Below are 72,089 nucleotides of genomic sequence, written 5' to 3'. Positions count from 1 at the left end.
GAGAGGGGCAGAGAGAGAGGGAGACACACAAACTGAAGCAGGCTCCAGGCTCTGAGCTGTCAACACAGAGCCTGACTTAGGGTTTGAACTTGGGAATGGCGAGATCATGACCTGAGTCGAAGTCGGACGCTTAACCGACTGAGCCACCCAGGCACCCTGACTTTTGACAGGGTTCATAAAGGTCTGGTGGCTTGGGAATGGTCTGTAATGTAAGTAGAAATGGAATATATACAAAGTCAGTGGGTTTGAGAGGACAGGTCTTGACTGGAAAGATAGCTGGGGAGTCGCATGAGATAAAAAGAAGGAATTCTGGAGTGTTTTAATGATATAAAAGTGAGTGAACCAAGAACACAGCTGGGGCTCAGCACAAGGAACAGAGGCACAGGTCATGTCCTTTGTGTGGACACTGCTCCCCGTGGCCTGGACCACAAGGCAATAAGCAGGGAAGGAAAGGTAAACTGTGGGTGGGACAGAATGTGGACCTGGCTGCCTCACCCGGAGTGCAGTTGGAGAGAGGCTTACGTAGGGAATGAAGAGGGGGATCGTTCCAGAAGAGCTAGTGCCATGAATAACAGGAATATTCCGAGTTCGTGTTTGGGAGAATGTCTTGGGCATTGCACCAGGCCATCCTTTCTCTTGTGGAGATGATTGTGACTGGCCTGTGGAGACCAAGGCTCTATCTGTGTCCTGCTGGTTGTCATTGTTGTAAGTTTGGGAAACAGTGAAGGAAGCCCGGTGGTGTCAGCAGTCATGTCCAGCGGGGGAGGTTTATTGTCAGCCCAGATCACATTGAGAAGTGTCTCATCCAACCCAAATCTGTGAACACTGCTTCTGTATGGCAAGAGCTGACCAGAACACTTAACCTACAGACCAGGGAGTGATGTCTTGAAGCCGTAACCTGATGGAGCCATTTGCAGACTACAGGATAAAGCCATTTGCAGACTAGTGGCCTTCTGTAGAGCAGATATCTTGGAGGGTAGCTTTGCTGGTGTCAGGTGTTGAACCCAACATTCCAGTAAACACACACACACATACGCATCCCTACACATATACATATACAATTAGATGTTTTGATCAATGTATTTTTTAATCAACTACGTTCAGTGTTTTGTTGAAACTTTCTGGGATCCTTTTGGAGGGAGGGAATGCCTCCTTACAATACCATTAATAATCTTGGTACTTCATCAGACCTTTATGCAAGTGCAGGGGCGATAAGCAAGAATAGTTGTGGAAAACAATAAAGCCTGGATTAAAAGCAGGCATGGCAGCTGCCTTAAAGAGTGAAGTTGGGGATGAAGAAGCCACGGAGGAGAATCTAGGTTGGATCTTGATCATAACAGTGGTGGGTCAGGTCATGCAGCATGCCGAGCACTGTCCGAGCCTTTAATGCGTGCTAGTCCTCATAACAACCCAGTGACGTGGGTATGATGTCATCCTCAGGGTGTCATCGAGGAAACTGAGGCACAAAAGCTGATAAGTGGTAGAGTCAGAATTGAAAATAAGCCTGGGCACTGAGCATGACATCGTAGTCCTCACCGTTTCCTTTCCGGAGACGAAAATCAGAACTGCGGGTATAAATCATTCAGACTGTGTTGTTTCTAGTCATTCCTCCATTTGGAGTGAAATGTATATGGTTCCCATTCCTTGGTGGGGCTGTATAATTCTAAATAAATCTTTTTGTGGCCTTCATAAAGTCTTGAGCTGAAAACTTCCTGCACGTATCGTAAATGGTGAAGACGTTGGCAGGGTGGACCCTGCCCTCCTACTGCAGTGGGAATTCTGTTGTCCAGGCCACCCATCTAAACAGCCTATGGGTTGGCAGAGATGTCCCAGGCACAGCAGATTAATGTGTCTGAAGCTGGACTGATGCTTTGTGTCTGAGTCTCTTTTTTCATCCTTCTGGCTATGAACCTGGGATCCTTGATTTCTTCCCTCTCTTTCAGTCCCAAACCTCCTGTCCGGTCAGTCATCAAGTCATCAGGTGCAATTTCTTAAATGGTCCCCAAACACGGCCCTGGCTTCATCCCTACTGGCACTACTGGTGTGGGCCACACAGACTATTTTGTGACTATCTCAGTAGTCGTTTTCTACCTGCTGACCCTGCCTCACTTTCATCATCTTGTGTTTAATGTTTCCCGTATTATTTTTTTTATTTTCTCTTTTCCTCCATAAATTGTTTTGATTTCTGTTATGTTTTATGAAAACTTGGAAGGCATATACCTTGACTTTAATTCTGTTAGTAGCTACCTTCAAGATCTGAAAAGGTATTCTTTGATTAAACCATCAGAGTCAATTCCAGAACTGAAATTTTGGAAAGAATGCTCCTTTTTTTGTGGAAGATGAAATATTTTATTTGTGATCTTTTTCCTGCCCCAGACTTTGTGAATTTAACACCATTACTTTTTTTTTTTTTTTAAGTAGGCTTAACACCCAGCATGGAACCCAAAGCTGGGCTTGAACTCACAACCCTGATATCAAGACCTATGCTGACATCAAGAGTTGGTCACTTAACCGTCTGAGCCATCCAGGCACCCCAACCCCATCACTTTTTTAATTATAAAAAGAAAACTTGTGGGAGGGGGACTATCAAGCTTGTATCCATACTAAAACAGTATTTCAGAGTTATCATTTCTATTCTGTTTCACTGGTTGCCAAAGGTACCACAGGTCTTTGCCAGCCACTGTTTCCTCATTCTTGACTATTTACCTCTGATTGCTATTTCATTTTTCCAGCATGGGTCTTCAAGTATTTTATTCAGGATGGGTCTTTGCGTGTTTGAGAAAATCTTTCTGGTGACTTCCCCCAAATTACATCTTGGCTGGATATGGGATCCTTTGGTCACAACTGCAGTGCTATATAACTGATGCTCCAGTGTTTCCCACCATTTAGTGCCCTAGAGAGCAAGTCCAAAGCCAACACAACGTTTCCCCTAGATATTTACAGGAATTTAAAAAATTTGCTCCAGTTGAGGCATCAGGGTGGCTCAGTCGGTTAGGCATCTAACTCTTGATCTCAGTTCAGGTCTTGATCTCAAGGTCATGAGTTCAAGCCCCATGTTGGGCTCCTAACTGGATATGAAGCCTACTTTTTTTTTTTTTTAATTTTTAACGTTTTTATTTATTTTTGAGAAAGGGAGAGACAGAGCATGAACAGGGGAGGGTCAGAGAGAGGGAGACACAGAATCGGAAGCAGGCTCCAGGCTCTGAGCTGTCAGCACAGAGCCCGACGCGGGGCTTGAACACATGGACCACAAGATCATGACCTGAGCCAAAGTCGGCCGCTTAACCGGCTGAGCCACCCAGGCGCCCCGACATGAAGCCTACTTAAAAAAAAATTTGCTCCAGTATTTCTCTGTGTGGATCATATTTGCCTAAAGTCCAGCCCCTACTTTAATTTTATTTCATTTTTTTTCATCTCAAGATGATTTTTAATTTGTTAGTCAATTTTTAATAGGTTTTCTGAGCCAATGTTTTCAAGTTGGGACACAGTTCACATACCATAAAATTCACCATTTTATATTATAGCATGCAATCCAGTGGATTTTAGTATATTCACAAGGTTATCCACCTGTCACCACTATCTAATTCCAGAACATTTTCATCACTCCGTAAAGAAATCCAGACTCTTTAGCAGTCACTCCCGATTCCCTTCCCTCCTCCCTTTTCCCCACTCCACCAGTCCCTGGCAACCATTAATCTGCTTTCTATCTCTACAGGTTTTCCTATTCCAAATACTTCCTATAAATGGAATCATACAATATGCAGCCTTTTGCGTTTGCGTTCTTTCTTTTATTTTACCTTAATTTTTATTTTTTTTAAATTTACATGCAAGTTAGTTAACATATAGTGTAATAATGATTGCAGGAATAGAATTTAGTGATTCATCACTTAGATGTAACAGCCAGTGCTCATCCCAACAAATGCCCTCCTTAATGTCCTCGCCCATTTAGCCCACCCCCCAGCAACCCTCAGTTTGTTTTCTTATTTAAGAGTCTCTTATGGGTTGCCTCCCTCTCTGTTTTTATATTATTTTTCCTTCCCTTCCCTTATGTTCATCTGTTTTGTATCTTAAATTCCACATATGAGTGAAGTCATATGCTATTTGTCTTTCTCTGACTGGCTTATTTCGCTTAGCATAATACACTCTAGTTCCATCCACGTTGTTGCAAATCAGCCTCTGCTTTTAAATTTTACCTTTATTTGATCCCTGTTTTTTCTTCTCTTCTGTAGTATGTCTGCTCCTTTTGAGATTTCTACTACCTTTTTTTGTTTGTTTGTTTGTTTGTTTGGTTTGCTTTCTCTCATGATTTTTATCACATTCCCATTTCCTCTGAGTTTAGTGGGAGAGGGAGTGCATTTTCTCAAGTTTTTCTTCTGCTTTCTCGACTCTGTCCTTGGTGTGGCTTTGTCTCCTAAGCTGCCTCCAAAGTGGCTTCTAACTTGATTATTTTGATTGTGTTTTTTATCTTTAGATAACACTTCCTAATCCAAAATTAATTTCTCATTGGGACCACTTGTCCCCATTTCATAGATCAGAAAGACTTCCTGGATCTTGTGGAAATCACAGATCAGATGTCTTACTATTTTCACCTTCCCTTCCACTTCCCTTCTGCCTTTCCTTCCTCCTCCTCTTCTTTTTTATTTGGCAGTAACTTAATTTCCCCATAAATAAAAAATGATTATAAATATTAATATACAGTTATTATAAAAATATTTTTGTATGCCTCATGCTGCTTCTCATATTTGCCAAGATTTTTATAAGAGGGACCTCCAGGTCCATACTTAGAAAAGGGAGGGAAACCCCAAAGACTGTCAGTCAGTGGCCAATTTTAGGGACCCAGAAGCTTGTGTGTGGGGGTGGGGTTAAGCTTGGGGATAATGGAAGGAATGGAGTCCCTGGGTGCCCCTGCACGGGGCTTTGTCACAGACACCAGAAACAAAACCCGAGTCTGTGGCACACCTAGGATCCAAGCGTATAATGTGTCTAATAAAGGGTATAAGAGAAGGTAGAGACTTTTCCACCAGTATAAAAAGATCTCACTAAACACAGATCTGTAAGTGGACGGTTTTACTCTGTCCATCACCTGTTGAGAGTTGGCTTGGCTAGGGAGTTCTGAGTTTGGGCTTTTAAATCCAGCCTCCCATCCCTGCCTCAGCTAGGGATGCTGGGTTCTAAGCTTGATCTTCACTCAAATTATCCTTTCAAAATAGGTTCAGTTACACTGTTCTAGGTGCCGGTGCTGCAGACGTAGTCTTTGCTCTCATGGGATCAACAGTCAATTGGGTAGTCATCAGGTGTTAATCTAATGATCATGTTAATAAACACAAGCAGAGTCTAATTACAAACTAAAAGTGTAATGGAGTGGGGAGGAAGGCCAGGGATGCTTCCTGGAGGAGGTGGCATTTGAGCTGTGATCCAAAGGATGAAGAGGCAGCAAGCAAGCCAAAGTGGGTGGCGGAAGAGCTTGCCAGGCAGAGGGCATGCAAAGGCTTTGGAAGCCTGAGCTGTCTGAGGCATCTGAATAAAAATAAAAATATGGGGGTGGGGGTGAGGAGGGCAGGGCAGTTGAGGGGTAGAGGTGTGGAGCAGTACCAGATGAGGTCAGAAGGGTTGTCCTGGTCACAGTTATGGGCCCAGGCTTCATCCTTAGAGCAAGGGGAGCCCTGGAGGGATGTATCTGAGGGGTGGAACTGGCAAGGGTGATGACGCCATCAGTCTGGCCTTTTGGAGAAGTAACTTTGGAAGCAGAGACTCTCCAGGTGGGGGCGGGGCGTGGTGGAAAGGAGTGGCAGGCACGATGGGAGGAGGAGTAGATAAAAGAACATCCACCAGGACCTGAGAAATGATCAATCCCAGCTCTTGTGAACACCTGAGGGTGTGCTTGCTATTGAAGGAGCCGTGTGTTTTTCCTTCTGCTGCTGTTTTCCGTGTGTGAAAACCAGCTACTTACATCAGGTGGTTTGTCCAAGTGTGTGTGGGGACAGATGGGGGAATATCAGTTACTTATTTGGGCTTGTTGATCTGTCCCTTCATAGGGAGTTTGAGGATGACCTCCCCTGGTGGGCTGCAGGGGGTGGGTCCTCCAGGTTGGTCTTAGCCCAAGGGAGCCTGTCTTGCAGGCTGTTCTGGGGCCTGCGGAGGCGTCCAGGAAGGGACCAGGAGCCTGGTTTCAACCTGCTGATGCCTGGAGCCCATGACCCTCTGGCTTAGGGACAAGGGTGGGTGTGGGGTTCCTACCACCTTCTCCCCATGACTTCCCGAACACACCACCTTTCCAAGAAGGTGTCAGAACTCAGAGAACTCCTTTCCACCCGGTCCTGTCCACGCTGCACTGAGCAGAAATTTCTCAGAGCTCCTGATGTGTCAGTGCACCCCATCTGTATCCTCTATTAGCTACTGGTGAATGGAGGTGGTAGAAAGCCATGCTCACAACATTGAGAAATATGAATATAAAAACATTTCTCTCAAATCACACCTCTAAATAGCCTTTCCTAAAAGGTAAACCAGCTCCTTGCTGCTCAAAACAAGAAACAAAAAAGCCTGCTCTAGTCCTTCAGTGGAGACCTTTTTAAACATCTGGTGATTTTTTGGAGGAAAATGCCGTGTCTTGTGTGGCCTTGCATGCAGTTCTTTTGTGAGCTTGCTTATGAATCGGATTTCTTCTTTCATCAATGTCTGCTCGGGTCACAAAGGGTTAATGTAAAATGGCCTGATTCCCCCTGCAGGGGAGCCCTTGCCTTAGAGATACAACTAATTGCACCAGCTCTGGGAGATCTCTGAGCTCATTTCCAGGTAGATCTGGGATGATTTTGAAAATATACTCATTGCTGGATGACTTTTGCCAGAGAGGTTAGGGGAGGAGAGTGGTGCTTCCTCGGGACTAACTGGTTGTTTGTGTGCAATGTGCAGAACAGCTCTTGGAATCTGTTCTGTTACAGGGTTTTTCTTTTTTATTCTGTAGCCAAGACTTGTTATCACTAGAAAATTCAATAAATTAATGGACTCTGCAAATCAATAAAATAATTAGGAGGCCATTTCTAGGTAAAAAGAATTTTTTACATTGAAGTTAATATGACTGACTACAGGGGTTGGGCAGGTCAGGGAGGTGACGGGCAGAGGTGGGGCTGAGGAGAACTGGAAGCCCTCCCCCACCTCACGGGGATGCTACCACTCCCCTCCAGCTGACAGTTGCCATGTGGGAATGTGGGCTTCCAGTTTTTTCCAAAGAAGCTAAACATCTGGATTTTTATATAGAATTAGTTGCAGATAAATTCAAAATACCTCTGCAGGTCACATACGACATGCACCTGTTTGCACCCTTGGGTCTAGATGGTAAAGGAGAAATTCTTTTATTTCAGTGATTTACATTTACTTGGGGGCCTCATGAAAAGAGGGTCCACGACCTTAGGGCTTTGCTTCGCTTTTCTTATTTGGAGGAGGCTGTTATTTCAGAACTTTGCTCCTAAAGGACTCTATTTTCAAAGTGGGGAAACATAATCCATGTCCAACCCATTGATCATCAGGGAAACCACCAAGTGAGCCATCAGGGCTAATGTTCCAGCCTATTGTTTTCTCAGCCCCACATGGAGTCCCATGGAAGCTACCATGTAAGGCTGTATAGGTTGTGTACTGTTGAACCGTAGAGGGTCTTTTTTGTTTGTTTGTTTGTTTGTTTGTTTGTTTATTTTTGAGAGAGAGAGAGAGAATTAGGCATAAGCAGGGGAGGGACAGAGAGAGGGGGACAGAGGATCTGAAGCAGACTCTGTACTGACAACAGAGATCCTGATGTGTGGGGCTCGAACTCACCAACTGTGAGATCATGACGTGAGCCGAAGTCAGACACTTGTCCGAGGTGTCCCAAGAGGATCTTATTCACAATGTAGACAACCCCTGTGGTTGTGCAATGTTATCACACGAGCCCTGTCAGAGATCAGATGTCACATATTCCAGAATGGACAGTGCTGTACGTGTTTGGATGTGTGCTTAGTGTATCTGAAATTATGCAGACTTAACTTTCCACTTGACCATGACCTTCTTGAGGAAATTTGCCTTCTAGTTCCAGTAACTAGCACATCACCTGGCACATGGTAGACACAACTCCTTACCACCCTGCCCTCTCCCCACCCAGCCTGGATCAAATGTCCCGGAAGCCACTGGAAGTATCCTTATGGAGACTGAGAGAAAGGTTGCATTTAGAGATAGAGATTTGGGGGCATTAGTGACTTCTTGAAGTCACTAGAGTAACTGAGGTTGCTGGGGGAGAGTGGCAGAGACCTGGGCTGACAGAAGAAGGGAAAACGAATTCATGAAGAAGATTGAGGATGAATAGTCAAAGGTATGGAATCAGGAGAGATGTCATCACAAAAATCAGGCACCCACCATTGAGTCTCATGATCAGCACATAATGAATGTTGTCGATAAATATTTGGCAAATAGGGGCACCTGGGTGGCTCAGTCAGTTCAGCGTCCAGCTTTGGCTCAGGTCATGATCTCACGGTTCGTGGGTTCAAGCCCTGCTTTGGGCTCTATGTGGACAGCTCAGAGCCTGGAACCTGCTTCAGATTCTGTGTCTCCCCCTCTCTCTGCCCCTCCCCTGCTCACACTGTTTCTGTCTCTCAAACATTTAAATGAATTTTTTTTTAAACATTTATTTATTTTTGAGAGAGAGACAGAGCATGAACGGGGGAGGGTCAGAGAGAGGGAGACACAGAATCCGAAACAGGTTCCAGGCTCTGAGCTGTCCTCACAGGGCCCGACTCGGGGCTCGAACTCACGGACCATGAGATCATGACCTGAGCTGAAGTCGGCCGCTTAACCGACTGAGCCACCCAGGTGCCCCAAACATTTAAACGAATTTTAAAAAAATATTTGGCAAATAAATGAACGAATGAGGTAGTGGGCAGTGGACATTGTCAAGTCCTGCAGAGAAATCATGCAGAATGAAGACTGAAGAGAGGCCATTGGGTTGAAAAGAGGCAATTAGACAGTTGTTAATTACTTTGGGAAGAGCAGTCTCAATAGAGCTGTCCTTTCTTCCAGGAAGCTTTCCCTGACTACCCTGTAACTGCCCCCTCCTGACGCTCCTCTTATTTCCTGCCATAATATCTAATGCTCCAACTTCAACACCTGAGCAAATGCCTGTTAGCCAGTATTACATTTGTTTGCTTTTCTCTGTATTCTCCATGCGCACATGGCTTGAAGACTCATTGAGACCATAACCTGATTATTTTGACATCAGCCTGCATGGTACCCTCAGTAGCAGTGTATGGTAGGGTGTTAATAAAACCTTTTTCTTTAAACAGGAATAACTAAGGAAATAGGGAAAACTAACTTTTGTACAATATGATAAGAGTGGAATTGAGAAACGCACAAACTCAAATGGACACCTAGTAGAGGGAGAAGCAAATTATCCCTGGGAGGGGGGTCACTCAAGTGTCACTGGGGATTCATGCAGTGATCACTAGCATTCCGCAGGGCTGTGGGAACCAGGTATCCACGGTAGAGTTCTTGAGATGCCACTTAAGACAAAGGGGCATTTTTTCCTACTGATTTCAGGCCTGAGAACTGGGAAGAGTGACTGTTAGCAGTGAGAGCTCTCGAGGTGAGAGCAATGAGAGAGGTTTGATAAGCCTGACTCTTGATCAAAGTGGAGGGTAGACATCCAGCATCTTCCAGCTCCGCGTAGAGATATTTATCAAACGTGTAAACCACGTGTACAACATACTGCTAAAAGAAAAGCAGCTACAAAATGATAACTACAAAGTTTATTTCTAGGACATTCTAAAAAAGAAAAAGAAAAACAAAAACAAAAAAACCCCGAGTTCTTCTTAGATGTAGGGGTGCCTGGGTAGCTTAGTAGGTTGAGTACCCAATTCTTGACCTTGACACAGTTTGTGATCTCGTGGATTCGTGAAACTGAGCCCCGCATGGGGCTCTGCCCTGACAGCGCATAGCCTGCTTGGGATTCTCTCTCTCTGCCCATCCCCCAGTTGCACTCTCTCTTTCAAAATAAATAAACAGTGGAAAAGAAAGAAAGAAAGAAAGAAAGAAAGAAAGAAAGAAAGAAAGAAAGAAAGAAATTAACAGATGTATAGGAAATAGACAGAAAGGACATTCACTAAAATATTTACCTGTTTATAACTGACTTTTGTGCTTGGGACTTTTCTTTTTTTCTGAATTAAGAATTACTATGTGAGGGAGGAAAACACACAATAAATAGAATTCCATATGAACATTCCCAGTATGAAGTTTTTGAATAACATGCTCAATGACAAAATGATGATGATGATATTTGTTAAGTGACAAAAGTAGATTGCAAAATGAATTACACATGGAATGATGCTATGTTGATAACATGGGTTCATGTTGGTCTGTGCATCTGTGCCCAGGAAGAGATACTGGTTGTCTCCTGTCAGCGAGCCTCAGGGTGATGTTTATATTCCTCCTTTCAGTATTTTCTGTTATAATACCTATAATTAATGTCATAAGACAATTTAAAAAATTTATAAGAGGGGTGCCTGGCTGGCTTAGTCGATAGAGCATATGACTCTTGATCTCAGGGTCATGAGTTTAAGCCCTACAATGGGTGTGGAGCCTACTTAAACTAAATTAAAATTTATAACAATTTCTGTTATAATATTTACAGGTTACTTTGTAATTAAAATTATTAATAAACACGAATATCCACAAGGACATCAGAAAAAGCATCCATGTCAGGAAACAGTTCTGTAAACATTCGGTAAGATTTGACAACTTGAAAATCAAAAAGTAAAAGAAAACATTGCTTGGATCATGTAGGCCCCCTCTCCCTGCAGTTGCTTGCAACCCTTCCACGGCTCCCTGTTGCTTTAGAATAAGGAACTTACCAAACTCAGTGTCCAAAAAACAAATAATCCAGTGAAGAAACAGGCAGAAGACATGAAGAGACACTTTTCCAAAGAAGACGTCCAGATGGCTAACAGACACATGAAAAGATGCTCAACATCACTCATCATCAGGGAAATACAAATCAAAACCACAATGAGACACCACCTCACACCTGTCAGAGTGGCTAACATTAACTCAGACAACAACAGATGTTGGCGAGGATGCAGAGAAAGGGGAACGAATACTTTTGCACTGCTGGTGGGAATGCAAATTTGTGCAGCCACTCTGGAGTTTCCTCAAAAAATTAAAAATAGAACTATCCTACAACCCAGCAATTGCACTACTAGGAATTTATCCAGAGGATACAAAAATGGTGATTCTGGGGCGCCTGGGTGGTGCAGTCGGTTAGGCGTCCGACTTCAGCCAGGTCACGATCTCGCGGTCCGTGAGTTCGAGCCCCGCGTCGGGCTCTGGGCTGATGGCTCAGAGCCTGGAGCCTGTTTCCGATTCTGTGTCTCCCTCTCTCTCTGCCCCTCCCCTGTTCATGCTCTGTCTCTCTCTGTCCCAAAAATAAATAAACGTTGAAAAAAAAATTAAAAAAAAAAATGGTGATTCGAAGGGGCACATGCACCCCAATGTTTATCACAGCACTATCAATAATAACCAAACTATGGAAACAGCACAAATATCCATTGACTGATCAATGGATAAAGATGTGGTACACACACACACACACACACACACACACACACACACACACACTAGAATACTACTTGGCAATGAAAAAAACAATGATATCTTGCCATTTGCAACTTATGTGGATGTAACTAGAGTGTATTCTGCTAAGGGAAATAAGTCAGAGAAAAACACGTATCATATGAATTCACTCATATGTGGAATTTGAGAAACACAACAGATAGGGGTAGGGAAGGAAAAATAAAAACAGGCAAATCATAAGAGACAAATACAGAGAACAAGCTGAGGGTTGCTGGAGGGGAGGTGGGTTGGGGGATGGGTTAAATGGGTGATGCACATTAAGGAGGGCACTTTTTGGGATAAGCACTGGGTGTTGTATGTAAGAGATGAATCATTAGGCTCTACTCTTGAAGCCAAGACTACACTGTACGTTAACTAACTTGAATTTAAATAAATAAAGAAAGAATAAAGTCCAACCTCCTTGTAAGGGAACTGACTTGCAAGGCCTCTGATGAGCTGGCTTTGTGTACCTCTCTGTCTTCTGCTGCCTCCGCCCCCTTGTGCTTGTGCCACTCAAGTCCACTCACTCTGTCCCCAGCCCTCCAGGACTCCTGCACTTGCTGTCCTCTTTGCTGGGACACACTTCTTCCTCCATCCCCCCTGCCCACCTTGCCTGACAAACTGCTGCACAGAGTTGAGGTACCAGCTCAAACGTCACTTCCCTTTCAACTCTCTCTGCTCCCCCATTTAGTCATCCTTATTTATATATATTCTCCCAGCATGCTGAACATCTTCTTTTCAAGCACCCATGACACTTGTCATTTCTTGTTTCACTGCCCCCTTTTTCCCATTAGATGGTGTCTTGGGCCCCATGCCCACTATGGTGCTCCTAATGCTTAGCACAGTGCCTGAAAACCAGAGGTGTCCCATGAAGGTTTGTAGAATGTGTGAATGCGTGAAAGCATGAATGTTCACCTGCAGGGGCGGCGCAGACAGCGGAGCTCAGAGCTTCCCGCTCAGCAGGCAGCCTGCAGAGAGGGCGTAGGTAGGTGACGGTCACCAAAATTTCCAAGGGTCTAAAGCCTGATAAGAAGACAAGCTTAGGAAACCAGTCTGCTCTGGGGGCCATGGCAATAGGCCTAGCAGTAGAAAGACAGGTGCCTGACTAGGTCATGTTCGAGTTAGTCCTTGAAAGAAGAGATCACCTGGCAGAGCAAACCCGCACAGGCATTAGCACATAGGCTGGCAGGTGCTTGCTGTCCGGGGTGGCGAATATCTAGAAGGAAGGTGGGGAGGAGGAGGGTGCAAAGGGGGAATAGGGGTTGTCGGTTGATGTAGGAAAGAGAGTTTCGGTCCAGACTGCAAAAGCCATCTAGTCCTCACCTCGGACTTAGGCAACATGGAGGCAGCCAAGATTGGCTTTGTTTTGCATGGATATTTAACCAGCAGCTTAATAATTGGAAACAATGCCAGTTAGCTCTCTGCGATAGCTTCCAAGTTGTAGCTGTAAATAAAACACACACAGATGTGCCATGATCTATGTCAAAGAAAACCCCAAACATGCAAACAGCTCATTTGATCTGAAATACTAAGCTATTTCATTCAAAATGTTGTGGGAAACAAGCTTATAAACGGTGTTTACAGGCAGTGTCATTGGGGAGCTAAAGCATTTATGTTTTGCTGAAGCTCTTTAAAAAATTTATAGCAAGATCAACATTATAATGCCAATACAGGGAATTTTTTAAAACCCAAACAAATAAAGAAATGTAACCACCGGTTGAACACAAGAGGATGTAATAAGTCTTGTGCTAAAGAATACTAGCATGGAAGAATGCATGTTCATTGTTTAAAAAAAAGAGAAAGAAACCAAGAAACAGTACAAAATAGATTTTAATGAAAAACACTAGTCTTTGTCCTCCTGCTTCCCGCCCGAAATCCTGTTTCTCAGAAGCAACCGATTTTAACCCTTTTAAACTATTTCTTCTGGTGGTCACCTCCATATCTCTAAATAATATGCAAAAACTGCCGTTTCTTAGTTTATTAACGCAGACACTATCCAGGATCTACCGACTGCCAGCGATGACGGACAGGACTTTGACTTGCTTTTCACTACATCTCTCTCGCATCTTCCTGCCATCATTATTTTATGTATTTACCTTTGCAATTTGGGGAATGGGTTTAGGCCAGAATTCTAAATGTGAGGCCCTTGTAAATGTGAGGCCCTGTGACAGCCCTGGAAGGGAGGGCAGGTGGCCGGGGGAGGAGCGTGTGGCAGGTGAGAAAGGACAAAGCTTGGGGGCATCCTGCATGCCCCTCTCTCTCCTGTAATCCTCACCCGAACACCAGCAGATGCGAACACCAGCAGATGCGGCAGATTCCCCGGGCCCTGCCTTCACAACACAGCCAGAGTGGGACAGTGTCTCCCACTGCTTCTGACGCTTCCTTTCTGGTTGAGCTGCCTCTTGTCTTGCTTGGCTTATTGTACTTGCCTTGTGATGGGTCTCCTGTCTCTGCTCTTGCTTCTCTGCAAAAGGAGCATTTTCAGATGTAGCTGGGAGTACGTGACTTCTCTGCTCAACAGCCGTCAACAGCTCTCCACTTTTTTCAGAGCCACAGCCAACCCTCCACCCTGTGTAGGCGCACCTTGTGCCTTGATTTCACCCCCCCCCCCCCCAATCACTCGCCCCTTTGCTCACTCTCCACACTGGGTTTGATGTTCCTCGACCATTCCAAGCATACTCTTGCCTTGGAGCCCGTGCACTTTGATCCTCTGTCTGGAATCTTCCCCAGCAATCTGCCTGGCTTCTTCCCTTTCCTTAGCGCCTCCTGAGGGAGTGCTAGTAAGTACGTGAAAGGCAGGGGCAGGAAGTCTGGCAGGGACCGAGGGAGGACAACAGGGTGCTAGGAAGATGCTGGATGCTGGATGGTGGGAAGCTTTTAAGACTAAGATGGCCCCAGGCATGACTTCTGAGGCTAGGAGTCTAGGAAAGAGAGAAAAGTTAATGTGGAGTGGATGTCCCTGAGGAGAGAGAGAGAGAGACAGAGAGAGAGCACAAGATCAAAAGCAGGAACAGATGAAACAAAATTAATTAACAAGTTCATGCCTGGAAGCCATCATTTTCTCTCTGAAATGGAAGGCAGGGTCCAATCCAAGAGGATTGGGCTAATTTAAGGGGCAAGAGGAGGTGGTAGTGTGAGTGTGAAGCACCCCAGCTGCTGAGGGCAGCAGGAGAGGGAGGCGTAAAAGCCTTGGTCTGCGTGCTGAGGGCCAAACACAGCCGGAGACCTTAAATTTGAAATGCCCCCATACATGCTTGCACAACTTATTCCCCACCCCCCCCTCCCGGCAGTCCTTGTGTTGTGATAATAAAATAACAAGAATAACTGACAGTAGAGGATGGTCATATCTCCCATTTTTCAGATGAGGAAACTGAGGCACAGAGAGGTTACCCAGCCAGTTAGTGGTTACATTGGTCAGGGTTCTCCTGAGAAACAGAACCAATAAGATCTCTTTTTCTTGAAACTTCTCTCTTTCCTTCTCCTCCTCTCTCCCTCTTTCTCCTTCCCTCCCTCTCTTCTTCTCTCCCTCCCTCCTTCCCTTTGTGTACCCCGCTCTCCCTATCTCCTTCTCTTTCTCTTTCCCTCTCTCCCTCCCTCTCTCCCTCCCTCCCACCTTCCCTTCCTCTTTCTCTGTCTCTCTCCCCACCCCTCCCCCAAAGGGAAAAGTTCAGGGAAGAAGTAGAGGTGGAAAATAATGAAGACACATCTTCCAGATGAAGCAGGAAGGAATAGAACCCTCTCTCAGAGAGACAGAGAGTCAGAGAGATTGATTTATTATAACGAATAATTGACTCACATGATTACAGAGGCTGATGAGTCTCTGTAATCAGCCAGCTGGAGGCTTTACCCAGTAAAGCTCAGGCTGCAACAATCATCCAAATGCTGGCAGGGTTGAGATCCAGAAAGAGCCAATGTTTCAGTCTGAAGACAGGAAAGAACCAAGATCCCAGGTCAGTGGTCAGGCAGGCAAGAGGAGTTCCCTCTTAACTGGTCAGCCCTTTTGTTCTATTCAGACCTTCAACTGATTGGACGAGGCCCACCAACATTAGGGAGGAGAATCTACTTTTCTCATTCTGCAGATTCAAATGTTAATCTCATCCAGAAACACCTGTGCAAAATATCACACTCAGAATAACACTTGATCAAACGTCGGGGCATCTTGAGGCCCGGTCAAGTTGATGCTTAAACTTAACCATCACAGTGGTGGAGCCTGAGCTAGGTAATCTCTGCCCACCCTGAGCTCCCCCTGGAGCCCAAAGTTGGAAATTTGCTGACATAACAGGCTGAGATATTGAGGAGTGCTTGATGTAATGCCCCAAGGAAAATATAACTGAGATATACTAATACTGATGGTATTGTTAATAATAATTAATGTTTATGGGGCCCCTGGGTGGCTCACTCGGTTAAACATCGACTTCGGCTCAGGTCATGATCTCAGGGTTTGTGAGTTCGAGCCCCGTGTCAGGCTCTATGCTGACAGCTCTGAGCCTGGAGCCTGCTTCAGATTCTGTGTCTCCCTCTCTCTGTGTCCTTCCCCTGCTCGTGTTCTGTCAATCTCTCGCTCTCTCTCTCAAAATAAACAAACATTAAAAAAAATAATAGTTAATGTTTTTAGAAGTAAAGCTAGGACCAGGAGGTATGGGAAACCTCCAGTAGATGTATTATCAGTTAGGATATAGGCTCAGCTGTCATAACAAAGGGACCTAAAAATACAGAGCCTTCAATAGAATGGAAGTTTCTTTCTTTTTCACATAACTGTCTACAGGTGGGGAGGTTGGTTTTGTCAACACCAACCACATGGCTTCCATCTCTGGGTCCAAGTCGAACTTCTGGTTGTTACGGCCTCCCAGTCAGTGGGAAGAGGGAAAGCACGGGCAGTGTATGCCCAACCTTTTTAGGATCCATCACAGTAGCCACTACCATGGCTATTGAGCACCTGAAAGGTGGCTAGTGATACTGAGGAAGTGAATTTTATATTTAATTTTAATTAGTCTAAATGTAAACTAAAAATTGATGGGGCGCCTGAGTGGCTCAGTTGGTTAAGTATCTGACTTCAGCTTGGATCATGATCTTGAGGTTCGTGAGTTCAAGCCTTGCATGGGGCTCTGCACCCACAGTGCGAAGCCTGCTAGGAATTCTGTTTCTCTCTCTGTCCCTCCCCTACTTTCTTAATGTCTCTCTCTCTCTCTCTCAAAATAAATAAAAACTTAAAAAAATTGATACTTTGTTCAGTTATTGGAAAACTTTTAGGTAAGTTTGGAACTACTTGTCTATCTGAATATACTTTTTTCACCTGAATTTATGAAATCTAAATACAGATCATCTGCTTCTGATGAAAATTTAGTGTCTTTACTGAGATGTGCTGTGGGTGCAAAAGAGCCATTAGAGTTTGAAGACTCAGTGGGGAAGAAAGAATGTAAAATATCTCATTAATAATTTAAAAATAATGATTACATGTTGAAGTGATAACATTTGGGATATGTTAGGTTAAATCAAATATATCCTTAAAGTTAACATAAACTGTTTCTTTTTACTTTTAAAAAATATGCTGGGGCGCCTGGGTGGCGCAGTCGGTTAAGCGTCCGACTTCAGCCAGGTCACGATCTTGCGGTCCGTGAGTTCGAGCCCCGCGTCAGGCTCTGGGCTGATGGCTCAGAGCCTGGAGCCTGTTTCTGATTCTGTGTCTCCCTCTCTCTCTGCCCTTCCCCCGTTCATGCTCTGTCTCTCTCTGTCCCAAAAATAAATAAACGTTGAAAAAAAAAATAAAAAATATGCTTACTAGAAAATTCAAAATCCTAGATGTGTCTCCCACTATATTTCTGCCAGACAGCACTGGTCTAGACTCTTGGAAAATGTATGCATCACTTAAGTGCACATCCCACTGGCTAGAAACCAGTCACAACATAATAATCTCCCAGTTTACTCTAGAAGAGAAACACACACACACACACACACACACACACACACACACACACACTCCATTAACAGTACAGACACTGTTGCTAAGTTGCATCTTAAATTTTGATAGTGGATTAGAATTTCATATGTATTACATATGTATATATGAACATATCCATATAAGAACCAGCACTTGGCACAGTGCTTGGCTTATTGTAGGTCCTCAACAAACATTTGTTAAATAAATAAATAAATGAATAAATTAGGCCCTTTAGATGAAGATAAAAGGAGATAGAATGCATAACTTACTCACTCAACAAATATTTGAGCACTGACTGTTCCAGGCACTGGGAATACAGCAGTGAACAAAACACAAAAATTCCTGTTCTTGGGGCACCTGGGTGGCTCAGTCAGTTAAGTTTCCAATCCTGATTTCAGCTCAGGTCGTGATCTCGTGGTTTGTGATAGAGCCCAGTGTTAGGCTTTGCACTAATAGCATGGAGCCTGCTTAGGATTCTCTCTCCCTCTCTCTCTGTCCTTCCCCTGCTCTCTCGCTCTCACTCAAAATAAATAAACAAACTTAAAAAAATGCTGTTCTCTGGAAGATTACAGTTTAAAATAAACAACAAGCCTATAGTAAATAATATGACCTCAGTTCACTATAAATACAATGGATAAAAACACTAGTGAATGGAGAAATTGAGAGTGATGGGGTGGGGTACATTTCAGATTGAGTGACCAGGGAAGCATCTGTGTGGAGGTGACATCTTTCCAGAGACCTAAGTCAAGTGTCCAAGCTGGACATGGAGAAATCTGATAAAAGAGCAGAAGGAACAGCAGGTGCAAAGGCCCTGAGGGCAGAAAGTGCTCTTGTTATTGGAATAGCAGTAAGAAGGCAATAGGGCAGGAAAACAGTGACAAAGGATAAAGTCAGAGCAGTCGGCAAAGGCTGAACCGTTTAGATTTCATCCTCAGTGGGACAGAGCCACCAGAACAGTGTTCTTGGAAGCTGTTTAAAGTTGTCACTGCACCTTTTGTAAGCTGTTCCTGCCACAAGAGGCAAGGATTTGTACAACATCACGAATACGGGGCAGACCCCAAGCTTTCTCTGACTTTTGCTAAAGGGCTTTCAGAAATTGGTTTACTTAGCTGTGTTTAGCAGCCCCACACTTTCTCTTTGACTCAGCGAAGAGGGAGCAAAGCGCTGTTTTGGGCTTCCTTCCAGACTTGGAATTAGTTTATTTTCTATCTTTTATCACAAACATCCTGCTGCCCTTTGCCAGTATTCCTGGGTAATAGAACCTTTTTGTTTTGTTATATTTTAATCTGCTTAGTGCATGTGGCTTGTCTATCTGGCCCCACAAATCACCAGTTATCATCACAGTCAATGGTCTGTGTCCAGCCAATTTCACAGACAAACACCTCTCTCCTGGTCACAGTCCCTGACGTGGGGAAGTCTGATTTACAAAGTCAATAAAAATGCATTCAGGGAATTACTGGGCCTGCTGGCTTAATAGATGAGATTAAAATCTCCAAGTTTAGGACAATAAGAAGTCATTTAACACACATAAGGTGGCAAGCGGGTTATGGAAATGTCAGCTGGCCAGGGTCAGGCACCACTGGAAGGGAATTTATTGGAAGACAAAACAACTAATTGATTAATTGCCTTCAGTGCCTTTCCCTGAATGAGCCAGGGCAACAGATATCATAGTGCATTTTGTTGGTCACTTTGGAGAACAGACAACTTTTCATAGTGGAAAATCGACAACGAGAAAAGTAGGGCATTTCATAAGGATTTTTTAAAATTGAAACTTTTCCTCATTACCAAATGAATAAGTTTTCATTTCAGATGCTGTGGGTTGGCTCACCTGGAAAGTGGGGCTAGTCAGAGGGAGAAATCGGGCTATGATACAGTCGCAACAAAGGCCCCAGCCACTCCCATGGGAGCTGGGGAGCTGGGAATAAGACACCAGGCCTTTGTATGCCGGCATTGACCGGTCACTGGATGCAGACGTCCCCTGGAAGTGCATGTGTGGCGCGGGTGAGGCCACTCCTGCAGCTGAGGACAGTTCCTGGAACGTATCTTGGAAGCTTGGAGGAGTGCCTCAGTGCTGGAGGAGGGATCTGGCGTTTTCGAGAATAGAAACAAGAAGTGAAAATCACCCCAGATCCCACCCCCCTCAGCAAAGAATTCACATTTTGGTATACATCTTCTCAACCTTCTCTATCCTACAGATCTGTGTATGTATGTGAGACGTGTATCGTGCGTGTGTATACACATACACCCACAGACACACCCACATGTGGCTGAGCAAAGATGAGTCACACTATTTTATATCTTGCCTTTCTCCAAATATAGCATAAACATTTTTCTCTGTGTTTATATAGATTAAAATAGACACATCTAGCCTTTCAGCAATTTCATATCAAAGAATTTTCATTAAGTAATCTGACATGGATATACAAGATGTTTATTACGGGGCACCTGGGTGGCTCAGTAGGTTAAGCGTCCGACTTTGGCTCAGGTCATGATCTCACAGTTTGTGAGTTTGAGTCCCACGTTGGGCTCTGTGCTGACAGCTTGAAGCCTGGATGGAGCCCGCTTCAGATTCTGTGTCTCCCTCTCTCTCTGCCCCTACCTTGCTCATGCTTGCGCGCTCTCTCTCTCTCTCTCTCTCTCTCAAAAATAAATAAACGTAAAAAAAAAAAGATGTTTATTACAGCATCATTTATAATGGTTAGACAACTCAGAATAACTCAATGTCTAACAAGAAGGGTCTGATTAAATGCAGTAGGAGATAGCTCTACCATGGCCATTATAATCAGAAGTCTATTTTAATAACATGAGGAACTGCCCCCAACATATGGTGAAATATTGGAAACAAAAACAAAAACAAAAACTGGGATACAAAACATTAGTATTTAGTGGGGAATAAAAAAAGTTTATGTACTTTGGAAAAAATAGTAGAATATCCACCACAATGTTAACAGTGGTTATGGCTGAAGGATGGAATCACAAGTTCCTTTTGCAAACAGTAGTTAGCATATGTGGCCAAATAGTTGATAAAACAAAATGGTAGACAATGCAGAGTTAGCTCTGTCTTGTTCCAGAAACCTCCATCTTCCCCATTTCTCTCCCTAAGGAGCAACCATTCTGAGCAGTTTCTTTTCCTTCCTTGTCGGAATGTTCTATGTGATATAAACACCCACATACACACACGTGTGCGTGCGCGAAAGCAAGAATGTGCTACTCGGCATTCTCCCAACTTGGCATATGTTGGAGGCCTTTCTCAGTCACAACAGGGAGGTCAACTTCATTCTTTCAGCGCCTGAGTACTGTTTTCCACTCCCCACTACAGAGGGAGGTGGGTGCGAGTGGACGGCAAGTCCTGACATCACAGTTGACGTACAAGAGGTGTTTGTTGGGTGAACGAGCTTAGCCAAGAGGTGAGAGGGCTCCATTCCTTCCTACCTCATCTGTAGGATGTGTCTCCTCATTATTTCCTGTCGCTTCTCCTTCCTTAGCCCTTTCCCTCTAGCCTTGAACGTGTGAGCATCTCACACTCGAAGGAAGGAAAGAAGGAAGGGAGGGAGGGATGGGGGCAGGGAGAAGGGAAGAAAGGAAGGAAAATTAAAATACAAAATCTCCCTTAACTTCTCTTCTTCACTGCCATTCCCAGACAACTGACTGATACACCCACTCTGTGCTAGGTGTTCGAGGATATTCCAGTAAACAAAAAAATGTAAGCATTCCTGCCCTCACTGATTATATTCCGGTAGGAGGAGATAGATGCTAAACAAGGGTGTCAGATGCTGGTGTGATGGCCTGCCTCTCTGCAGACTGTTTTCCTTATCTAAGTCTCCTTGAGAGAGTCTGTTTTCCTCTGAGGGCACAGGTGGGCATCCCTGCCCTGGCCTGCAAGTTGTGGGCCAGAGGTCCCTGTGTCTTCCGCATCTTCCACTGGAGCCTCTGCGTCCTTTGCTCCCTGCTCTCCTGTCAATGTTCCTAGAGCGAGGGCTGGCATAAACAGTAGCTACTCTTTTTTTTTTAACTTAGAAAAAAAAAAAGTTTTTAAAAATTGTTTATTTTTGAGAGAGAGAGAGAGACAGAGCGCGAGTGGGGGAGGGGCAGAGAGAGAGGGGCAGGATCTGAAGCGGGCTCCGGGCTCTGAGCTGTCAGCACGGAACCCAACGCAGGACTCTAATTCACGAGCCGCAAGATCATGACCTGAGCTGAAGTCGGGCGCTTAAAGGACTGGGCCCCCGAGGCGCCCCAACAGTAGCTACTCTTAATTACACACAAAGTTCTACGTGCCTGGTGCTGCAGTAAGTATTTGACAAGTACGACCGTGCACGAACCTTTGGAGGTAGTACTATTATTGCTTCTGTTTTGCAAAATGAGAGAACTGGGAGCCACAGAGAAGAGGGGGGTCAGCATTTGAACCACGGTGGGCTAGCTTGGGTGTCCTTATCTCTCCTGGGACACTATACGTAATTGTCCACAGGCAACCTTGCTCTTTCTGTTTCAAAGTTGGGAATCCTGCTTTTTTGGATAAATATTCCCAGGATCATTTATTATTTTTCACTCACTGGCTCGTGATTTTTTGCAACTGTTAAATTGTCATTTAGCGTATATTCCTAGCACCTCCTCTTTCCAGAAACTTTCTAGGCATTAAGGGACACAAAGATTAGGATGGACCAGTCCTCTAGTGAATCCCGAGGTGACGATGTGCACAAATGACCACAATAGACTGCAGATTGGGTTATTTAACATGTAGAGTAAGAATGACATAGCGGATAACCTTTACTGAGCAGTAACCTTTACTGAGCAGTAGCGGTATTCTCGTCATCGTGTTAAACACTTTACAGGCCTTTTGCCTTGCATGAGTCTCCTAAAATCCTGAGATTTTACAGATGGAGAAACTAAGGCTTAGAGAAGATCAGTCCTCTGCCCGGGAAAGTGTTACTAGAATGTAGGAAGCCCAGTTAAATGTAAATTTCAGACGAGCATGTCCCATTCTTACTGTAAAAACAATTATTCATTGTTTATCAAAAATTCGTAGTTAGCTGTGTGTTCTATGTTTTCTTTTGGTAATCAAGCTCAAGGTCATCCAAGTGGCATTTGGACCCAAACCTGTCGGACTTTAGAGATGAATCAGGTACCGTAACTGAACGCAAGGTCAACAGGCAGCATGCTCCCAAATGCCCCCTCAAAGTCATATTCTTCAGACCCTACTGGCCTTTTAGGGCCAGGGTACCGGAATGTCACAGGCCCTCAGAGAGGCTAGCGGTGCATGTGCGCGTGTGTGCAAGCGCCTGCAGGGATGGACACAGGAGGGAAGGGGGAATCTTCCCACCTTTGCCCTCCAGGTGCAAGAAGACAGCAGCTAAGCAGTGAAGTGAGTGGCTCATATCTGGGCTGCTCCTTCCAGAGGGAAATCAATGATTTAGTTAAAGGCTCACATGCCCTGTGCTGCGGATTGGGGCCATCCCGGTGGAGCTGCTCTGCAGAACCTTTTTATAAACCAGCAACAATTTACACTCCAAATGAAGTCCTAATAAACTGCCACTGCAGCTCTGCCAGGAGTAGGCCGGGTAAACACTTCCTTTTAATAAAACACACGCGCTGTGGTCTCAGCAGGGCTGAGACAGTTGTGCCTTGAGTATCCTGGCCTTGCAGCCTGGGCCCAGGGGGCCGGGCGGGGCAGGGCCTGCAGGCCCATTTGTGTCAGGGGTTTATCTGCTCTTATTCACTGGGTCTGTGCTCCTGGTCTCTAGGTTCCCAGGGTGGGAGGGGCCTCGATTTCATCCAGGACAGTCACACACTAGGTAATGGAACTCCGGTGTTTCCCATTGTTGCGCCCATGATTCCTCACTGCTGTTCCAGAGGGACCATGCGGCATGACTATTAGGAACTCCGGCCTGGAGACAGACTGGTGGATTCATGTACCTTCTCCTGGCTGTGTGACCTTGGATACCTTGACTTAATCTCTCGGTGCCTCACTTTCTCATTTATAAAATGGGAATAATAATAGTGCCTACCATTCAAAGCTGTGGCACAGTGCCTGGCATAGAGTAAGTGCTTGATAACAACCGTTACTGTGATTTTATTATTAAAATGACAATATAGGGGTGTCTGTGTGGCTCAGTTGGTTAAGCGTCTGACTCTTGATTTCAGCTCAGGTCATGATCTCACAGTTTCAGGGGTTCGAGCCCTGCATTGGGCTCTGTGCTGGCAGTGCAGAGCCTGCTTGGGATTCTCTCTCTCTCTCTGCCCCTCCCCCACCTGTGCGCACGTGCGCGCGCGCGCTCTCTCTCTCTCTCTCTCTCAAAATAAATGAATAAACTTAAATAAATAAAATGACCATATATATATATAATGACTGTGCAGTTCTTAGCACATAATAAATGCTTAGTAAATGGTTTAATATTTGTACTATTAGGATGATTATAAGTATTAATAAGCTATCAGAAAGACCTTTATAACTTTGAGACCAAATTACATTGCTGTAAACTCTACCTGTTGCCCTAACTCCATCGTCTTGAAGCTAAACAGAGTAAACTCAATCCTGACAACCCTCAAGTATTTGCCCTACTCGCTCCTAAATGTACGCCTTTCGAAGGGGCACTTTCAAGTAAAAGTCCACCAATTCCTTCAGCTACTCAACCAGACATCCTCCTTCCTTTCCTATGAAGGCCCATGTTTAAAATGGGGACTATAGGGGCGCCTGGGTGGCGCAGTCGGTTAAGTGTCTGACTTCAGCCAGGTCACGATCTCGTGGTCCGTGAGTTCGAGCCCCGCGTCAGGCTCTGGGCTGATGGCTCAGAGCCTGGAGCCTGTTTCCGATTCTGTGTCTCCCTCTCTCTCTGCCCCTCCCCTGTTCATGCTCTGTCTCTCTCTGTCCCAAAAATAAATAAAAAACGTTGAAAAAAAATTTTTTTAAATGGGGACTATAATGCTTATCTTCCAAGAGGGAATAAGTTCATGTGTCTTAAAGCTCCTAGCATGTATAGCACACAGTAGGTGCTGTTCCCTCCTGTCCCCCACCTAAGAGCAGAGTATCATTGTCCCACTTCCCAGGAACCAGTCTCGCTAATAGCTATGAACACAGGCTCTGGAGTCAGATTGCTTGGGTCCGAACCTGGCTCCATCACAGCTGTGTGACCTTGGGCAAGCTACTTAACCTCTCCTTGACTCACTTACCTCGTCTGTAAAATGGGAATAAGAGCACTGTGTGCTTGTGTTGATTAACTGAGATGATCCAGGCAAAGCACTAGAACAGTGCTGGTATATAACAGGCGCTCAACCAGTAGTCTTAGGCTATATTCTTCCAGGCGAGCCACACAGAACTTCAGGTAGTATCAGGACCAGGCAATATTACTTCGCTCTTTCTTTGAGCCCTGCGTCAGCCCACTGTCCTTGGCCAGCCCCTCCAGTAGTAGCTTATGGCGTTGTCCACACGCTACCATTAAGCGTCAACACTCTTATCTTAAAAAAAATTTTTTTTAAACATTTGTTTATTTTTGAGAGACAGAGCGTGGGCAGGAGAGAGGCAGAGAGAGAAGGAGCCACAGAAACTGAAACAGGCTTCAGGCTCTGAGCTGTCAGCAGAGTCCAACGTGGGGCTCGAACCCATGAACTGTGAGATCATAACCTGAGCCGAAGTCGGACGCTTAACAGACTGAGCCACCCAGACGCCCCTACCAACACTCTTATCTCGTTCTTCACCAGCTGTTACTTCTCTTGGACTCATGTACAGGCCTTCACATTGATCACTATTCAATTCCACCCTGCCAGCTCTGTGCTGTGATTCCAGTTGTTTAGGAATCTTTGGGGTGCTCAGTCTATCATCCAACATGGGCCAGTGTTCCTCGTATCCTGGCTTGTGGACAAAGTGGATGTTATAAAACCAGGAAAAAGAGCCAGAGCTCATAGTTGACTTAAGTTGCTCCTTGCCTCTGCCCAGAATTCATGCCCCATTTTTTGGCAACTGTATTTCAGTATTGCTTTTGGGAACCACCTTTCTGCCGCAGCATGTGGTTTTGGTGGGGTTGTGAATCAGGGTGTTGGTGAAGGGTACAGATCCCAGGCTGGGCCAGTCAGATTCTTTCTCTGGAACCTAACTATTGAGAATGACACAAGGAACCTTCCTACCCATGAAAAAGAAAAAGAAAGAAAGGAGAAGAAAAGAAAAAAAAAGCTGGTTCACCCTGAACACAACGGCTTGAAGAGACTGTCTACTAGATCCTATTCTGTGGATCCTTAGCACTACCTTTTCCTGTCCTGTTGGGAGTTCTTGAGCTTTTCCTTTGGCATATAGCCGATATTTATTGCCATAAGAATGTGGCGTGCCAAACTGTGACAAATTATATCCTCCCCAAATTCATAGAGTTCAAGTCCTAAGCCCCAGGACCTCAGAATGTGATTGTATTGGGAGACAGGGCCTTTAAAGAGCTGATTAAGTTAAAATGAGGTCATTACAGTGGGCCCTCATCCAACCTGAATGATATCCTTATAAGAAGAGGAAATCTGGGTACACAGAGAATCAAGGCATGCGTGTGCGCAGAGGAAAGACTACACAAGGACACAGCCATCCATAGCCATCTGCAAATCAGGGAGAGAGACATGTGCTGACACCCTGATCTTGGACTTTTGTCCTCCAGAATTGCGGGAAGATACTTTTCTGTTGTGTAAGCCACCCAGTCTGTGGCAGGTTGTCATTGCAGCCCTAACAAGCTAATGGACAACCCATCCCAAAATTCAGTGACTTAAAACACTAGGCATTTATCCAGCTCATGAAACTGTGGACGACATAGGTGGTCTTCCGGTAGAGACTCCTGGTAGGTCCGCTCCTGAATCTGCAGCTAGTTGAAGGTTCACAAAACAACTACTGGTGCTTGCTGGACTCTCATATCTCTGGGGGGTCAGCTGGGAACTGATTGGGTTCCAGGTGACTTCTGTGGGACAAGTGGGGTGACCCAGCTGTATCCAACATGTCTCATCCTTCAGCAAGTCACCAGGGCATGTTCTCAAGATAAAGACAGAGGAGCAGGGGAAAGAATGGGAAGTGCCAATGCTTTTTCAAGCCTCTCTTCATGTCACAGCTGCTAGTGTCCATTTGGTCAAAGCAAGTTACAGGGGCGGGAGGAGCCTCATATTAAAGAGTGTGGATACGGGGAAGGGTGAAGAATCAGAGCTATTACTGAATCAACTGCATGCCATGAACTAGTTCAGAGCCTTCTGATGAGCTTATTTGCCCCTCGGAGTTGGTTTTTGTTGCTTGAGATTAAAGAACTTTCACTGATGCAGAGCCGGAAGGTAGAATGGACGTGTATCTACATCCAAGTCTTGGAAGCCAATGGAAGAGAATGGTTCAAAATGGAAGCCAAACGTTGACTGGAAATCAAGTGATAAAAGGACTAAGAAAGGCCCATTGCATTTACGAGCCAGTAGATTATTTGTCACCTTAGTCAGAACCGTTTCTATGGAGAAGTGGGGGCAGAAGCCAGATCAGCGAGGGTGAAAGGTTAAGAGGGGGATACTGTGAGTGTGGACAACTTTTTAAAGGATCTCATGCCATATAAAGTCTGGAGGAGGATGTGGGGTTATGGAAGGTTTTCAAATTTGCTTTTATAGAGGAGGAGAAATCGAGAAAGGAGCCAGTGGGGTCCAAAGTCTAATTCTAAGCAAGTGAACTAGCCCAGCCTCCACTGGAGCAGGTCCATGGATTCTCGTTACTCCCGTCAGCTTTGACTTCCTTGTGTCAGCATCTAGGAGCCTGTCTGTTGTCCTCATGGGGACGGCCTATCTTCACCATGGATCTCCTCTGTCTCTGTCATATCGCACCATGTGAACATTGTCCCACCTGCCCCTTCACCACCCCCAGGAGAAGCCCCCAGAGATGGGATCCAGAATACTAATGGAGTGGTGGTCACATTCTTATGCTTTAGAGGGGGTTATTTGAGGTGATTTGACTTCCAGCTTGAGACTGCCCCCCCATCATCCATCCAGTTGAGACAGTCATCACTGACACCTCAGTTACATGGAAATCCTGGTAAACTCAGAAGATCAGGAAAAGATAACTTACCTCTTACATAACTAAATTATATCTGGGGCACACACAGCCTGTCTTGAGGGTGAGGTGGAATGGAAGCCAATTCCAGGGAAAAGAATTGCGGAAGGAAGAATAACACCCTAATTGGAGTCTTTTGCCAGGGCTGGAGTCAACTCAGGGAATTAATAGGGACTAATCCAATTCTGCCACTTGCTGTGTGACCTTTCACAGGTGAATTGACCTCTCTGGGCTTTCTCGTCATAGGATTATGAGGATTGAGTACAATTCCATTTTGTAAGGTAGCACGATGCCTCCTGAATAAATTCCTTTCTCTTCTTTCATCCACTGTGCAGTTGTTAAATTATTGTCTCTCACTTCCAAACCCAGCCCTCTCTATCCCTGTAGTGCTGGGATCAGGACTTGGCCACCACATTTCTGCGGTGCCAGCTGCTCCAAGTTAGGCTCTGTCCATAGGGGGCGCTAGAGGTGGGGGGGGGGCGGAATTGAGGAGCTGGAAGAGGGAAGATCAGACTTGCTTTTTCCTGTTCCCTTGCACATTTCCTTAACAATACTTCTCTGGCTGGGATCCAGTCTGTAGCTTTTCACGGAACCAGTCTGATCTGAGAGTCCACTGACTGGCCAGCATCCCAGATTTGGGTTCCAGAACCATGGGGTCCTCCCGAGCCTGCTGAGCCTTAATAATTCCAACCTCTTCCCTTGTTGCCCCAACTGGAGTGGTGGTGGCTGCTCTCCTGCGGCGGATGTCTCTGTAATCCCTTGGAGTTAGCTTTTTCCTGTTTCTTAGTTTCCCACTTTATGCCTCTTTAACAGTCCTTATCCTAAACCCCCAGTCACTGGTCTGGCTCCTGCCTTCTGACTGGATCCTGACTGATAACCCCCCCCTCACAGATCCTCATCCAAAGTGCTACCACGGGATCAGTCCCCTTGTCCTGAGTTGTCTCTTCCCTGGTACCCCCGTCAGTAGGATTTCTCCCATTGTACAGATGGCTGGACCTGGCTGTGTCTGAATGCACTGAGGCCTTTGTTAAGACACTTTGTGCAGGCCCCACCTCTAGAGAATCTGACTCACTCGGAAATCCTGAGGCGGGAATCTGGCATCCATATTTTTAATAATTGCTCCTGGTTTGGGAAATCACTTTTGTGCAGTCAGGGACCAGGTGTTTTTGTTTGTTTGTTTGTTTGTTTAATCTTTGTTCCCACGACCTTGGCCCTTTTCAGGCCTCCACAGGAAAGCTTGTTGAATGAGTGGATAGATGTGTGTCTGCACTATTTGTAGCCACCTCCTCCCCATGGGATCAAGGACCAAGGTGAGTTGCAAATGATTTTTGTTTTTATGTTAGGTGCAAGAACGTGTAATGGTGATCAGTAGAAGAGAAAGCATGCTCAGTCCCGGTTGCTGCTCAGGTAAGATAATGGATGGAAGATGCAATCCTGAAATGTCTTAAAAGTAAAGTTAGCAAATATTTTGAGAAGGTCTCCTATAAAATAATGAATCATTGTTTTCAGGAAGTACTGAGGTCATCCCTTTAGATGGCAGGCTATGCTAAACTTGTGCTTCGTGAGCTGATGTGAACAATTTGTGAAGTTTTAAATAATTCTGGTGCAAAAGTTTTTTTTTTTTTTTTTCCCTCCCAGAGTTTTATTTCACCTGAGGTACTGGATCAACTGAAAATAGATTACTAGTCCCTTCATCAGTAAAAACTGGTTTGGAGACAGCTGTTGGAAAGCTCATTATGGCATATGGGGAAAGAGGATGGGTTTTTACTAGTTTACTTCGAAGAAGGGAGAAAAGCCATGAAGGGCTAAGTCTTAACCAATATATGATACTTATCTCCACATTAAATAGATAATGCTTATGCAAGACTTGTTCTAGTTATATTAAATTATATCAGTAAGAAAAAATGGCTGTAATGGTGTTACCATCCTCAGAAGGAGTGGTTCCTGAAGATATAACCTGAAGATATATCCTGAAGATATAATCGTGCAGATTGGTCTGAAATTGGTCAACCCCAGAATGCAAAGCCCCAGGAATAATTATGCTAGTTATGGGTACCTAGATAGTATAAGGGCAGAAATTCTCAGTTGACGTTAGCTATAAAGTCTCTACTTAGCAAGCTTGATGGGAGGAGAGACATATGTTAAAGCATATTCATTGACCCATCTATTGGGCCATTGACCCAAGAATCAGTTTCTTATTGCAGTGTGCAGTTTCCTATTGGGAGGAGGCTTAGGACTACAGGACTGTGGTCACTGCCTGAGGGACACCACGGGAGTTGGGGAAGACACAGTCTTCTGAATGGAGCTAAGTCCACATGGCCAACCAAGTCAATGTGTGGGAGAGTCCATTGGGCTTTTCTGGCCTGGCTATGTGCATAAGAGAAAGCTCAAGGCGAAGCCAAGAAAAAGGAATGTATAGTATGCTTGAGGCAGAAGAAAGAAATGGTAAGAAATAGCCCCAGGGCCCAAGCCTTTGGCTGAGGGGAAATCTGAAAGGCATCATTACCCTGAAACAAAGGAAAGGGGGAATATGATCAGTTAGGGGCAAGACAGTTGGGTAGACTCCACAGGTGGATGAAGGGTAGCACATCATTAGGCTGTAGAACTGGCACAAAGGCCTAAGTCCTCTTAGACAGGATTTAACCTACAATGTAAGGACTCATGTTTGCTTCTGATAACAGTCTTTGTCCAAGCAAAGGAGTGTGGGCACAGCTAGCTCTTCCCTGAGGCAAAACAAGGGCCTGACAACCTGCTCCGGCCCCAGAAGATGAAGCTGTTGCTCTAGACTGGTCTCAGTTTGCAGTTTGCCTACATTTGAAAACACGAAAGTTCCTGTGTATCAGTACTTCTGAGGGATGCCTGTCAGGGGGTGGTGGGAAACAGTTCAGTTGCAGAGGCTTTTGAGCTGGGCATCGCTGAATATTTACTTAGAACAAACAAAGCATTTATGATGCAGACAAAACCAAACCAGAGGCATGAGCTGCGTGACGCTGTGGCTACTGTGAAGTGGCCTCCCTGCCGGGCTTGGGCGTGGAAGCTCACAGATCCTTCCCACCAGACCTCGGTGACTTCCTGGCCCTGCCCTGCCCATCCCTACACGACCTGTTCATTTCTACCAGCTCACAGAATCCGGGCTCCAAACTGCAGGAGTAGTTGCCATGGCACTTTACCAAGGAACACAGATCAATTTAAGAAAAGCAAATTACCTGGGGGTAGTGAGTGATAAGAAAATAATAAGGTTATACGTGTAATTGGGCATTTTTACTAGCTGATGCTGGTGCAGAAAACACTCAGTCTCTCCCTAACCACCTTGTGCCTCCTCCTTGCCCCGATCTCTCCATATCCAGTCATACCCATAGAAGCTTGCTCTTAAATGGGAGGAGAAAGGAGTGTGATAGGGGACAATGGAGGGAAGAGAAATCTCCTGTTCCAGAGTTAGGGGTTGGATTTAGGAGCTGACAGAGCTGTGGAAATGACAATTTAAGAAACTCTAGACTGAAGCGTATTTTCTCCAAGTCCTCGGGTCACAGGGTGTTGCCTAGAGAATTGGGAAGAATGCCTTCCTCTTTATTCTTGCAAAGAACCCAGAACCACCTGGGACCCTGAGTTTTGGAGGTGTTAGATGCACCCAAAGACAGCACACTTGGCATGGACATTTTTGGGTGGGGAGACCCCTTCAGGCATCTCTGTTGACACCAAATGTGGACACGTGGGAGCCACATGGGGAGAAAGAGGACAGCAGATCTGCAATGGAGGTGGGGGGGCATCCCACTAGGGACCCCGAGAGAGAAAGGACAAGAGAATGAAGTCCTGCTTTCACAAGCATGGTGCTCTTGAGCCAACTGATGCCCATGCCTAAACTTTTATGAACTGGAGGGACCAGGGCAGAGCACATTAATTAGAACATACAACAAGACACAATGTGTAACTTGTGACCCACCAGTCCTAGCCAGGCCTGGGCTCGTTCAGTTGTCTCTTGAAACGGAAACTGAACCCCACGATCAAGTAACAAGGTTGAAGCTCATTCCCATGAGGCCAGGTTGAGTTGCTCAATACGAGTTTAGGGTTTGGTTTGTACGGGGTGCAGTCACCCAAATCCTGCTTGTGGAATCTGGGCATACCCGGACACAGGCCAGATGTTTGCCAAACACCTGTGCTGTGGATACTTCTTTTCTGGACTTCCCTAGATCACTTATTCAGTTCACAGAAGTGGCTCTCAGCAGCCGTGTTCCTGCCTAGTGATCCTGACCCCGCTCCCAGCAATAGCTGATAGTCTAGGGGTGGACACTTGCCCCAAGCTAGACCAATCAGCTTCTTCCTCTGGGAGTTTGGAATTTTCTATGGACAGAGGTCAAAGGTCACACTCCATTCAGGGTAATGCTCTACTTGCACACCAGTCAAACGGGGTCTTGGGGGTCTTGTTCAAGCGCAGCTTCTGGTTTAGAATGTCGGGGGGTGGGGGTGGGGGCTGAGGTTCTGTGTTCTAACACTTTCCAGGTGACACCTGTGCCGCTGGTTCTCAGACCACATTTTGAGAAGCAAGGACCTAGATGGCATACTCTTTTTTCCAACAATTATTTTGATCATATATTCCAGTGGGTGTGCATTTATTTATTTATAAATTATACAAACATAATAGTGTTATGTGTATTGTAAAGCAAATAAAAATAGGAAGAAGTTAAAATGAGATAAAACTAAATAGAAATTTGAGTATTTTCTTCCTGTATCTCAGGGGATGGACTTGTCACTCCCAAAGGTGTGTACACACCATTTTGGGGGGTCACTGCTCCAGGGGAAGGTACACATGCCCACTTCTGGGAGCCCCCAAATGTTCCTGGTTCCTGTCCTTGCCAAGGACTGGATACCCAAAGCCTCCATTGATTCCCTGATACCCCAGCAGCTTTCCAGTGACTTCTCTAGTGTGTTTCTGTTACTTTTGCGCCCCCCAAATTAATATGATGAAACTCTAATCCTCATGGTATTGGGAGGTCAGGGTAAGGTCCAAGAGGAAAGGTGGGGCACTTGAGAAATGGAATCAGGGAGCGAATGGGCTGTGGAGCATGAAATTGGTCAGGGCCAGCAGTTTAGGGCTGGGGCCCTGGACAATATGTGCGAGGCCTCTTTTCATGCTTTGTGCTGCGTATGGGGATGGACAGCAGCAGCAGCCAGCAGGGGAACCTGCCTCTGTTCTACAGGACACCCCTAGTGCCAGCCCCCTCCTTTTAGCCCTCATAGTCAGGGAGGAGATATGGGAAGACCCCCTCTCTAATAGAATTCTCTGGAAGGGCGTCTGGTAGGAAGGGACATTAATTTGGTACTAATTCCATAGGAGGCAGACTGGTATGAAAGAAAATGTGAAATCTAAAAGGTGAACAAAAATATGAAGAGATTCTCAAATTCATTTAATAATAAGAGAAATGTAGATTAAAATAATAAGATATCCCTTGACATCTGTGGACTGGCAAAATGGTAAAGCTAGATAATGCCAAGTGTGGGTGGGGAAGGGTCGATCCAGGAGCCTTACGTCCTGCTGAAGAAAATGCACCTGGCAGCACCATCAGGTGGAGTGTTTGTACCCTACACCAGCAGGCCTGCTCCCAAAGGAGGGGACATGGACGAGAAGGTTCCCCACAGCATTAATTGTGGTGGCAGTCTCCGTGTCTGTCACCGCGAGGGTGGAGAGGCAAAGCCCAGAGACTGTGCATCCCTGAGATCACACAGAAAACAATACAGATGGATCCTAAAAACACGGGGCTGCGTTGTCTGTGGTGTGGGGGAGAGAGTGGGCTTCAAGGAGGACAAGGTTCTCTTCATGAGAGCCAGGGAGGGCCTACACAGACCAGTGGTGAGCACAGGTTGAAAAGAAAAGAAAAAAAATACAAGAAAAAAGAAAACGTGTTTGCTAGCTGAGACCTCGTTAGGTGTTTCTTTTATAGAATAATAACGGTGAGGGCCGCCTGGGTGGCGCAGTTGGTTAGGCGTCCGACTTCAGCCAGGTCACGATCTCGCGGTCCGTGAGTTCGAGCCCCGCGTCAGGCTCTGGGCTGATGGCTCAGAGCCTGGAGCCTGCTTCCGATTCTGTGTCTCCCTTTCTCTCTGCCCCTCCCCCGTTCATGCTCTGTCTCTCTCTGTCCCAAAAATAAATAAAATGTTGAAAAAAAAAATTAAAAAAAAAAAATAATAACGGTGAGCATTCAGAACGTTGCCTCTTGGTTCAAGGTAAACCCGGAGAGTAACATGATGGCTGAGGGCTTTCTCTGTCATCACCTTTATCCCCCTCCCCCTGATACACACACACACATGAGCACACACTGTTTCTGGAAAGCTACGGCTTCCTAGCATCCCATCTCTGTCCTAACACATGATGTGGACTTGTCTTCCTGGGAGAGAACTCTGACTAGCCAGTCAAGTAAATCAGTGGTCCCACTGGATACTGTAACTGTGTCTGTTCCCAGGGCCCTCCCCAGACCTGTCTTACTCTCATCTTTCAGAGCTGAGGACTGGGAATCTGCATTCTTGATTGGTCTAGATGGTAAAATTAGTATTTAGCATCGCAGGTGATTCTGGTCACCTGGTAGGTTTGGAAACTAAGGAACTAGCCCGGGCTTCTCAACTTGGGCTGCCCAACAGGATTACCAGGAGAGCTAAAGACCAACGAACAAAACACCACCACCAACAAAAACTGGTATCTGAGCCTCGTACCTGACCAATAAGTAGGAATCTTTCCGCTATTTGTGGCGCTCAGGAATTGTGTCTTGAACCTTCCTAGTGGATTCTACTGTGCAGCCAGTGTTGGGAGCCACTGTCCCTGGGCACTGTTTCATTAACTTCCCTGCTGGTGTGAATCGTCTGGGGGGCTTGTCAAGCATACAGCTTCCCAGGCCCTTTTCCTAGACATCCTGATACCTGTGCATCGGGTTGCAGCCCAGGAATTTGTGTTTCTAACAAGTGAGTGGCTTGACCTTATGTACCATAGTGGGACAAACAATCCTTTTTGTTCTCTGTATGGAAAGGAGTTCCCTTCATTTTTCCCTCCCCCTTCTCCCTGTTTCCAAAATCCCTGGACAACAGCCCTCACTTGGAAGAAACAGGCACAGTTTTGTAGTCCGTGTGCCCAAGTTCCTTGCTGAGTCCCAAGTACCTAGTCATCAGAGATGTGCTTCTTTCTGCAGCTTTGTCTTTGTCCTTTGCCTGTAGCGGCCTTCCTCTGCATTTGTCTCCCACACCAGGCCTGCATTCCCTGGAGCTGCAGGGGAGACGCTCCTGACCTGGAGATCTCCCAGGCATGGAGTTTGGGAGGCAAGGTGATGTGCAGAAACTATTGCCACATACTGGGGGGTTCCCAAGATGCTCTCTGTCTAGCCCTCCTGGTTTGTACGCTGTCATCAGTTCTTCCTTGAGGCCATCAGGTGAGGGCTCTGGATCAAACACATTCTCATCAACCAAAGCATCTGAGAGATCCTGTTGTTTCATAGGACCAGAGACCCTATTTGAGGCTCCTTTTGCCATCATTTGCAGTATCTCTTGACTTCATTTCAATTTAGGTTTTCAGTATGCATGATACATACAGGGCTGCTCCCTCTCCCAAACGGGCAAAAGACACAAACAGTCAAATTATATGAGACAGAATACAAGTAGCCAATAAGCAAATAATAATACTACTAATAAATGCAAATAAAATTATAATAAAATGTTAAGTTTTTACTTGGTCTGGCAAAGATTAGAGAATAATAACAGTACATGTAGTTGGCGAAGTTGTTGTGAAACAGGCATTCGCATTAGTGGGGACCATGAATTGGTCTGACAACTGTAGAAGACAATCTGGCAGTAGCTTTCTGAATTTAAAATATACATATCATTGAGAAAGGAATTCTGTTTCGAGTAATTTACTTTATAGAGCTATTCACAAAGGTATGCCAGCATATCTTTATATGTATCTTTATACATACCTATCCATATCTATATTTGTATGTGCATCTGTATCTGTGTGTATGTGCAACTGTATGTATCTGTGTGTGCATCTGTATCTGTCTGAGTGTAGATACAGATGTGGGTATTTAGTACAGCCCTTTTCAATAGTGAAACATGGGGAAGCAACCTAAGTGTCCATCAACAGATACCGTGCAGGTGTTAATGAGGGGGAGGTGGAATCCGTATGCACTGCTGTGGAAAGATCGCTGTATCATTATCTAAAGAAAGCAAGGCTTACATTAATTAAACAATGAGTCCCCAGCTTGCTTCTAACTTACTCTCTGTTCTGAGGTCGTAAGAAATAAAGAGGAAAAAGCAAAGACTTGACTCTCGTTCCCATCATTTATGAGCTATATAATTTTGGCCAAGTTACACAACTTCTTTGAACCTTTGAACCTTTATGTCTAAAATGGAAGCCATCAGAGCCACGTCATAGAATTCTTATGCTGTTTGAAAGGTTAAAATGTATTAAAACTCAGTATGTGTTAATTTCCATCTCCCAAAAGGTAAAAATGAAGGTGACCTAAATGAAGGTCTGTATATAAAGTAAGACTAGATCAGTTTTTTTTATATTTTTATTTTTTTTATCAATCTTAGTTTTGTCCTGTAAACTCTGACTAACTTTGCTAGAATTGGCCTTTTTTCTTGGAGTCTGAGTTTCAGGGAGGCTGCAGCCTGGGGGTGGTGAGGGCGGGGGCAGGAATGAGAAGTTGGAGAATATCACGTGCACTATTCCTAAAATCCACCAAGCCCACCTTTGCCTAATTCAGTCCTGATTCATTTATTTTTCTCTCTCAGTCTGAGTTCTCGCTTGATGCCTTTAAAACTGAGATTTAGCTAAAGCTGTATTTCAAAGCCAACAAATGCTTACCTGAGTTTGGAAGGTAACCAAAAGGGGACTCAATATTAAAAAGTAGGAACAGTCTTGATTTCTACAAATAAATTTGCTCATGTCCTGCGTGCCAACTACCAAGAAGGTAGTTGAAGGCTCTGTGAGCCCGATGTGGCCTGAGGAACTGAGTTTGCAACCTTGATGTTAGCTTCTTCACAGACAGTAATGGGGGAGAATGAAAGGAGAGGGGGTGTGTCTGTTGGGTTCTGTTCAGAAAAGAGATGGTGCATTCAAACTGGTACAGTTTGAGAAGGCTTTATTAAGAAAAAAACCTGATTGAGGGGTGCTTGGGCGGCTCAGTCAGTTAAGCGTCTGACTTCGGCTCAGGTCATGATCACAGAGTTCATGACTTCAAGCCCTGTGTCAGGCTCTGTGCTGACATCTCAGAGCCTGGAGCCTGCTTCAGATTCTGTGTCTCTCTCTCTCTCTGTGCCTCCCCTCTCTCTGCCCCTCCCCTGCTCACCTCTGTCTGGGTCTCTTTCTCTCTCTCTCTCTCCCAAAAATAAACAAACACTAACACTTGCTGGTGGGAGAGGAGGGAGAGCTGCCTAGGGTGAGGCTTTTCCAGAGGTAGAGAGGTACCTTCCGCTGAGGGACAGAGCCAGACTGAGCTTATCTGTCAGAGAGGGAGCTAGAGGAATAAATGTCCTGCCTTTCTGCCCTCCCACTCCTTGTGCCTCCCCTGGACCAAACCACCCGGGAGCAGAGGACTTGGAAACTCATAGATCTAATGCATCCAGCTCATTCTTTAGGAGCAGGGTAGAGGGGAGTGGAGACGGGTGATCTGGAGGGACAGATGGGGTCATCTGGCATAGGGGATGGAAGCAACAGACATTTGGAGATTTCTTTGTTTTAATGTTTATTTCTTTTGGAGGGAGGAGTGCATGAGCAGGGAGGGGCAGAGAGAGAGGGAGAGAGAGAATCCCAAGCAGGTTCCACGCTCGAGGGGCGTGATGCAGATCTTGATCCCATGGCCACGCAATCACAACCTGAGCTGATTAAGAGTCAGACACTCAACCTACTGAGCCATGCAGACACCCCGACGTCTGAGGATTTCTAAGGCTTCTTTGGGTCAGGCTTCTGTTGGGTCCTGTCCAAACTCACAGAGTTGCTTTCCACACAGTCAACTCACTAGCCCTTCCCACATTTTAACTAAGGAGGAAGAGAGCCTGGGAAGAACTGGAGGCAGCCCAGTGCCCCGCTGCAAGGGGACTTGGCTGGGCGGGCAGTTCAGGCCCCTGGAGAGGGTCCGTCCTCTGCTAAAGGGACAGAGAATCGGGAGTGCAGGAGGCTTGCTGGCAGCTCCACAAAGACAGGGAGCTGACTCTGCTCTGTTCTTTGATGCATCCCAAGCACCTCCGGCGAGCGCCTGGTGGACACAGATGCTCCACGAATCCCTGCCGCATGAATGAGATGTGTGGGCAAAGTGCAGCAGTCAGCCTGCGTTCTCCGAGTGAGACCATCTGGCCGTGCTTCTCGGCACCTCGGCCGCCTGGGACTATTGAGGTGTCCTGGTCTTTTTAGGAACTGCTCTTGGCGGCACCCCAACATCAGAAGGGTCTGAGTGGGCGGAACCACGTCCCAGTGTCATTCTGGGGCTTCCTGGTTCAGAGAACAAAACCAGAAGCCTCTTCCCCAGCTGCCTCCTTCTCACCAGCTGGAAATAACTCTGAGAATGAGTGGCTTGTGTTTCTGCATATTTCTCACTTGGCAAATGAACAAGCAGTTGGATTAGAGGATTAGGCACTAAATGAATGGCTAATGGCTTCTGTGAGGACATGACGCAGGTGGCAGGGAACATGCTGAACTGGAGGCTTTACTGAGGCAGGTCTCAGTCCTGAAGACGTCCTGAGAAGGGGCAGGAGGTCCATCTATTTCTCCTTCTCAAGGTCCAGCTTGGCTGATATGTTAGCCTCTGTCCCGTGGATTGCTAAATCAAAACAAAGGGCCGGAGGCTTGTTCGCATTTCGTCAACTAATATCTACTGAACACTGGCCCACTCCAGGAAGCCACGGTGCTGAATAACACGGGCACTTTGCCTCCCCTCACCTAGCTTACAGTTGAGAGTATGTATCAGAAGCACGAGGAATTTGTTCTCATGCAGGCTCTGGGGCCACATGCCTGGATGTTCTGACCTAGTAGGTCCAGAGTGGGGACCAGGAAGCTGCATTTTGAAAAACAAGCATCCAAAGGGATTCTCATGCAGTTGGTTCCAGCCATATGTTGAGAACCAACTGGTCTACCAAGAACCTCACACATTGAGACAAAGGTCCCCAGTCAGTTAGCACCCTGCTTCCCCAGACTGGAAATGCTGCCTCGCCTTAAGGACATTAGGTTCTCAAGGAGGCAGAAAAGGAGAAAAATCTCACATTGTCGAAATTATTCTTGAAAGTGCTTAGGAAGATGCCACATTGGAGGCTGTTACACCATCTTTTTTAGAAAGACCGGCCCAGACGGTTTTCCTCTGCTATGGGGAGACCTCTGTTTCTTCAGGGGGCATCTTGAGGGTTCTGCTGGTCAAAAAGTACAAATCTTTAAGTTAAAAAAATTTTTTAATGTTTATTTATTATATAGAGAGAGAGAGAGTGCAGGGGAAGGGCAGAGTGAGAGGGAGACACAGAACACAAAGCAGGCTCCAGGTTCTGAGCTGTCAGCATAGAGCCCGATGCGGGGCTTCAACTCACAAACTGGAAGCTCATGACCTGAGTCGAAGTCAGATGCTTAACCGACTGAACCACCCAGGAGCCCCGAAAGTACAAATCTTTAAATACTCCACATGGCGTGATATGCTCTTTATAAGAGGCACACGAGTAGCAGATTCAAGTCCCCCTTTCAGGCTTGCTCTGGGGTGTGCACTTAATGAAGTGGCAGGAAGAATCGCCTGTACTATTTAAGATTAGTATTTCTTTTTGTTAATTTTTTTTTTGAATTCAAGGAGTTAGATTTGCAGAAATTAAATGTGTATGTGATACCAGGTCCATTGCACTAGACAGACCATGAAAGGTGCCTGCCACCTGCACCTCCCCATCTCGAGAAAGCTCAGAGCACTTCCAAGCCCACCACTACCATTTGAGGAATTCTTCATGATTAGGCCCCTATACTTCGCGCCATATGACCCACAGATTATTGTACCCACATCATGCACTGCACAACCTTTCGTGCTGCTATTTACACAGACTACAGTGTGAATTGCACCCTGGAGTTGTGGAGTACACGACCTGCACAACCTGATGTGAAAGTACTAATTGTACCCAAAGGCAGTCGGGCAACTTCAAGAATCTGCACCAGGCCTTTGATTGGGTGGGTGGGGAGTACACTTATTTTATTGTTTTCAAATAATACAGCTGTGAAAACCCAGACAAATGAAACACTCCAGAGAATACGAGTATCCGGATTTCCAATTACATTGAACACACATTCTTCACCCACATGAGTGCCAATTTGTATTATTCTGAGTTCCACTGAAATTGGCCCAAGCCCCTGGGGTGTTTCTTGCCTAGTTTCACTTGTTACCCTGGGATAATTGGTTTAAAACTGATTACTGGGTCACTAATTATGGGGCCTATTGACAGTGTATTTCAGCTTAGGGAAGCAATTAAAAAGTTCACCCTAATTAATCAGGGGTAATTAACAGGTCTTAAATTTTGTCAAGAGATTAATTATCAAGAAATCCAGAACAAATCAATGTGCATTCCGGTAGGGTGAGAGAGGACTCAGTCATTGGAGCTGGAGGTTATTTGGCCCATTTATTCATTCATGTATTCATTCAAACACAGATGTTTACTGAGCAGCTACGTGGTGCTGAGCACGGAGCCCGGGGACGCCAGTGGCTTTACCGAAGTAGCTTCCCATTGGACAGGGTGGTCAGGCATGCGACCAGGCACTTTTTCAGATGGCTGCAGAGAGCCTCTCTGAAGGCCCAAAAACAGTCATCCATATTCCTAGCTAATTGTTCTGAGTGCTTACTATGTGCCACGTGCAGTACTAAGAGCTTATGTGGTTTATTTCATTAAGTGTTTACAGTGACCCTATTATGTAAATACCATTGGTCATTTAACAGGTAAGGAAACTGAGGCCCAGGTAGATTAAAAAACTTGCCCGAGGGCACCCAGGACTATGCTTAGGTGCACCTCTCCATGTGAGTGTTCTGAGAAGAGAGCAGGTTCACTGAGTGTGCCTTCCAACGGGAGCTACTAGGGAGCTATTACAGCATAATGTAGTGAGGTTCAAGGGCTCTGGAGCCAGGCTGCCTGGGTCAAATCCTATTGCCACTGACTAACCATATGAGTGCGGGCAAGTTTCCCCCCACCGCTCTGTGACCCCATTCTCCCCTTCTGTAAAATGGGCGTGTCATAGTACCTACCTCCCGGTACTGTTTTAAGAGGATTCATGTAAAACATTTTAAATAGTTCCTGGCACATGGTAAGTGCTCGCTGCCAGCCGTTGATATTATTACCTTCTTACAGAACCAGCAGTTCGTTGCTTTAGCTCTTATGTCACCAGCTTGTATTATTCTGTGGGGTTTTAGGAATGAATTTCTATTTTGTTTGGGAGTGTGCTATGGACGGAATTGTGTCCCAAGTGTATATGTTGAAGCCCTGCCCCCACCCCTCTGCCAATGTGATGGTGTTTGGAGGTGGGGCTTTGGGGAGGCGATTAGGTTTAGATGACATCCTGAGAATGGGATTAGGGCCCTTACAAGAAGAGAAGGAAGAAGAGACAGCTTGCATTCTCCCCCACCCCCTCCCTGCCCCTCTCCCTGATGTGAGAACACAGTGACACAGTGGCTGTCTGTGAGCCGGGAAGGGGGCTCTCCCCAGAACCCGACCACGCTGGCTCCCTGATCTCAGATTTCCAGCCTCCAGAACTGTGAGAGATGTCTGTTGTTTAAAGCCACCCAGTCTGTGGTATTTTGTTATGGCAGCCCAAGCTGACTAATACGGTGTTTACTAATTTTCTAGAATTGATTGATTGGGGCCACTTGGGAGGTTAAGTGCTGTGTAGCGAGTGTCAGTCCCGAGTTTCTGATACAAAAATGCCCCACTGCCTATAACACAACATTGATAGCAAGGAGGATGACAGCCCTAGAGAGTGGGGGGTCCCATAATAAATTCTACAGTTGCATCTTTCCTGGGATCTGCATCTGATCTTTTCATAGATAAAGTTAGTGATGGGCGCATCAGGCTATGCCCAATGCAGTGGTGATGTCCAGGGACCTGTAGGGGTGAGAAATTGACGCCCAGATGGTTGCAGTGAGGAAATGTGGGCTACAAAACAGAGCTCAGCTGTCACCCTGTGCTTGCCTTAGTCACTACAAAAATAAGAATGTGTTTCCTTCTATGTCTCACTGCTAGCCACAGGAAGCCATTAGGTATGGTGGTCAGGAGTGTGGAAGCTGGAGTCAGAGGGCCTGGGTTCAAATCCTGTCCCTGGCACTAACTAGCCAGCTGACTTTGGGTAAATTACTTAATTTCCCTGATTTGGCGTTCTCCCCTACTGAATGGGGACCACAGTAGGTTGTCATGATGATTCAGTGATGTCGTGTGTGTGAAGTGACCGACCCAGTGCGTGAGCATAGTGAGCACCCCCAAATGGTCTAACTCCATGCACCACTTGCCAAGATGAGGAGAATGTTCAGTTTGTTCCCAGGGTTGCTTTCCCAACATATGCCCAAAGGCCCTTAAGGTCCTCTTCCTGCTGTTCTCTGCCTTATGCACCAGGGAAAGGTAGAAAAAAATGCTTATGAGCACAGAAGGTCAATAAGCGTGGACTGACCTTAAATTCTGTAGTCTCTGAACCTTTGCTCTGATACTGTAATGGAACAGTTCCCCAGCTTCTCCTTCCTCTCTGTGTAGGTGTTTTATATGAATATGGTTACTAGATTGAATTTAAGCATTGTTGTAGGCTGAGCTTTGGTAGGACATAAAAGTCCTTCCTTTCTGTAGAAGCAGGGGGTCTAGTTATAAGATTCTCTGGTGCTATAAGCTCAGGAAAGAGGGTGTCTTGCCAACCAGAACAAGAAACTGGGAAAGAGCTGTGAGGGTCACTCTGGGTTGGGCTCATGCTCTCTTGTTATGCACAGTGAGAATGCCTAGCAGGAAGCTCCTTGGTGGGGCAAGGGATGTACCAAAGGGAGAGTCCAAATTGTACCAGCCTTTGGGGGCTAGAGCATTGTCAAGACAGCATGTACAATGGGACAAGGCTTCAGAATTCTGGAAGCAAGATCAGTGTGGCAGGATGATAAACTTTGCTTGGTTAGCTTCTGTGTTTGCTTCTCTTTTGTTCTGTCTTAGCCTTTATCAATTTGAATATCCTAGCTGCTTTAGCTCTGCTGTATACAGGATAGGATGGAAATATTCATGTTGAAGGAAAGCTTTAAAGGGAAACATGTTTCTTTTGACTGGAGGTGAAATGCATTAATTCATGCTTCCTTCCTTCCATCCACCCACCCACCCATCCATCTATCCAGCCAGCCAGCCAGCCATCCACCCACCCATCCATCTATTCATCCATCTATCCATCCATCCATCCATCCATCCATCCATTCATCCATCCACCCATCCATCCATTTATTAACCTATTCATCCTTACTTTCTTCCACCCATTTATCCATCCTTTTATATATCCCTCCATCCAGCAAATACTTACTTAGCACCCTCTGTGTGCCAGACACTGTTCTAGGCATTGGAGATACAGTAATGAATGAGTCAGAGAATTGCCTTCAAGAAGCTTACTTCCTAGTGGCAAAAGGTAAGTACCAAACAAAGTAAAATATATAGTATATCAGTTGCTGTTACGTGCTCTGGACACCGTGAATCAGGAAGGAGAAAAGGGAGTGCTTTTGAAAGGGAAAAGTGAGCAATTTGAAAGGGAAACTAGGAAGACAAAACCAGGGCTGCAGGTCCCAGCCATCCTTCTTCACAAAGAGACTTTCAAGAAAATATGACAGCACCTTAAAACCTCCCAAGGCTTACTGCATTGTGGTGATTGAGGCAACTCAATGGCAGGCAGCTGCCCACTCCTGGAGTCATGTAGAGCATGCACATATCCTTGAAGAGGGTGTCCCTTATCTCTGCCTGTGTAGCGTCAGCTCTCCTTAATCCTGGTATTTCCCTTGGGGAGCCACCCTTCCCCCTTTCTCATGTTCCTTGGTTTAGGGGCTGATCTCCCTCAAACTCCATAGTGAACATGTGACCCAGGTCTGGCCAATCAGCTTATCTTTCCTGGTGACATTGATGGGTTCAGACACAAACACCTGAAGATGTGGATCTAATGAGAGCCATGCCCTGGACTTTGCCTGGTGCCATTGAGGAAGAGGCGCCCTCTTTCTGGATGGCTATAAGGATATAAGGTAATGAGATATAATTTAAAAGTCTACAAGACCAGTGGCCACCTTTGCCTTCTGAAGAAGACTCTGCCTGAGTATGAATTCAATACAGAAGAGACCTGAGAGATAGAGATTAGGTCATTGGGTCTCTGGATCCAGTAGAGCCTGACCCACTAACCACTAGATCACCAGCTTTGTGAGTGAAGCCCTTCTTCAAAAAATGAATTTAGTCATTTTGATTTGGGACTCTGTCACATGAAACCCAAGAACCCTGATTAACATGTGCTCAGTGAATATTTATTGAATGGATAAAAACATCAGAACTTTCTGGAAGGAACTTTAAGAAACCTAAATCCCACCCACTTTGTTTCTAGAAGTTCAACATGACACCCAATGTGACATGTGCTGGCTCTCCTTACGTTTGCAGCTTTAAAAAGGAATTTGATGTATGTGCAGAGTCATAGAGCATAGGAAGTAAGACATGCCTTCTAAGTATGTTTAGATACTGATGTTAGTATGTTGCAAAAGTAATACATGTTCACTCTAGAGAATACAGAAAAACACTAAGAAGAAAACAAAAATTATGGAACTATTCATAAGTAAATAACCTGGCATACTAGTTGTTTCCCTTTGCATTTGCATGTTTGAAATAAAATACTCTTGCAATTTGTTTATTTTCATTAAAAATATGTTTTGACTATTTCCCCATGCCAACAATTATTCTCCAATAACAACATATTTGACCACAGTCTGGAAAGAATTTAAAGTTACAGAAAAGTACAAAGAACAACATAATAGACACCTACACTCCCAACATGTACAATTAACAACTGTCAATATTTTGTTATATTTGCTCTCATTTTTTTTAAAGAAAAAACATTATGTATGTGGCCAACTTCTCCCAACAGCGAGCCCTTATTTATTTTCACCATGGTGAAAAGCACTATGAAGAATATCATTATTGAACTATAACTTTGTATACATCCATCATCCTCTCAGGGTAGAGTCTTAGAAATAGTGAAACTGCTCGATCAATGAGTCTATTTATATTTCTGCCTCCTGTAAATGGTAATGCCTCTGTCCTCACATCCCAGCAAACACATAATTCCCATTATTTTTAACAATTACACTGGAGAAAAGTGGCATTTGGTTATTGTCTTAATTTGTGTTTCTTTGATTCCTACTGATGTGATCTGGGTTTTTTATGTGTATCAGTGTGTAATTTTTCTATTGTGAGTGACATCTTCAGGTCCTGTGTCCTTTACTCTGTTGGGGTATTCATCTTTACTTTTTAAATTGAAGAACCTGTTTCAATATTAAGGGTATTTTCATATTTAGCAGAGATATTTGGCTATGTACCCTCTGCCCTTCAGTTTTATTTATGGTGGTTTTTGATGTAGGTAAGTTCTTTTTCTTTCTGTAATAAAAATTGTCAAACTTTTCCTTTATGTTTTCTGCCTTTTGTTATGATTAGAAAATCTTTCCTCATTTCAAATTCCAAAATTATTCACCCAGAATGTTTTCAAGTGGCTTTATGGTTTTTCTTTTATATAAAACTTTAAAAACCACCTAGAATTAATTTTGGGGTATGATGTGAGGTAGGGATATTATGCATTTTTCTAAATGATTATCACATGTCTTATTTTTATTTTTTAATTAATTTTTTAATGTTTATTTTCAAGAGACAGAGAGAGAGAGGGAGAGAGTGCCTGAGTGGGGTAGGGGCAGAGAGCAAGGGACACACAGAATCTGAAGCAGGCTCCAGGCTCTGAGCTGTCAGCACAGAGCCTGACCTGGGGCTCGAACTCATGAACCGCAAGATCATGACCTGAGCCGAAGTTGGACACTTAACCAACTGAGCCACCCAGGTGCCCCTATCACATGTCTTAACATCATTTATTGAATAAACTCTCTACGGAAAAGTTCCCATTTGACCACATGTTATATCGCCTTTTGTATGTTTATATCAATTTCTGGAAATTGTATTCAGTTGCATTCATTTCTATGTCTTAGCTCCATTACAGCTCCATTAGTATTTTAATTATTGTATCCTTTAAAAAATTTATTTATCTTTAATTTTTTAATTAAATTTTTTAACGTTTATTTATTTTCGAGAGACAGAGACAGAATGCAAGCAGGGGTGGGACAGAGACAGAGAGAGACACACAGAATCCAAAGCAGGATCCAGACTCTGTGCTGACAGCTCTTGGAAAGAGACATGGGGCTTGAACTCACAAGCCGTGAGATCATGGCCTAAACCAAAGTTGGACGCTTAACTGACTGAGCCACCCAGGTGCCCCAGTTCTTTTAAAATTTTAAATTATGATATCTTTATAATATAGTTTCCTATATACTCTAACAAGTGTCCCTTCTTCACTGCATATGGCGACAACATTCTTTGCAACTAGACTGTTGCCTACCTCTCTAGTTTCATTTACATTATTTTCTCCCTTGTCTGTTTTTCAGGTACATTGTTTTTTCTTTCAGCCTCTCGAATTCAACACATGTCTCTCTGTCTCAGGACCTTTGCAAATGCTATTTCCTCTGCCTGGAATGTTCTCTTTGCATTCCTGACCTCTCCTCTCACCTCTCATCCACATACTCGAACTCGCTGAACAGGTCTCTGCCCAAGTGTTGCTGTCTCTGGGGAGGTTTCCTGAACTAAGTTAAAATGTTTGATACATACTTTCAAAACTTTGGTACCCACTAGATGCGGAGCCAGGAAGTGAGGGACTCACTTCTGCCTCTTTCCTCCGCGTTCTGTTGGAAAGAGACTGGCCCGAAAGTCTTGGCGAGCTGGCTAGATGGGGTACAGTCAGATTCTGTATATGTGGTGTGCTGCTTTCCCTTAAAACCGAGCCCAGACTTTTTGAAAATTCTGCTCTGTTTTCCTTAGCCTATGCTAGGGCTGGCATTTAAAAGGAAAAGCAGCAAGAGCCAGAATCAGAGGGGCTCGGACGGAAAGGGAAATCTAGGAGGATACCTCCAAGGGCTCTTGATCAGACATCCTTCTTAACCAGGGATCGTCCTCCTCATATTAAATCACAGAGATTCAGAGTTCCACGCTACTGAATAATCACAATATAATGACAGCAGTAATGCCACCCTTTACTGAGCATTTACTTTGTAACACTGCACCCTGTATTCGCTTGCCTTATCTCACTAATCCTCATATCAGCTGTAGGAGGAGGAATTATCATTTCTCTCTGTTGAGGAGACTGAGGTGCACGGAGGTTAAGTAATTTGCCCAGGATCCCACTTGTAATTAGTGACAGAGCTGGGCTTTGAAGCAGGGCTGTCTGATGACAGAAGTAACCAGGCCGAAGCAGCCCGCACCTTGCTTTTTGGATGTTGCCACTTCCCCCCACCTCTCTGAGGGGCCAGAACCTCCAGCCCGAGCCCAGGTTCCTCAGCAGCTCTTGGAGACCCAGCCTCTGCTGCTGTTCCATTTGCCCATCCCCCACGGTGCCTTCCCCTCCCGCCAGCCCCCCACTCCCCCCACTGCTCAGGTCCCAGCATGCCTCGGGCTGCGGCCGGCCTGAGTTATGACATAACTCTGCCTGAAAATTCCCCTGTAAAGGGAAAGGGGCCAATCAAATGTGAGTTATTCTTATTGTAAGCTCCCCAAAGCCAGGGACCTTGTATGATTTATCTTGGTATAACCCACAGCACTGGGAACAGGGCCTGGCACATAGCACACAATAAATGTTTATGGAATTGACTGGAGTTTTCCAAGAGATAAGGGACCAAGCACACACACACAATTGTCCACACACAAGTACACAGAAACTATACCTACACAACCTCCAGACACACATGCCCACTCTCTCTACCCGCACAGACATGCTCCCTAACACACGCACACGCGCGCGCGCGCGCACACACACACACACACACACACACACAAGATTTTTGTTTCTGCAAATGGGAATGTGTGTCTGTGATTTTTGGTTCCCTACAACATGTTACATGTATAACCCCATCGCTCATTTTAATTACATTAGTGTGGGCTCTGTTTGGCCTTAGGCTATTTTTGAGACCAAATTGGAAAATTTAAAAACAGCCATCTTTCTTCCCCGAGAAACTTCCTATCAGCGATTGCCGTGGGGTTGGGGAATGGGGACACGGGGTGGGGGTGGGGGTGGGGGACTGACTTTTCACAGGAGTCCCTTTTGTTCTGTTCACATTATTTTTAACCCTGTGCATGCGTTATCTTTTCAAAGCATAAAAAATGGAGACCTTTAGAAAATAGCCACCTTGCTTCAAAAACAACCGCTGACTTACATCAAAGCTTTTATAACTGGGTTAGTTAGAGATTAAAGTGGAGACCCATTCTGGACAGGTTCACAGGCCCCCAGGGACACGCTGTCCCAAGGGGGCAGGCAGCCAGCAAGTGGATGACAGCCCTCTGGGGCCTGGGCTCAGGCCGCCATCCTCCTGGATGAGCCTGGAGGAATGCTTCCTCTGAAGTGCCTTCCCAGAAGCCCCTCAGTGCAGACCCTGCATGTTCGTTCGCTTATTCTCTTTGCTGGGTCAGTGACAGATCCGCAAGGATTAGGTGAGGTAAGCTCTGAAATCTACTCAGTAAGATGAAAATCTGTCCCTTCATTCTCAGGCTCAAGTGGAAATGATTAAATCTGAGGAGTTGGGCTCAGGGGGCAGGGGCGGGGGGCGGGCTGCATCCTTTCCCGTGACTCGAGATCACTGGCCTCTGATCCCTGGACTCTCAGGCAGCTAGCTGTTTGGAGCCTTGGAGTCAAACCCAGGGAGGACTGGGGCCTCCGAGGTGGCCTGAGTCCTTAAAACCAGCTAATGAGAGAGCCGGGGCTTTCTTCTGAGTCCAAGATATTCCTGGAGGGATTAATTTTTATCAAATGACTTCTTAATGAGAGTCTGCTTACCTCCAAATTTGGAGACTTTAAAGCTCCTGAAATTTAAAACTAATCAGCAAGCTGGACTCCTTTGAATGTGAGGAGTTCACACAATCAGAAGCTCGAAAGAGAGGAGCATGGGTTAGTAACAGCCAGGAGCTAGCAAAGTGGAAAATATTAGCTTGAAATTCAGCAAATGGCCTTGCTTGGTGTCCCTGAGCACAGAGGTGCCAGCTTGGCGTCTGGAATTGGTGTCTGAGGGCTGGCCCTGACTTGCAGATGTGTTTTGTTTAGTCCACAACTGATTTTAAATTGGGGGAAATTTCCTGTACAGATGTGGTCGGGGGCTCCTTTGTAAAACAGCAAACTCTGGCAGCAGGCGAGGGATCTCCTTCAGCTGCATGGCGCCGGCCCCTTAGCAAAGGGCCATGAGGGCTCGTTGGCCGCAGTCCCCACCTTTCCCCGTGACCCTTTCAGCCATATGTATTATGTTATCTGCCTGGCCTTTGTGGGTATTTGAGTTAGAGTTTCCTGCCTCAGACAAACCACACTCATCCTTAGAAAGACCCACGGAATGGACCATTTTACGAATTTGGGGATCACTGGATAGACAAGTGAGGCCAAGACCACTCCACCGGGCTCAGCTGGGGGGATTCCTTCACTGTGACCCACATTGCTCATGCCGATTTAGCTGCCCTTGTGGCTCGACTTCAGTGGCCTAATGTTTCTCTTTTGTACCCCGTGGTGGAAGACACTAAGATGGTCCCAGCTTCTCCCTGCCGCCCGGGACTCATGTCACTGCGCAGTCTCCCCTTGAGTGTGGGCAGGACCTGCAACTTAATATCTCAGCAGAGGCATCAGGATGCCGCTCCCACGATCACACTACGTGAGACTATCGAGTCTGTCTTGCCAGCAGACTCGTCTTCCCTTCCTGGCTTGGGTGAAGCGAGTGGCCACACTGGGACCCGAGAGCAACTGTGGCCAGCAGCCAGGAAGAAACTGAGGCCCTCAGTCTGACAGCCCCTAAGGGCCTGCAGCCTGCCAACAGTCACACGCGCTTTTTAGAAGCTGACTCTGCCCCAGATGAGCCTTCTGGTAAAATCAGACCCGGCCGACAGGGCTGATTGCAGCCTCGTGAGACCCTGAAGCAGAAGACCCAGCTAGGCTGTGCCCACGCCCCTGGGCCACGGAAAACCTGCGAGGTAACACATGTGAGTTTTAAGCTGCTAAGTGTGTGGTGGTGTCGTTTGTTAGGTATCGATAGAGAACTAATACGCACCCCCTCTGGATTTGGAGTTTCAACTGCAACATTTCTTCTCAGTTGGATCCTACCTCTGCCTCTTGTCTTTTTCCTCGTGGTGCCGTTGCTAAAGGCTGCTACTGATTCTCCCAAATCTGGGCCGCTTGCCAGAACAGAAATTTTTTTGAGGGGTGGGGGAGGAGTAGAATATAGCCACACTCAGTTCACAGCTCTTTTGTGTCATTCACTAAATGTATTCCATAGTAAAATGTGTGTCCCTTGATGGGAGGGACTCTGTTTTATTCATCTTGACATCAGTGGTACTAACTATAAGGAGTATGTGGTCAGGAAATAGTTGTTTGATGAATGAACATAGCTGAATGGCTGGATTATCCATTGCAGGTACTTTCTCCCTCCCATTTCAACTTGTTAAAGTTTCTTTATTTGAGAGAGAGAGAGGGAGGGAGAGAAAAGAGAGTGCATGAGTGTGGGCGGGGGGAGAGCAAAGAGAGAGAGAGAGAGAGGGAGGGAGAGAATCCCAAGCAAGGTCCACACTGTCAGCGCAGAGTCCGATGTGGGGCTTGAACTCATGAACCATGAGATCATGACATGAGCCCAAACCAAGAGCCAGTCGCCTAACCCGCTGAACCACCTAGGTGCCCCTCTCCCATTTCAATTTTAAATGACTAGATCATCTTCTGTCATTTGAAGGTACTGTAGTTTAGAGAATTAACTTCTTTTTGGCATAATCTTGTTTCCAGATTTTTTTTTTGTTAATACAATCAATGCTTTGAGTAAGCATTCTAATAGCCAAATGTTTGTGCCCATTTGTGATTATTGATGGGTTAAAGCATACGCACAATTACAGTTTTTAATATTTACTGGAAAAGTATTTACACTCCTAAAAATGTAGTATATGGGAATGCTAACTTTTCCTGCACACTTGCCAATACTAAATAGTATTTTTCTGAGTAACTTTTGCCAGTTCAATAGCTGGGAATAATATCTTATTGTTTTTGTTTGCATCTATTTGCTTATGAATGATGTAGAATTTTTAATTAGCTATTTCTATGTATTTGTAAATTTATATTTCATGTACATTAACCATTTTTCTAATGGAACAGTTGATCTTTTATCTTTTGTCAGAGCTCTGTGTAAATGATTCACACTAGTTTTGAAAATTTTGTCTTTTTAAAAATATGTTTTGGAACACATTAAGAAGTTTTTCTTTGGTGAAATTTATCAGTCCTTTATTTTATAGTTTCTGTCTTTGTTACCACACTTAGAAAGTCCTTTTCCACCTTCAACATTACATATTCATTCTCCAACCTCTTTTCTAGCAAAGTAGGTGATCTTCAGAGGACTTACTTGTTAAGTTTGGCAGCTGATCCATGGGCTTTCTCTACATTCATGATATTTTGGTCAAGCATAATTGAATTCTAGTCATGTAGGATAAGATTTGGGCCCCCAGCAGATTCATACTAATAGATTTTTTTTTTTTTTAATTTTCAAGTTAGTTAACATGCAGCGTAATCATGGCGTCAGGAGTAGAACCCAGTGGTTCGTCTTTTACATATGACACCCAGTGCTCTTCCAGAAAAGTGCCCTCCTTAATATCCGTCACCCATTTAACCCATCTCCCCCACCCCACCCCGCACTACCTCCTCCAGAAACCCTCAGTTTGTTCTTTTTATTTAAGAGTCTCTTATGGTTTGTCACCCTCTCTGTTTTTATCTTATTTTTTCTTTCCTTCCCCTATGTTCATCTGTTGAGTTTCTCAAATTCCATATATGAGTGAAATCATATGATATCTGTCTTTCTCTGACTTATTTCTCTTAGCATAATGCCCTCCAGTTCCATCTATCTTGTTGAAAATGGCAAGATTTCATTCTTTTTCATCCCTGAGTAGTATTCCATTATATATATATATATATATATATATATTTATATATATACACACCACTTCTCCTTAATGCATTCATCAGTTGATGGACATTTGGGTTCTTTCCATACTTTGGCTATAGTTGATAGTGCTGTTATAAACATTGGGGTGCATGTGCCCCTTGGAATCAGCATTTTTGTATCCTTTGGATAAATTCCTAGTTCACACTAATAGGATTTTTAACTAAAACCAATTTCTCTACCCAAGACTCCTGAGGCAATCTTCCTCTTCCAGTGGTGGAAGCCACTTTTTACTTTGAGCTAAGCCCTGGGAGTACACAGATTCCTTGGTAGACAGACGCAGCCATGACTATTAGGGGACAGAACGGGGTCAGTGGCGTCATTGGACAATAGGTGATAGACTGGACAATCAATGTTGAGGGGCCTATAGGACATGGGAGTGTCCTCATCAGTGATCAGAACATAAAATGGTATCAGGCACTGATTGAGTACTGACTCCATGCCATGAGTACTGAGGCAGAGTCTTAACCATCATTGTCCTTCAATCCTCTTAATAACTCCACAGTAGATGGGTGGATATCATCGCCCACATTCGGAAGATGAAGGGACTGAGATTCAGGATCTCGAGTCAGGTTTGTCTGACCTGAAGCTCCTTGCACCACCCAAGACTGCCAAATTGCGTTTCTCCACAAGAACCTAGTAATATTCAAGGATGCAGGCTGGTGGTAGCATCTGGAGCAAAATGGCTAAGCTGCGGGACTCGGTTTCCAGTGGGACTGGCTATAAAGGTGGACACAGAAAAAGGAGGAATTTGTGTGAGCCTTATGAACTCAGCCCATGGCAGAGGTATACCTTCTGCTGCTCTGGCCCACTGAGGTTCTTGCCAGAACTTTCTAACACTTGGCATTTTCTTACCCAGGTATAGGATCAGCCTGTGTTGACCTGCATTCTTTGAGGCAAGCTTCCTTTCACCTTCCCCCTCTTATGTCTGTAGGATTTTATGTAATTTGTCTCATCCCTTGGGGATGACCTAGAAATGTACCCTTAGTGTTGAGCATTAGAAGTGCTGTGGCGTATCTGCCACTTTTCTGGTGCTTATAAGCAAGGATTTCACACCCCAAGATTGTAGAGGGATAAGAAAAGTTCATACGTGGAATTACGGAGAGCAAATGCCTCTGAAACCACATTTCATTCATGTATTCCACCAGTACTTATTGAGCACTTATTATGTGCCAAGAAAAGCATCAAGTGAACACACGCTTATAGGATATCGAGTGAACCAAACTGAGAAGGAACCTGTCCACAAGGAGCTCACATTCTAGCAGAACAGAGAGAAAACAGTACGGAGGAGATGGGGTCAGAGAGGGAACGGCGTGGGAAGAGCAGGCAGGACCTTGTAGGCCATTGGAAGTACTTTGGCTCTTCCTCTGAAGGACATGGAAGTCCATGACGTGGGCTGACGTGGCTTTTATTAGGGTCTGATGGCTGCTGTTGTAGTTAAGCAAGAACAGAGGCAGTGAGGTCAGTGAAGAATCTAGTGGAAAAACCCTAAGGGGACAGTGGCTCCACGCGAGCAGGGCGGTAGGAATAAAAGTGGTGCGTAGTTGGCTTCGGGGTGTTTCCTGGAGGTAGCGCCAGTGGGTTCTGTGGTGAACTGGCTGTGAGATGCAGGAGGAGAACAGTCGAGGTTGCTGTGAACGAGTCACAGGGTGGAGTTGCCTTTAACTTAGGTGAGGAGGGCTGTGGGCAGGTTTTGAGAAGGAAGATGAGGGACTTGGTGTCCGACATTGGAAGGTTTATTTCTTATGCTTCTCATAACATCCTTGGAGTCGTCATGGAATGTGGCTTGAGGAGATGGGAGCTGAGAGAACCCAAGAGGGAGGTGGGGAAACGTGCAAAGGAGAGAGGGGGGCTGCCCATCTAACCGTTCCCTGAAAGTGCGGCACAAATAAATTGTGAGGAAGCCCACAGCACTGCTTCATAATGCTGGTGGGCTTCAAAGGCAATAGGGTTTCCTGAGAGTCTTAAAGCCACACTGACCTCTGTCCTTGCTACTTACTAGCAAGAAATCTGTGCGGTTTCTAGCATGTGGCAGGGGTGTCAGTGAGGGAGCAAGAGAGGACCAAGTGTGATTTGGGGCAAATGATTAAGATGGAGGCTCGGGCACTGGGACCCAGACTGAGATCCAGGGGTGAGAAGGGCGGGACCAGGACTCGGATCCAGGGGTGAGAAGGGCGGGACCAGGACTCGGATCCAGGGGTGAGAAGGGCGGGACCAGGACTCGGATCCAGGGGTGAGAAGGGCGAGACCAGGACTCGGGTCCAGGGATGGGAAGGGCGGGACCAAGACTCAGGTCCAGGGGTGAGAAGGGCGGGACCAGGACTCGGATCCAGGGCTGAGAAGGGCGGGACCAGGACTCGGATCCAGGGATGGGAAGGGCGGGACCAAGACTCAGGTCCAGGGGTGAGAAGGGCGGGACCAGGACTCGGGTCCAGGGGTGAGAAGGGCGGGACCAGGACTCGGATCCAGGGCTGAGAAGGGCGGGACCAGGACTCGGATCCAGGGATGGGAAGGGCGGGACCAAGACTCAGGTCCAGGGGTGAGAAGGGCGAGACCAGGACTCGGGTCCAGGGGTGAGAAGGGCGGGACCAGGACTCGGATCCAGGGCTGAGAAGGGCGGGACCAGGACTCGGATCCAGGGGTGAGAAGGGCGGGACCAGGACTGAGATCCAGGGGTGAGAAGGTGGTCTTGTGCTGTGGGGGGAGACTTCGAGTACTGACTCGTTCTCCGGGGCACACTGGACGATGATGCACACCCACCCCCGTGACACTGGGCCAAAGTGGAAGTGGCCTGTGTCACTTCTGGGCCAAAGCATCTGTCATGATGATTCTGTTGTGGTGACCAATGAGGCCTCAGTTCCAGATGGTGCAGCAAAAAGATGTCAGAGCCTCCACCATCCTGAGACCCTCACTGACTCCGCAGAGAGCAGGCCCCCAGTGACCTTGCTGCACATGCACCCTGAGAAGGAAACAGAACTCACCGCATTAAAGCCACTGCGACTCCAGAGTTAATGTTACCCCCGCAAAACCTAGACTATCTCGACTAAAACACCTCTTAAAGACAGAAGCAAATTACACCTTACTCCATTTCCTCTTTCATCTCTTATCCTTTTAAGAAATATAAAAGCTGTTAACACTCTTCCGACGCTCCTGAAAATATATCAGTATATCAGAACTCCCACTCATCCTTAGAGACTCTGCTCTGCACGAAGCCTTCCCACCCCCAGCCCCAAGCGGAGTTAGACGGTTCCTCCTTCCTGCTCCCACGACACTCTCTTATCATACCTATTAGAGCACTTACCACATCGTGTTGAAACGATTTGTGTATGTCTGCCTCTCCCTCTAGACTGTAAGTGTCAGAAGCCTCCTCTATTTCCTTCTCAAGAATCGAGGGGAAATACACCAAAGAAATGGTAAATACAGATAAAAGGCAGCTACACTGAGTCTCTCCTCCACCTTTATCTGGCAGTGTTTTAGTTAAGGCTCTTTTCAGTGCAAGTAACAGAAACCTAATCTTGCTAGTTTAAGTGAAAGGAGAAATTTGTTGGAAGGATATAGAGGGTTCTCAGAATCCAAGGAGAAAATGCACCAGAAACTCAAGGAACTGTGGGCACCAGGATGGCCCCAGGATGATAAAGCCGGTGACAGGAGTTTATCAGCCATTCCTCTACACCTCTGCCATGGCCCGACACAATTTCCAGCTCCTGGATTCTGGGTCCCTCAGTTAAATGTTTTAGGGGACAGAATCTGATTGGCCCAACTTGGGTTAAGTGTCTGCCCTCGGCCCAATTGCCAATGGCCAGGAAAAATGTCATGCAGAACAGACACAGAGCTGTGGCTTTGAGCAATCCATATGGGTGGTTCTCAGCAATAAAGGGCTGGCAAATCATCTAACAGGAGCTCGTGTCAGATGCTATCTTTTCTAACCTTCCGGAAAGCCATCTGCTTGCCTCACAGACCTCTCTTGACACTTCCTGATAAATTCCCGTACCTGGGCACGCAATCTCCATCTAGATACCGGGTGTGCCCGGAAGTCTGAGTGATCTTATCTGCCTTTAGCTGGCTGCTGTGTCGCCCCCAGTTGCTTTTGTCCTTAATGGTTCTCAGCATCCAGGACACCAGGCTCCACTCACGTACTGTATCGGCCTCAGCCAAGCTTGACTCTTGGCTGAGAATGGACAACGGTCCCCAGAAACAGGCCCATAGCAAGTGTGGAATTAAATGAAAACATCACTAAAAGCTAGATTGGGTCTCTTACCAGAAGTGAACTGGAGCCCTGCAGGTAAGAGGGGGTATGGCATCAATTCTGGAAACAGATCACCCCCAAGTCCTGCCCATCCATTCCCATTTAATCATTCCACAAGCACCTCTGGGTGCCTATGATGTCAAACATTTCTCTAGGTCTGGGATATTAAAATGAAAAAACCTTGTCTTGCCATTAACTCACGTCTAGTGTATGTTTTGGGGGAGGATGCAGACGTCTAAACAGATAGCTGAAATTCTGGGCAATAAAACACGCAGTCAAGAGTGTGCATTGTGGAGGGGCCTCTGTGTGAACTCTGCTTCACCACTTCTTAGTTGCATGACCTTGGACAAGTCATTTTACCTTTCTGGATCTTAGTTGCCTTATGACAAAAGTTGGTACTATTGTTCTGATTAGTACAGTATCTAATTTATATATTAGATATAATATATAAAGTTTCTTAGTATATGATAGATTGCCAATAAATAGTAACTATTGATATCATTACAAAACCCAGGGTTTTTTTTGTTTTGTTTTGTTTTTATTTATTTTATGCTTTTTGCATAATTTCTGGGGTCATATCAGGCATTCGTGTATGTATCTATAAAATAACTTTTAATTTAAAGAAAGGCAGTACAATGGAGAAAACTTTCATCCTTGGTGTTAGAAATATCTGTGCTCTCAGCCTTACTGTGAATTTGGACTCTGTCTCAGGTGGGGTCCCTAGAGGCAGAAGCTGAGAAGGACCTTCTTTGGCAAATGGTGAGACTCTTCTCAGGAAAAACTTGTTAAAAAAAAAAAAAAGCAACAGAGGCAGGATGAAGCAGGATAAGAAGCTAGACAGCGATATGGTGGATTTTGGTGCCTCCCTTCAGGCCTGGAAAGAGCTCTGGAGAGTGAGTTCTCCACAGAGTCAGTACTGTCTTGTAGCAAAGGGCTGGCTTTTGTCCCCCCCACCCACGTCAGTCAGCTGTTGGCTGCAAGTGGCTCCTGGAGAGGAGCACTGTCATCTTGGAAGTGCAGGCAGGGGGGCTCCAGCTGACCTCAGAAAAATGCAAATATGAGGCCTCAGCAGTCACCACCAGGAGCCGGGTACCTAGAGGGGACCTGGTGGCTCTGGGCTCGTGAGGACTCTCACTCTCCTTCAAAATGGTGCCCTTGAAACTCACAGCACACGAGGGAACTGAGCCTCAGTAACTCATCCCAGATAACCTAGCTCTAAGCAGAAAGTGAATCCTAACGACGACTATGTGTTCGTAAGAATAACTGCCAGTTATTAATTAAATTGCCATGTGCAGGTAGTGAAATAAATGCTTTACATCCACTATCTCATTTATTGCTCACAACGAATCTACGGGGTAAGTAATCTTACTATCCCCCAGTGAAAATGAGGAAGTACATGTCAGAAGGTGTTAGGAAACTAGCCCCAAATCACATGACTAGCAGTGGTGTGACCAGAATTTGAAATCAGGTATGTCAGACTCCCCAACCAAAAAAATTGTAACTACAACCCTAGGGGAATATTTAGAAGTATTAATTTTTTTTCTCTTCCCACACATTTCCCTTCTTCTCTATATTCCTATTTCCTTCCCTGTATTGAAGGAGGAGGCAGCCTCTGAGACCCTTTCCTCATGGGGCATCTCTAGTGGAGTGGAAATCAGAAAAGAAGGTTTCCTTTTGGCCTTTTCCTCCTAAAGCTTACAGCTTCAGGGAAAAAGGATCCAAAACACTGACAGAGTGTGCTGGCTTGAAGAAATGGCAAGATTTATTCTACTAGAATTAGGATCTGCTAGACTGGAGGAGGAGGGAGAGAATGAGCAGAGTGGGATGGGGGCAGAGAAGGGGAGAGAGATGGAGGGAAGGAAAGAGAACGGGACCGCACGCTTTGAGTCCCTGGGCAGGAGAGAATGAGCCTCACCCTCCAGCAGTGCCGGGGGGACAGATCACAAACCTCGGAGAAGAAGAGCTTTGTGACGCTTCCAGGTAGGTGGGACCACAGGAAGCCTCACAGAAGACTCTTTGCTAGCATTACAAAGAAAGGGACTGGATGAAAAGAAGCCATGCAGAAAGGGACAATGGATGCATCATTGGCAACCTGTGTAGACAGATGACTGAGGACCAAACACAGCCAGTCTTTGGGTGCAAAACACATGGATGTGAGTGACCCAAGGAAGGACCAAAGTTGATCTTATCCACAGATCAGAGGGATAGACAGCAGACAGTGGGATAATCAAGTTGAGCTGGAAGAAAAGGGCGTATTTATTGCATATCTGAATTTGAAGTTTGAAATGTATACCTGTGACCAGCAGAGAGAGAATTGGCTTGGGGATTGTGAAGACAGTGGCCTGTGCTATGGTGAGTCAGCATCACTGATCACTGAAAGCTAAACCCTTACCTATCAATTTGGGCTGCTCTATCCACTGTCCCTACCAGGAGGGTGGGAGGTATTGAGAATTGAGGTCTAAGTAAACTAAAGCTGGAGCCCTGGTAGGGTTATAGCTTTAGTGAAAGGGATTTAGAAAAACTGTGCCCATCAACCCAGGGAAGCAACTTGGGCTCTGGGTTGGTAACAAAACCAACTTGCTCATGAGAAACTAAGATGCTAAGTCTGTACTTCATGGTGATGTTGAAAATCAAGTTTACACTACTAGTAAGTATCAGATTTCTAAAGTTATGAGTTCACATTCAAAATTTGTTCTAGACTAGTGAAACCCCCAGGGTTCCCTGCATACACAAAAACAAAAGTACTCTGTGTACTATTACCATAACCCTAGGTTCCATAGGACTCCCATTGTATAAACAGTCCCCATGGGATTTAGCTATCATTAAAAAAAAAAAACAAAAACAAAAGCTACAAGCCACAGGAAGAAATGGTCAACCATGAGGAAGAGTCAGCAGCCACCACAAGCAGTAAAATTAGTGACCTCAGGAACTTTAGACAACAGAACAGCAATCTGAAAGACACTGTGGGTCTGTTTAAGACTTTTAAAGAGATAAAAAATAGAAATCATCCCAACAGCACAAAATAACACAAAAATGATAACCAGCAGCTTTGAAAAGAGAAGCAAATAGAATGTCAATTAAAAATGTGGGCACAGAAAATAAAACCTCAATAAATGTGTTAGCAGATTAAACTGCTGGAAAAGAGAATACTGAAGTAAAAGAGCTGAGGACATCATCCAGAATAAAGCCCACAGAAGAAGAGATGGACAAGAAGGATAAAAGACAAGGAGAATAGATGTGAGCAGAGTTCTGGTAGCAAAGAATACAGGGAATGGGAACTAGGCAATATTCAATAACAATTTTCAGAATGCACACTGAGTTCTGCACAGGGTATGGACACATAGGGATCCATGAAGTTGAAACTGAAGAGTAACAAAGACAGAATATTAAGGGCATTGAAATTATCTGCAAAGGAAACACAAACCAATGGCCACAAGAGAAGCCCAGAACAATGGAAGAGTCCCTTCAAACTCCTGCAAAATAAAACTATCAATCTAGAATTCTATACTTAGTTTAAACATTGGCCTTAAAGGTCATAAAAAGCCATCTCTAGGCAGGAAAGGTGGAGGGAGGTTAATGCTCCAGGGATGTATTCTGGTAAAAGGATATTTGGCCACAGAATGAAGGGGTAGGCAGCCAGAGGCATTATTTAGCAAACAGCACTGCCTCCATCTACCCCTAATTAAGCAAGCATTTCTCTTAAAAAATAGTAACTAATATTGGGGGAGGTGGAAACAAAATGACCAGTTAACAAAGATGAATGCAATGAAAGAAAGCAATGAGAGCTAATTCTCCCAAGGTCTGCATGTGTTCTGGAGCAGAGCAGAAATAGCAGTCACCTACAGGGATGAAAGTATGCAGATTTAAAACTTAAGAGAAACTACTAGAAGAATAGAAATAGAACACATAACTTCCAAAACAGTAGAGAGGAAAGAATACCTAACCCCTTCAACACAAAACTAGGAAATATGTACTATATAATACCAAACAAATTCACAAAATAAAATGGGCCAAGTAAATCCACATGTGCAATCACAATAGATGTAGGTGGACAGTTGTCATCGGGTAACACATGGGGATTCTTGCACCGGACACAAAAGTATCTATATGCTATTTATTAGAGACGCCTTAAAAATAATTTTAAGTACAAAAAGTAATTTTGTAGGTAATGGGATTGAAAAAGATAATCCTAGGTGAAAGGGGACCAAAAGAAGGCTGGTGTATCAATTAGTAGCATCAGATAAAACATTATTAAAGATAACAAAGCATAATTAGGGATAAAAATAACCACTATGTAATTATTAAAGGGAAAACTCACCAGTAAAATACAAACACTGGAAGCTATGTTCAGCTAACAACACAGCTTCAAAATAAAGCAAGTATGACAGAATGACAAGAAGAATTTGATAAATCTACAGTCATGGAAGGGGATTTTAATCAACATTTTGTAGACACCGATGTGCAAAGGAAATGAAAAATAAGGATATTGAAGTTTTGAACATCACAATTAATAAACTTGGTCTCACAAACGTGTTTAGGATATAGAACCTCAAAATTAAAATATATTCTTGTTAAGCACTTTTAGAATATTTATTAAAAATCTCCAAGTAAATGCCAAAGATTCAATTCCTGCAGACCACTTCCTTGCTGGTGCCAGAAAATTGCAACAGAAGGGCAGGGGCGCCTAGGTGGCTCAGTCAAAGTTAAGCATTGGACTTTGGCTCAGGTCATGATCTCACAGTTCTCAAGTTTGAGCCCTGCATCGGGCTCTGTGCTGATAGCTCAGAGCCTAGAGTCTGCTTCGGATTCTGTGTCTCCCTCTCTCTTTGCCCTCTCCCCTGCCCACACTCTGTCTCTGTCTCTGTCTCTCAAAAATAAATGTTATAAAAAATTTTTTTTATTAAAACAAAAGAAACAGAAGGGCAGAAAAGCAGTCAAAGCTTCTCATTCCTTTGGGAAATGATTACACTTCTTTTTATTTAATTTTTATTTATTAAAAAATTTTTTTTAATGTTTATTATTTGAGAGAGAGAGAGAGACAGAGAGAGAGAGCAAGCAGGGGAGGGGGAGAGAGAGAGGGAACACAGAACAAGAAGCAGGCTCCAGGCTCTGAACTGCCAGCACAGAGCCTCATGCGGGGCTCAAACCCACATGCCACGAGATCACGACTTGAGCTGAAGTCAGCTGCTTAACCCACTGAGCCACCCAGGTGTCTCTATTTAATTTTTATTTTTAAAAGATCTTAAGTAACCTCTACACCCAATGTGGGGCTCGAACCTACGACCCTGAGGTTAAGAGCCACATGCTCCACTGACTGAGCCAGCCAGGCACCCCTCCTTTGGGAAGTGCTTACACTCCTAAGCAATTCACATGTCAAAGGAGAAATCTGATGGAAATTAGAAGAATTTTAAGCATAAGCAATAATGAGAAACACTTCCTATTAAAACATGTGGATGCTGATTCTAAAAATCATACAGAAGAGCAAAGTGTCCAGTTCAGTGGAAATGGGGGAAATGCAATTTGAAGCAAAATGAGATTCTGGTACACCTATCAGTATGGCAAAAATTTTTGGAAAAGTCCGACAAGGACCAGCATCTGCGTGGGTACGAGGTGGCGGGAACCTCCAGCATGGCTTCTGGCAGGTCTGGGGAAACTTGTCAGCAGCTAGACAAATTAGTACCTGCAGCCCCCAGACTCAGATGTCTCTGGGCACATGCCCTGGCCTGGCTGCCACCCATTAGGGGGTCATGGCATCAAAGGGTTTCTAACAGCTTCAAAGCAAATGCAAAAGAAACAGAAAATATCTAAGTGTGTTACCCATAGTAAGATGAGGTATTGGTTTTGTAAAAACTGTGTCTGTGTTGGTGGCTATGTCAGTGTATGCTTTCTGGAGGTCATGGTTAAAAAAAAAAGAAGAAGAAGAATTGAACAGACTCTGCCATAAAGAAACCCATTTGTCCACAAGGAGGTCGAGATGAGCATTCATTGTAGAGTTGTTGGCAATAGTGATAATGGAAAATAGCCCAGAGTATAGTGAAAAAAAAGAAAAAGTTGTATTTATCTACTTAGTGGAATCCTATCTTGCAATTAAACTAACTTAAATCTATATTTTTCAATGCTGAGAAATCTCAAAATCCTAAGGTTGAAGATAAGGAGAGCACAGTGTTAATTTCTCTGGTATAATTTTTAAAAAATGTTTTTATTTATATTTGAGAGAGAGAGAAAGACAAGTGAGCAGGGGAGGGGCAGAGAGAGAGGGAGACACAGAATCCGAAGCAGGCTCCAGGCTCTGAGCTGTCAGCACAGATCCCAACGCGGGACTTGAACTCGTGAACCATGTGGTCATGACCTGAACCAAGTCATATGCTCAACTGACTTGAGCTACCCAGGTGCCCCTCTCTGATATAAATTTAAAGATACATCTATATGCAGTGGAAGCACTGAAACATTCATGGGAAGGATACACAGGAGCTTCAAGATTTGTTTCCATCTGAGGAAAGAGGCTGGGAGAGCTGGGTGGAGCATGTACCTTTGGGAAGGGGGATGTCTTTTGTTTTACCTGTGATGTTCTGTGTGCAAATAATGCATACATATTTGGGGGCAAATCTGGGAAAATGTGAACAAACTGTACAGTTTGGGCTCTGGGTACATAGATGTCTGTTGTTGTTGTTTTTTAATACTGTATGTTTGAAACAATCCACGAGTAAAAATCTAAAAATTAAAATGACCACACTAAAAATATCTTCAGAGCATGGCTTATCTCGCACGAGCTCTCAAACCACAGGGCCAGCTGAATGGCCAGTGTTCTTGGCTGTTGGAAGGGGACTCTTGCTGGCATTTAGCTTGGGGGCAGGGAGACAGAGTGTAAATTTATATCACACACTCCGACAAAATCAATAGAGGTAATTTCCTGATCCAAACCCGTAGATGTGCACAAAACCACCCAGATCTATGGAGAATGATACGCACAGAGAGGGAGCTCAGGGGGTGATTGGAGACCTGAATTATTCAGGGTCTGTCTCATGTCCCTGTCAGTTTGGGCTTCATTTGGGGTGTGGTGGAAAACGCACGAGTTCAGCTGCCAGCCTGGCCTCAGCTCAGATCCTCTGACAATAACAGACCCGTGATGAATGATAATTGTATTTTCTCCACATCAGTGTATGGAAATCTGTTTATAGACTTGGATTACAGATTCTGGAAGCTTTATATGTTTAATGATTTTTTACCAACCTTAAAAGGCTCTGTACTATTTCAACCATGACTCTGCCTGAATTTTGGGCATTGTAGAATGAACCCTGATTTCGCCCTGTGGAATTAACTTTTGCAATTAAGAAACACTTGACATATCACTTCTCCCACCCCCAAGTTCCTTGTTTTATTCAGAAAAAAAAAAAAAAGGCGGGAAAGGGAAAAAGCAGGTAAAACCTTTGGAAGAGGCTTTAATGAATGGCTGTTTTTCCCTGCTAAGCTTATAGGACACCTGTAATCCAAAACTTCATAACTGAAATCCCTGCTGGGTGGTGAGGCAATCCATAGGGTCTCACGTGTGCCTCTAGGAGACCAAAGCAACTGGCCATGAAGTTCAGTTCTAACAGGATTAGAAAATACGGCAGCAGGCGGATGGCCACAAAATCAAAAGGTGCTGAGTGACATACACATTAGAAAAAGAAAATTGAATTAGCAGTGACATTTTTTGGCCTGAGGCCTCTTTTTTTTTTTTTGGCTGTGGAAATAAAGACAAACTTTGATCTATTCTGCTTAGAACCTGACAAAGACATCAAGGCCAGAATATTACCTCTAATCTTATTTGCTGTTTCCAGACTATATCCCTTTGGCTCCTCTGCTCCTTGAGGATGGGGCTGTGTGTATCTCCGAATGGACTTTTTTTTTGAAAGTTTATTTATTTTTAGTAATCTTTACACCCAAAGTGGGTCTCAAACCCATGACCCTGAGATCAAGAGTCACATGCTCTTCCCACTGAGCCAGACAGGTGCCCCACAATTGGACATTTTCATGTTTCGGTCACAACAACCCTATAAGGGAAGTTGAGCCAGATACTTAAAAGGTGTCCCGTGATTGTTGGGGGCAACCATTGGTCTGGCCAAGGATCTTCATTCATGAGATTTATGTGTTCTTCTTCAGCATTGGAAAAAGCATAGCTAGCAGAAGTAAAATATAAAAGAGGGCAGGGAAACAGCTGTACAGCAGGTTTAGAATTATGAAAGACATAATAAGCAAAAACTTCCTGTTCTTAAGTGAAAAAATTCATTAGTTTTTCAGGAAAAAAAAGTAACATTAATGGAAGAAGACATGCCACTAGAGACAATCTAAAAATGTCTCTTATGTTTTGAAGGTAAAGAAATTAGGCTGCAAGCATCCAACCAGGAAAATAATTATCTTCAAAAACAAACACAAACACAAAAGGAAAAACAAAATATATTTTAAATTTTAGAATTTAAATCCAAGTTGGTTAACATGTAGTGTAATCACAGTTTCAGGAATAGAATTTAGTGGTTCATCACTTACATATAAGACCCAGGCCTCATCCCAACAAGTGTCTTCCTTAATGCCCATCCCCCATTTAGCCCATCCCATCAGCCAACACCCCACCAGCAACCCTCAGTTTGTTCTCTGTATTTAAGAGTCTCTAATGGTTTGTCTCCCTCTCTGTTTTTATATTATTATTAAAAAAATTTTTTTAATGTTTATTTATTTTTGAGAGAGAGAGAGACAGAGTGCAAGCAGGAAAGGGGCAGAGAGAGAGGGAGACACAGAATCTGAAGCAGGGTCCAGGCTCTGAGATGTCAGCACAGAGCCCGATGCGGGGCTCAAACTCATGGAGCGTGAGATCATAACCTGAGCTGAAGTCGAACACTTAACTGACTGAGCCACCCAGGCGCCCCTGTTTTCAGAGTATTTTTGCTTCCCTTCCTTATGTTCATCTGTGTTGTATCTTAAATTCCACATATGAGTGAAATCATATGATATTTTTCTATCTCTAACTGACTTATTTTGCTTAGCATAATACACCCTAGTCCCATCCATGTTGTTGCAAATGGCAAGATTTCATTCTTTTTCATCACCGAGTAGTATTCCATTGTATATATATACCACATCTTCTTTATCCATTCATCCATTGATGGATATTTGGGCTCTTTCCATTCTTTGGTTATTGTTGATAGTGCTGCTATAAATATTGGGCTGCATGTGCCCCTTCGAAACACCATTCCTGTATCCTTTGGGTAAATACCTAGTAGTGCAATTGCTGGGTCGTAGGGTAGTTCTATTTTTTATTTTTTTGAGGAACATCCATACTGTTTTCCAGAGTGGCTGCATTCCCACCAACAGTGCAAAAGGGTTCCCCTTTCTTGCATCCTCGCCAACATCTGTTGTTGCCTGAATTGGTAATTTTAACCATTCTGACAGGTGTGAGGTGGTATCTTATTGTGATTTTGATTTGTATTTCCTGATGATGGGTGATGTTCAGCATTTTTTTCACATGTCTGTTAGCCATCTGGATGTTTTATTTAGAAAAGTGTCTCTTCATGTCTTTTGCCCTTTTCCTCAATGGATTATTTGTTTGTTGGGGGTTGTTGAGTTTGATAAGTTCTTTATAGATTTTGGATACTAACCCTTTATCTGATATGTCATTTGTAAATATCCTCTCCCATTCTGTCGGCTGCCTTTTAGTTTTGCTGATTGTTTCCCTCGCTGTGCAGAAGCTTTTTATCTTGATGAAGTCTCAGTAGTTCATTTCTGCTTTGGTTTCCCTTGCCTCCAGAGACGTGTTGAGTAAGAAGTTGCTGCAGCCGAGGTCAAAGAGGTTGTTGCCTGTTTTCTCCTCCAGGATTTTGATGGCTTCCTATCTTATGTTTAGGTCTTTCATCCATTGTGAGTTTATTTTTGTGTGTGGTGTAAGAAAGTGGTCCAGGTTCATTCTTCTGCATGTTGCTGTCCAGTTTTCCCAGCACCATTTGCTGAAGTGCCTGTCTTTTTTCCATTGGATGTTGTCACCTACTTTGTCAAAGATTAGTTGGCCATATGTTTGTGGGTCCATTTCTGGGTTCTCTATTCTGTTCCATTGATCGATGTGTCTGTTTTTGTGCCAGAACCATACTATCTTGATGATTACAGCTTTGTAATATAATTTGAAGTCCAGAATTGTGATGCCTCCAGCTTTGGTTTTCTTTTTCATCATTGCTTTGGCTGTTTGGGGTCTCTTCTGGTACCATACAAATTTTAGAATTGTTTCTTCTAGCTCTGTGAAGAATGCTGTTGTTATTTTGATAGGGATTGCATTGAATATGTAGATTGCTTTGGGTAGTATAGACATTTTAACAATATTTGTTCTTCCAATCCATGAGCATGGAATATTTTTCCATTTTTTTGCCTGCAGTTTCTTTTATAGGCTTTCTATAGTTTTCAGTGTATAGAATTTTCACCTTTTTGGTTAGGTTTATTCCCAGGTATTTTACGGGTTTTGATGCAATTGTAAATGGGATCAATTCCTTGATTTCTCTTTCTGCTGCTTCATTATTGGTGTTAGAAATGCAACCAATTTCTGTACATTGATTTTATATCCTGCAACTTTGCTGAATTCGTGTATCAGTTCTAGCAGGGTTTTTTGTTGTTGTTGTTGTTGTTGTTTTGGTTTCTGGTATTTTGTTTTTTTGAGTCTCTTGGGTTTTCCACATAGAGTATCATGTTGTCTGTGAAGAGTGAAAAGTTTGTCTTTCCCCTTGCCACTTTGGATGCCTTTTATTTCTTTGTGTTGTCTGATCGCTGAGGCTAGGACTTCCAACACTATGTTGAATAACAGTGATGAGAATGAACATCCTTGTCATGTTCCTGACCTTAGGGGGAAAGCTTTCATTTTTTCCCCATTGAAGATGATATTAGCAGTGGGTCTTTCATATATGGCTTTTATGATCTTGAGGTATGATCCTTCTACTCCTCCTTTCTTGAGGGTTTTTATCAAGAAAGGGTGCTGTATTTTGTCAAATGCTTTTTCAGCATCTATTGAGTGGATCATGTGGTTCTTATCCTTTCTTTTATTAATGTGATGTATCACACTGATTGATTTGCAGATGTTAAACCAGTCCTGCATCCCAGAAATAAATCCCAGTTGATCATGGGGAATAATTCTTTTAAATTTTTTTAAATGTTTTATTTATTTTTGAGACAGAGAGAGACAGAGCATGAGCAGGGGAGGGGCAGAGAGAGAGGGAGACACAGAATCCGAAGCAGGCTCTAGGCTCCGAGCTGTCAGCACAGAGTCCAACGTGGGGCTCGAACTCACAAACCATGAGATCATGACCTGAGTCAAAGTCGGACGCTTAACCGACTGAGCCACCCAGGCACCCCGGGAATAATTCTTTTAATCTAATGTTAGATCTGGTTTGCTAGTATCTTATGGGGAATTTTTGCATCTGTGTTCATCAGGGAAATTGGTCTGTAGTTATCCTTTTTAGTGGGGTCTTTGTCTGGTTTTGGAATCAAGGTAATGCAGGCCTCATAGCCTGAGTTTGGAAGTTTTCCTTCCATTTGTATTTTTTTGGAACAGTTTCAAAAGAATAGGTGTTAACTCTTCTTTAAATGTTTGGTAGAATTCCCTTTGAAAGCCATCAGCCCTGGATTCTTGTTTGTTGAGAGATTTTTGATTACTGATTCAATTTCTTTACTGGTTATGGGTCTGTTCAAATTTTCTATTTCTTCCTGTTTCAGTTTTGGTACTTTATATGTTTCTAGGAATTTGCCCATTTCTTCCAGACTGCCCAGTTTGTTGGCATATAATTGCTCATAATATTCTCTTATTGTTTGTATTTCTGCAGTGTTGGTTGTGATCTCTCCTCTTTAATTTGTGATTTTATTTATTTGGGTTCTTTACCTTTTCTTTTTGATTAATCTGGAAAGGAGTTTATCAATTTTGTTAATTTTTTGAAAGAAACAGCTCCTGGTTTCATTGATTGGTTCTACTGTTTTTTTGTTTTTTTTTTTTATTTCATCGTCATTGATTTCTGCTCTAATGTTTACTATTTTCCTTCTGCTGTTTTGGGGCTTTATTTGCTGTTCTTTTTGCAGCTCTTTTAGGTATAAGGTTATGTTGTGTATTTGAGACCTTTATTCTCTCTTTAGGAAGGCCTGGATTGCTATATAGTTCCCTCTTGTGACCGCCTTTGCTGCATCCCAGAGGTTTTGGGCTGTCGTGTTTTCATCTTCATTGGCTTCCATGTACTTTTTAATTTCCTCTTAATTTCTTGGTTAACCCATTCATTCTTTAGTAGGATGTTCTTTAATCTCCAAGTATTCATGATCTTTCCGATTTTTTTCTTCTGGTTGGTTTCGAGTTCATAGCATTGTAGTCTGAAAATATGCAAGGTATGATCTCAATCTTTTTGTACCTGTTGAGGGCTGATTTGTGACCCGGTATGTGATCTATTCTGGAGAATGTTCCATGTGCACTCGAGAAGAATGTGTATTCTGCTGCTTTAGGATGAAATGTTCTGAACAGATCTGTTAAGTCCATCTGGTTCAGTGTGTCATTCAAAACCATTGTTTCCTTGTTGATTTTCTGCTTAGATAATCTTTCCATTGTTTGAAGTGGGGTGTTGAGGTCCCCTACTCTTACGGTATTATTGTCAATGAGTTTCTTTATGTTTGTGATTAATTGATTTATATATTTGGGTATCTCATGTTGGGAGCATAAATGTTTACAATTGTTAGATCTTCTTGGTGGATAGCCCCTTTAATTACAATATAATACCTTTCTTAATCTCTTGTTACAGTCTTTATTTTAAAATCTGGTTTGTTTGATACAAGTAGGGCTACTCCAGCTTTCTTTTGACGACCATTAGCATGATAGATGGTTCTCCATCCCCTTACTTTCAATCTGCAGGTGTCTTTAGGTCTAAAATGAGTCTCTTGTGAGCAGCATATAGATGGGTCTTGTTTTCTTATCCATTCTGATACCCTGTGTCTTTTGATTGGAGCGTTTAGTCCATTGACATTTAGAGTGAGTACTGAAAGACATGAATTTGACGCCATTATGTTGCCTTTTGAGTTGATGTGTCTGGTGATGTTCTGTGGTCCTTTTTAGTCTTTGTTGCTTTTGGTCTTGTTTATTTGGTTTTGTCTTTTCTCCACTCAAAGAGTCCCCCTTAAAGTTTCTTGCAGGGCTGGTTTAGTGGTCATGAACTCCTTTAGTTTTTGTTTGTCTGGGACACTTTTTATCTCTCCTATTTTGAGTGACAGTCTTGCTGGATAAAGAATTATGGCTGCATGTTTTTCTGATTCAGCATGTTGAATATATCCTGCCACTCCTTTCTAACATGCCAAGTTTCTGTGGATAGGTCTGCTGTGAACCTGGTCTGTCTTCCCTTATAGCTAAAGGACTTGGGGCGCCTGGGTGGCTCAGTCGGTTGAGCGGCCGACTTCAGCTCAGGTCATGATCTCGTAGTCCGTGAGTTCAAGCCCCGCATCGGGCTCTGTGCTGACAGCTCGGAGCCTGGAGCCTGTTTCAGATTCTGTGTCTCCCTCTCTCTGACCCTCCCCTATTCATGCTCTGTCTCTCCCTGTCTCAAAAATAAATTAAAAATAAATGTTAAAAAAAATTTAAAGGACTTTTTCCCTTGCTGCTTTCATAATTCTTTCCTTGTCTGTGTATTTTGTGAATTTGACTGTAATATGCCTTGGTGATGGTCGGTCATTTTTTGTTGAGTCTAATGGGTGTTCTCTGTGTTTCTTGGATTTTCATGTCTGTGTCCTTCCCCAGATGAGGAAAGTTTTCTGCTATAATTTTCTCACATAAACCTTCTGCCCCTATTTTCTCTCCATCTTCTGGGAATCCTATGACTTGAATATTATTCCTTTTTAATAAGTCACTGAGTTCTCTAAGTCTTGTATTGTGATCTTTGCCTTTGTGTCCTTTTTTTCTGCTTCATTAGTCTCCATATTTTATCTTCTAAATCGCTGATTCACTACTCTGCTTCATCCATCTTTGCTGTGTGGCATTCCTGAGATTGCATCTCGGTTTTAGCATTTTTAATTTCGTCCTGACTAGATTTTACCTCTCTTATCTGCACAGAAAGGGATTCTATTCTTTTTTTAACCCCAGCTAGTATTCTTATTATCATGGTTCTATATTCTATTTCAGATATCTTGCTTATACTGTGTTGATTAAGCCCCTGGCTGTCATTTCTTCCTGTTCTTTCTTTAGGGGTTAATTCCTTCATTTTGTCATTTTGGAGGAAGAAAAAATTAATAAAATAAAAAATTAATATTAAAAAGTTAAAAACAAAACAAAAAAATCAAGTAAAGGAAGCTATGTCCTAGGTGTATTTTGGTCTGCTTGTTGAAGGAATCTTGATAGAATAGAGAAAAAATGGAAAGAGAAGGGGAAAAAAAGTAAGAAAAAAATTTAAAAATTAAAAAAAATATAAGATAGAATAAAATGAAATAAAATGAAATAGAATAAAAAACTTTTAAGATACAAAATAAAGTAAAAAATATATAAAAACAAAAATAAGTTTTCCTCCTTCTGTACCCAAGAATGAGGAAGAAAAGAAAGGGAAAAAAAGAAAAAGAAAACAATTTAAGCAAAAACAGAAGCAAAGAACATAAATAAGTGAACCAGCAAACAGAATGAAACCCTAATGAAGCTATATCCAGTTTCCCCTAGAACTGAAACTATGAAGCACCCTCTATAGTCCTTACACTAAGTGGGTGGAGTGACTTGTGCTGGTCTTCTAGGGGATGTTCTTGGAGGGGCAGTTGGGTGGGGCTTGGTGTAAGGCTTTGTTCTCCACTATGTGGCGTTTCTTAGCTAGGTGGAAATGGTTTTATCCAGCTCCCTAGTCTCTGACGCAGGAACTTCGTGCACTAACCGACCCACAATCAAGCACCCTTCCTTTGTCTCAGGCCTCTGTCCACTCCCTGCCTCTACCTTGTGTCCAAGCTGTCCACCTGCCAGGCTGCACCTGCCTCTAGAGTTTCATCTCAGATGGGATTGTGTTTCAAAACCCCATACCAGAGACCCCAGTGGGTTGGACCTGGGCCAACTTTCTGGAGGACGGTCTCGCTGAGAATGGCTGGGTGCTAGCTTGCCCCAGAAAACTTTCATGTGATCGTGCAGCAGCAGAGGTTCAGAGATTGTGGCAAATCCCAACACACAGCCAACGTCAGGTTTCACTGCACTCTGGTGTCACTGTCCCAATACCCGCAAACATGGCTGTTCTCCAGGGTCCCCTGGGACCTTTGCCTGTGGGGGAGCCATATGGCCTCTACCAAATGCACTTCAAGCAGGGGAACTACTTCTCCCCATGTGGCACACAGACCCCTCATACCCCACTGCCTGCTCCTGGGGAGTTGCCCTGCTTCCTCACCAGAGAACCATCAGGCATTGAGCTCTGAAATTTCACTCTGCACTCCACTGTTTATAGAATCTTGGTGGTATTGAAACTCTCTCCTTTCTTCCTGTCAATGGTTTTGGGAAACAGATTTCTTGTTCAGTTCCCCTGTTTTCACTCTTTTTTTTTCTCTCTCTCTAGCTACTTTAACAGGAGTGCTTTTCTTGCGCTCCCGATATGCCACACATTCCTTCTTTCTCTCTGTCTTCTCTTTGCAAAAAGAGCTCCCTACCTGCTGCAGCTTTTCTATTCCCCAGCTCATCTCTCTGCACTGCCTTCCTGCTGAGTTCTATGGCTCAAGTTATGCAGATGTTGTGTTAAATCTCAGATCAACTTTCTAGAATGTTCAAAATGGTCTGGTGCTGATCTAGCTGTGTTTCAAGGATGAGACAAGCTCAGGGTCTCCATGGTGCTCCACCCTATTTTAATTTTTTTTATATGTTTATTTACTTTTGAGAGAGAGAGATGGAGAGGCAGAGCACGAGGGGGTGGGGCAGAGAGAGAGGGAGACACATAATCTGAAGTAGGCTCCAGGCTCTGAGCTGTCAGCACAGAGCCTGATGTGGGACTCAGACTCACAAAC

The sequence above is a fragment of the Prionailurus viverrinus genome, chromosome E3, assembly GCF_022837055.1.
Source record: "Prionailurus viverrinus isolate Anna chromosome E3, UM_Priviv_1.0, whole genome shotgun sequence".
Taxonomy (NCBI): Eukaryota; Metazoa; Chordata; class Mammalia; order Carnivora; family Felidae; genus Prionailurus; species Prionailurus viverrinus.
The sequence above is the reverse complement of the archived record's forward strand: the minus strand, read 5'-3'. Positions refer to the sequence as shown.